Source organism: Lissotriton helveticus, chromosome 6 (genome assembly GCF_964261635.1).
Source record: "Lissotriton helveticus chromosome 6, aLisHel1.1, whole genome shotgun sequence".
NCBI lineage: Eukaryota > Metazoa > Chordata > Amphibia > Caudata > Salamandridae > Lissotriton > Lissotriton helveticus.
In genome coordinates, this window is record NC_136067.1 from 2,076,262,171 (window position 1) to 2,076,334,259 (window position 72,089).

Genomic DNA, 72,089 nt, shown 5'->3' on the forward strand with positions numbered 1-72,089 from the left:
TGCAGAGCCAGATTTATCTCCCTGTTCCTCAAACTGTAGATAATGGGGTACCAGAGGGGGGACCCACTGTGTGAAACACAGAGAGCATTTTGCCCTCATGTTCTGTGTTTTGTACTAGTTGGTTTTTTTGTTTTTAATGATACAGGCTACAGACATCAGCATGATGTTGATCAGGTGAGAGGCACAAGTGGATAAGGCTTTCTTCCTGCTTTCAGTGGAGCGGATTCTATGGAAGGCGAAGATGATGTGGACATAGGAGAAGAGAATGATGATGAATGGGCTTATTATGGTAATGATGGCAGCAATGCAAATGACAGTCTACAATAATAATGTCTACACATGCCATCTTGATAATAGTTAGAGCAGCGCAGAAGAAATGGCTAATAATGTTGCTCCCACACAGAGGCAAGCTGATTGCGAGAACTGCCACTGGCAGTGCCAGGAGGAGGAAATGTATCCAGCAAGCAGCCACCATGTTAGTACAAGTTGAGGAGTTAATTACACGTGGGTAATGCAATGAAAGACAGATTGCCACATAGCGATCAAAAGCCATTACAGAGAGGAAGACACTTTCTGTACTTTACTGTACATGTATAATTCAGCTGCACATCCGGAGAAGCTGATGCTCCAAGTGTTTATGAACAGGTGGACCAACAAGTTGGGACAAAAAATCCAGGCAGGAGATGTTGCCTATGAAGAAGTACATCAGAGTGTGAAGATGGGGCTTATGGATGCACAGGGTGAGCGGGATGAAGTTTCCGGTGACAATGAACAAGGATATTATTAACAGCACTATCTTTGCTTGTGGGTCATCAGTGAGTCCCAGTGGGTGGCAAAGTTATGTCTACATAAATCCTCTTTCCTGCTTTGCTTTGAATGTTCTTGACAGTATTGACCTGTAGCTCCATTGTAGTTTCCAGCATGCTCCTAGAGTCTCTTGGATATGAGGGATTATATAACTATACAAAGGGTCCCATTACAAGTCGCCTGGCAAAAAAGGTGCAGCAATATTGCACCCGTATTACCATTGCTGGGTGGGAATACTGCACCAACACTGGGCCTAGAATGCATACCAAACCACTATCCATATTTGTTCCTACAATAGCAAGAAATGTTCCTGGCATATTTGCCAGCTGCTTTTAGAACTAGATATGTGCTTAGAATTACTGGCCAACTTGTTAAAACCTTTCAGCTGAAACATCGCCAGTCAATTTGTAATGAGAGCTTTAGTAGTAGGAGTAGCAGAAGCAAATACAGAAGTTGTAGTAGTAAGAGTAGTATTAGCAGCAATAGTCATTATAGCAATAGAAGTAATAGCATTGTCTATTGCAGAAGGACACTTCATCTGACACGAAGTGAATATGACAACTCCATTTGGATGACAACACTGAAAGGTTCTAAATATGAATTTCCTCCAGAAGGTTTCACAAATGCTAGTTATTAGATTTAATGTGTATCCATTTTTGTAGGTTTTAAATAACAGAACAAGTGAACTAGAAACTAAATTCTATAGAGAAAATTGTGTTGCAAATGTATGTTAAAAAAGAACAAATTGGGCGTGGCCAAGATGGCGACAGAGTGAGACGTGTTCTCGAGTCCCTCCGGCGCCACGCGATTTACAGCTTTGATTAGCACCCTCTTGGAACTCCAGATTTCCGTGCCCCGCACTGCCTGCACGCCGCAGATTGTCTGGAGCTGCCGGGAGATCCAGTTCTGCCCGCTAGGACGTCGTATAGTGGAGATCGGCGGTGTGGCCTGCTTGGTGGCAATTGCGGGACTGGCCTGCGCTGCGGCGGAGCCTAAAGTTGGTAAAGGCCCTGGCGCGGTGATCACTCGAGACGGTGAGGATGGCGGCCCCTGGGGCCTGCGGCCAGAGAAAGCCTGCCTGGTGCCCTGATTGACGACGGCTGGTTGACCGGAGGTGAGGCTGCAGCGACCCCGTAGCCTGGGAGGAGCCGGGGCAGCAAGCAGGCGCCGGGACCCAGCTGCCGGGACTCGGCTACACTAGCCAATCGAGGTCGGGGCTTCTGGGCCTGTGTAGGCCCCGGCCAGCAATAGCGTCCGGGCCTGCAGGCGGCTGACGCTAGGATCAGCGCCGGCTCTCCCGACAGGGAGAAGAGACTTTGGTGCCCTGCAGCGCTACCGGTGTGTCCACTGCACCGGACCCCAGAATCGTGAGCGCTGAGCCTGCTCCGAGCTCAGGAGGACGCTGGGGGGATTTCCCGGCCTGGTGGTGCTGGCTCTGGGAGTACAGAGGGCTTCCCTGGCCTTCAGAAGGACGTCTGAGGGGGTGGAGGCGGCTAATCTTCTACCCTCAAGCTCTAGGGGAACGCCTAAAGGATCCGTGGAGGGCAACCTGAGGCAGGAGCGGCCTGTAAAGCCTTAGTTGTTGTCAGGCTGGTAGGTCGCCACGTGGTTCGGCCTAGCACGGCTCGCACGGGGGCTTATTGTCTGGGGAGCACAGCAGTGGTGGGCTTGACGCCTGGTGGAGCCCTACCTGGACCCGAGCAAGCAAGCCGGCGTGAAGAGCACGGAACACTTCTGACCAGTAGGGGCGACACCTTCCGACCCTGCATTCGCGCCCAGAGTAAGGAACGGCGGGGGCAGGGAAGCGCAACTGGTGGGCCGCATTGTCAGCGGTCGGTACAAGGCCGCCCCGGGAGGAAGTGTGGGCGTTGGACGGACGTAGTGCCCCCTCCCAAGAACTAGCTTTGGGGTGCGCTCCGGCAACCATGGCGACCAACAGGACAAAAAAGGATAAGCCGGGGAAAGATGGGATCCTGAAAGGAGCGGCGCAGTCCACCTTGCCTACCCCTGACAAATCCCCCAAAAAGGGTGAAAATGAAGAACCCGCGACCAAGACCTTCATGATTGAACTTTTAGCTGCCATCAAGGAAGATATATCGGAGCTGCGCTCACCGCTGGCCTCGGACCTGCGCGAGGTGAGGAGAGATGTGGACGGTGTGGGGGAGCGGGTCGCGACGCTGGAAGAACACGACGTGGGAACAGCAGAGGACATCCACCGCCTTCAACAAGATGTGATTCGCCTGACGGAGCAAAACCTTGACCTGCAAGCCCATACCGAGGACATGGAAAATAGGTCGCGTCGCAACAATATCCGCATTCGCTCGGTGCCCTGGAAAGGAGAGGGGGCGGACTTGAGGGAGTACGTCGAAGCGCTGTTCAAACACTTCTTGTGGAGGAGGACATCCAAACCATACGAATGGACCAAGTGCACCATGTAGGGTTGCCGCGCGGACCCCAAGCGCCACCCCCCAACATTCTGGTGTGTGCACATGATTTCCAGCTGAAGGAAAGGACCCTCAGGAAAGCACAAGATAAGGCCCCCCCTCCAATTCCAGGAAAATCGTCCCCTGCTATATCAGTACCTAGCAGTGTCTACACTGCAAAAGCGCAAGGACTTTAAACTAGTTACCACATACCTGCAGGAGCAAAAAGTGCCCTACTCCTAGGGGCACCCCTTCCATCTCATCTTCTGTTGGCAGAAAAAGTTGGTTCAGGTGCGTTCGTTGAAGGTGGCAATGGATCTCCTGGGCTTGGAGCATCAGGACCCGGTGTCCAGGGTCAGCGGCTCAACTAGCAGACGACGACGGCGCTCCGCAGAGTGGCAGAGAGTGGGCAAGCCCATGCAGGTGGGGGGTCCGGACCTGTCAGCAAGGACGCAAGAGCGGGATGCAGCGGTAGCTTTGGTGGCCCAGGTCACTGACGCAGCAACAGGTCACGGTGAGGCGGCCTCATGAAACTGGGAGGGCCAGCTGCAGGCGCCGGAGGGGGCCACCACTCTGAGGTAACACTTGTGCTTTCTCTCCATGATCGTGAGGGTGTCCGACGACACGAACTGGAAGAAAAGTGACTGGTGCCATGTCCCCCTGTCCTTAAGTCTTCTCCTTTTTCTGTATTGTTTTTTTTCTTCTAGGGATGTTGGAGGGGTGGAAGGGGTGGGTTAGGGTGGGTGGTGGTGGTAGCAGGGGCATGCGCGTAGGTCGGCTTCAAGGGTACTTACGAGCAGGTTGGGTTGGCGGAGGGGAGGCGGGGAGTTCAGGGCAGGGAGGTCCTGACAAGAGCAGGTGGGTGCATGCTGCATTCGGATTCTGGCGGGGAGCTGGGGATGGGGAAGCCATTAACTCAGCCGCTCACCATGGCAGGCTGGGGCAGACGGCGTTTGCGGAGCTGCATTGTAGGAACTTCCAATGCTGCCCCTAACCTTAGGAACATGGAATGTTAAAGGCCTGAACTCTCCCCAGAAGCGTCAAAAGATCTGGAAATATATCATAGATCATCATCCAGATATAGTGGGCCTTCAGGAGACTCTAAAACAGAGGGCTCACGCCTTAAGCACAAAAGGTTCCCATTAATCTATAGATCCTCCGCCACCACGAAACAGAGGGGGGTGGCCCTAATGTTTCACTCGACCCTACAATTCCAACCCATGGGTGTACAGAGTGACAGAGAGGGTCGCTGGATCATGGTTAAGGGCCTCTTGCGGGGTAGACTCTGCACATTTCTTGTACTGTACGCACCTAACACTGGGCAAAATGCCTTTCTGCATACCCTGCTGAGGACCGCGGTGGATTTTGTGGAGGGGCCGCTGATTGTGATGGGGACTTTAACTTGGTGTGGCAAAAAGACCTAGATAGCACGCACTCACAGAGGTCAGACACGGGCACGTTCACCCCCGACACGCAACAACAGATTTCTGACTTGGGCCTTTTTGATGCTTGGCGCTTCCTATATCCCCAGTCCAGGGATTTCACCTTCTTCTCCCACGTCCACCGCTCCTATTCCTGAATTGACCACTTCTTCCTGAGCCAGTCCCTTCGGGGGGATCTACGGGAGGCTAAGATCTTCCCATTATCGGTTTCTGATCATAGCCTACTAGCAGTGGGTCTCCAGTGGGGTGTGAAGAGTAAGGATAGTTCCAGGTGGTATTTCCCAGCTTCCCTGGTTTGGGACAAACCCTCTTGTACCAAACTGCGAGGCATCATCACCGAGGTTTTTGCTCTTAACGATCCAGGGGACACCTCGGTCTTCACCACATGGGATGCCTTCAAGGCGTGCCTTCGTGGGCATTGCATAGCACTGAACGCTGCTCTTAATCGGCAGCGAGGTCGGGAGCGAGAGCAACTAGAGGAGGAGCTCTCCTCCTTAGAAAAGGCACATAAGGAAAACCCCTCCAGATTGGGACTACGGCAGCTAACGGCCGTCAGAGGCAAACTCCGAGCCCACTTTAATAATAGGGCCGAATATACCCTGCTAAAACTGAGGCTCCTCTCTTACTCCCAGGGCAACAAGGTGGGGAGACACCTCGCCAGGCAGCTACGAGACAAAAGGGAGCGGGAGTACGTAGGGGGAATTCAGGATGCGCAGGGAAGAGTGACGCATCAGGACGAGGCGAAGGCTGAGCTATTTGGGGCCTTCTACAAGACCCTTTATTCGGGGGATCACCTAGATGCTACCGCTCAATTCGAATACCTAGGAGGACTAACACTGCCCCAGGTTTCAGCGGAATGGAAGGAGGCACTCTCTGCCCCCTTCTCTAAAACCCCACAAGACTCCGGGGGCTGATGGGTATACGGCCATCTTCTATAAAACTTTCGCCTCTGAACTATGCCCATACCTAGTCCAGCTGTTTAACGGCATGGCGGAGGAGGGCGAGACCTCCCGCACAATGGCAGAGGCACTTATATCCATCATTCCCAAGCCCGGTAAAGACCCTAGTAAATGCGCCTCCTATAGGCCGATTGCCCTCCTGAATCTAGATGCGAAGCTCTACTACTCCATCGGCTCTATGACCTGATGCCAGCTCTCATAGATCCTCATAGATCCTGATCAGTCAGGGTTCATCAAAGGGCGCCAGACCAATGATAACACAAGGCGGGTGGTACACCTAATTGAGAAAGCCAACAAGTTTAAAATTTCAGCGGTTCTGGTGGGCCTGGATGCCGAGAAGGCGTTCGATTCCTGTTCCGCACGTTGGCCGCCTTCGGCTTCTCATCCAAATTCATAACAATGATTCGGGCGAATTACCTCTTCCCCCGATCCCGAGTAGCAGTGAATGGTCAGTTATCCCCCTTTTTTGAGCATTCCAGGGGCACGAGGCAGGGATGTCCTCTGTCACCGCTGCTTTTTGCCCTTAGCATTGAACCACTGGCAATAGTGGTGAGAGACAATCCTCACATCCCGGGAAAGCCTTTCACTGGGGAGTCCCACAAGATTACTCTCTTTGCAGACGATGTACTCCTCTCCCTCTCTGAGCCGGCCCACTCTCTTCCCTATGTGCAAGCCACACTGGAGCGCTATGAAGCGGTGGCGAGGTTCAAAATTAACTACGACAAATCTTATGTCCTCAACCTCACGATTCCCCAGTCGGAGCTTCCCCATCTTCAGTCGTTAACCCCTCTGCCATGGACATATTCCTCTATTCAATACATGGGGATTCACCTGACCCCCTCGCTGGGGAAACTGTACTCTGCTAACTCTAAGTCAAGTCAAGTCATAAATTTGTATAGCGCGCTATTCACCCTGAGGGTCTCAAGGCGCTTAAGGGAAGAGGGGTTCGCTACTGATCGAACAGCCAGGTCTTGAGTTGTTTTCTGAAGGAGAGGTGGTTCTGTGTAAGACGGAGGTGGGTGGGGAGGGAGTTCCAGGTCTTGGCCGCCAAGTAGGAGAAGGATCTTCCTCCCATGGTGGCTCTTCGGATGCGTGGAATCGTGGCGAGGGCTTGGTTGGACGATCGTAGTTGGCGGGTGGGGGTGTAAAAGGTAAATGTAAATGTAAATGTAGTATACTTGTAAAGCGCACAGCTGCCCCAGCAACGGGGCGTCCCGGCGCTCTATAACCCTGGGGAACCCGTCCTGGCTTTGACTGTGGGATGGTTCTCTTGCTGGGAGTCCCCAAGGTGGAGCCAGGCATCCCGGAATTGGTGGGGCCGTTGTGGAGATTAGGCAAGCTAATGCCCAGAGTTGCAGAGTGGAACCCCTGATTAGAGTAAGCACCGAAGCGAGAATTATCGAGTCCGCTGACCAAGGTCCACGACCCTGCCGCGTCGGGAATTGAACCCTGGTCCCAGGCTGACTTCTGCTCTCAGGCCTGCCGCCTCTAACTAGTGAGCCACACTACTCCACTACTCCGTCAGGCGAGTGTTGAGGTATCTGGGTCCTAGGTCGTGAAGGGCCTTGTGTGCGTGGGTGAGGAGTCGGAACGTGATTCTCTTGTTGACGAGGAGCCAGTGCAGGTCTCTCAGGTGACCAGATATGTGGTTGTGGCGAGGTATATCTAGGAGGAGTTTGGCGGAAGCGTTCTGAATGCGTTGAAGTCTATTCTGTAATTTGGCTGTGGTTCCGGCGTAGAGGGTGTTTCCGTAGTCCAGACGGCTTGTGACAAGTGCTTGGGTGACCGTCTTCCTTGTTTCGGTGGGGATCCAATGGAAGATCTTTCGGAGCATGCGTAGGATGTTGAAACATGATGATGAGACGGCGTTGACTTGTCTGGTCATCGAGAGGGAGGAGTCTAGGATGAATCCCAAGTTGCGAGCATGGTCCGTTGGTTTGGGTGCGCTGCCTAGGGCAGAGGGCCACCAAGAGTCGTCCCAGGCAGAGGGGGATGATCCTAGGATAAGCACTTCCGTCTTGTCTGAGTTCAGTTTTAGGCGGCTGTTCTTCATCCATTCGGCTACGTCTTTCATCCCTTCGTGTAGGTTGGTTTTGGCGGTGGTTGGGTCGTTGGTGAGGGAGAGGATCAGCTGGGTGTCGTCTGCATAGGAGATGATGTTGAGATTGTGTTGGCGTGCGATGGATGCGAGGGGACTCATGTAGACGTTGAAGAGGGTGGGGCTGAGAGAAGATCCTTGTGGTACACCGCATATGACTTCGGTGGCGTCTGATCTGAAAGGGGAGAGGCGGACTCTCTGGGTTCTTCCAGCTAGGAATGAGATGTTCCAGTCCAAGGCCTTATCTTGTATTCCGACATTCCTGAGGCGTTGTGCAAGGGTGCGGTGGCAGACTGTGTCGAACACTGCGGAGAGGTCCAGGAGGATGAGGTCCACTGTTTCCCGTTGTCGAGCAGTGTCCGGATGTCGTCTGTGGCTGCAATGAGGGCGGTCTCGGTACTGTGGTTGGCTCGGAAACCGGATTGTGAGGGGTCTAGGGCATTGTTAGATTCAAGGAAGGCAGCGAGCTGACTGTTGACGGTCTTCTCTATGACTTTGGCGGGGAATGGGAGGAGCGAGATGGGACGGTAGTTCTTAAGCTCGGTGGGGTCCGCTGTAGGTTTCTTCAGGAGGGCACTAAGTTCGGCATGTTTCCAGCTTTCCGGGAAGGTGGCGGTGTTGAAGGAGCAGTTGATGATGTCCCGGAGTTGGGGGGCGATGATGGAGTCGGCCTTGTTGAAGATGTGATGGGGGCATGGGTCGGTTGGCGGTCCGAAGTGGATGGAGTTCATCGTGCGGATGGTGTCTTCGGTGCTGATCGGGGTCCAGGCACGGAGGGTGGTGGTGGGGGGCTTCTGTTCTGTGGTTGGAGGAGTGGTCAGGTTGCTGAAGCTGTTATGTATGTCAGCGATCTTGCTGTGGAAGAATGAGGCAAGAGAGTCGCAGAGGTCTTGAGAGGGAGTGATGTCGTTGGTGCCGGCGTTGGGGTTGATGAGCTCTTTGACAATGCTGAAGAGTTCTTTGCTGTTGTGGGCGTTGTTGTCTAGTCGCTCCTTGAATGCTGATTTTTTGGTGGTGCGGATCAGCTGGTGGTGTTTGCGGGTGGCGTTCTTGAGGGCGGTCAAGTTGTTTGTGGTTGGGTTTCTTCGCCATGCTTTCTCGAGGGTGCGGCAGTTCTTTTTGGAGTTCTTGAGGTCGTCGTTGAACCAAGGGTCTTTTTTGCTTCCTGGCTTGTTGGGAGGGTTTTTCAAGGGTGCTAGTTCATCAGCACAGTGGGTGATCCATTGTGTGAGATTAATGGCTGCTTGGTTTGGGTCTGTTGATCTGGCGGGAGGGTTTTGGTTTAGAGATGTGGTGAGCTGGTCGGTGGTAATTTTGTTCCAGTATCTTCGGGGAACTTGTTGCGGGTGGTGGTGGGTCGTGGTCTTTCTGAAGCTGAAGTGGACGCAGCTGTGGTCAGTCCAGTGGAGTCCCTTGGCGTGATTGAAGGAGATGTGCTTGCTGGAGGTGAAGATTGGGTCGAGTGTGTGTCCGGCGTAGTGGGTGGGGGTGTTCACCAATTGTTTGAGTCCGAGATTGGTGAGGTTGTCCAGCAGGGTGGTGGTGTTGCTGTCGTTGTTATTCTCCAGATGGAAGTTGAGGTCTCCTAGAAGAATATAGTCCTCGGAGGGGAGGGCGTGCGGGCTGACGAAGTCAGCGATGTCTTCGCTGAATTGTGTGCGGGGTCCTGGGGGTCTGTAGATGAGGGTGTCTCTGAGTGTGGTCTTGGGGTTGGTTTGTATTTGGAAGTGGAGGTGTTCAGTGGCTAAGAAGGTGTCGTCGGTGCTGGTCGTGATGCGGATGGTGTTTTTGTGAACAATGGCGATACCTCCTCCAGTTTTGTTGATGCGTTCTTTTCGGATGATCTTGTATCCATCCTGGATGGCTATGGCGATGTCGGGCGCTGATGAGGTGTTCATCCATGTTTCCGTGAGAAAGGCGACGTCCGGAGTTGTGGTATCGTGTAGGTTCCCATAGTTCAATGGTGTGTCTGTGGACCGAGCGGGTGTTGAGCAGGATGCACTTCAGGTGGTTGTTGTTGGAGCTCTGCTTGGCGTTTGTGGATGCAGTGTGGGTTCTGATGCAGCAGAACTTGCAGTTTAGGTAGGTGAAGGGTCCGTGGGTGCGTCCTGGGGCGGCTTGGTGGCAGTCGGGGAGTTGGCCGGTGTTGAGTGCAGTGCGGGACGCGGCTTCGTACGTAAGGCGGGTGGAGTGTTTTTTTGCGGGGGCCAGGGGGTATGGCTCTGGGCGCGGTCCAGGCGCGGACAGGCGTAGACGGGCTTACCTTTGGCGCACGGGGCGCGTCCGCTGCGTGTAAGTACAGTTGTCATAAGTGGAGAGTGGAGGGGGCGGAGCGAGGGAGGAGCAGCTGGGAGGCGGGAGCGGGGTGGCGATGTCCAGGGAAGCTCGAGGGAACGGGGGTGGGGCCGTGGGGGAGCAGCGGCAGGGAGCTAGGACCAAATGGCACAGTACAAAATGCAGTGGGGGGGATTGGGGGCACAACCAGGCGCAAGCAAGGCACAACAGTTGAAAAGCAACAATAATACGTTACCAGATACAGCAATACGATCACAGGCGAGATCGGGGGCACAATCATAGATCAAGCAGCAGAGCTGAGGGCAATATCAGTCTCCAGATGATACCAGGCGAGATCGGGGGCACAATCAGGCGCAAGTAGGTCCAGGGAGCGAGTGGAGCGACCGTAGCTGACTGGGTCAGGACGGTCACAGCGCTTCCGCTCGCGGGACTACCTATTTGTTTGTTAGTGGGAGGGAGGAGCAGCTGGGAGGCGGGAGCGGGGTGGCGATGTCCAGGGAAGCTCGAGGGAACGGGGGAGCAGCGGCAGGGAGCTAGGACCAAATGGCACAGTACAAAATGCAGTGGGGGTTATCGGGGGCAAAACCAGGCGCAAGCAAGGCACAACAGTTGAAAAGCACCAATAATACGATACCAGACACAGCTATACCATCACAGGCGAGATCGGGGGCACAATCAGAGATCAAGCAGCAGAGCTGAGGGCAATATCAGTCTCCAGATGATACCAGGCGAGATCGGGGCACAATCACGCACAAGTAGGTCCAGGGAGCGAGTGGAGCGACCGTAGCTGACTGGGTCAGGACGGTCACTCCCCTCCACTCCTTGCTAGGATCCAGTCCGACCTGGCCCGATGGAAACCCAAGTTCATTTCCTGGCTAGGGAGGATCCACGCGATTAAAATGACCCTCCTACCCAAGCTCCTATACCTGTTCCAGGCCCTTCCTATAGATCTTGACGGAGAATTATTCAAGCGAGTGAAGTCCATGATGATGCGTTTCGTCTGGCAGGGAGGCCGGGCGCGCTTCTCCTTCGCCGCCTTACACAAACCAAGGAAAGAGGGGGGCGTGGGGCTACCTGACATTCATTTGTATTATAAAGCTGCACAACTCCGTATTCTAGTTGAGTGGTCACAACAAGAATCAGAAAAACACTGGCTTCATATGGATAGGAGCATGGCTGGGAGAACGATTTGGGACTTGGTATGGAGGCCCAAGTGCGATAGACCTAAGAATGCATATGTCAGTACCCCCACTAGCACCACCCTGAAGGTTTGGGACTCTGTCTCTAAAGATGACAGGTGGACCACCTTCCCCTCCCCCTTCACGCATATACACTTTAACCCCGCCTTTGCCCCCACGTCACTCGAGGGCCCCTTCAGATCTTGGAAGGAAGGAGGTTGCCTAGCACTCATACACCTACTCCACAATTTTGACCCGCTCACCTTTGAAAACTGTAGGAGGGATTACGGGGTTTTGGAAAGTGAGCGATACCATCATGCTCAACTGCTACACTGGGCGCTCTCCCCTCAGGTGAGGGAAGCGGCCACTCGTCCCCTCATGAAGTTTGAGGCCTTCTTGACCAGGACTTCTTTTATGAAAGGGGCCATCACTTTCCTCTATGGGTTCCTCCTTACCACTGAAGTTTCTCCTAGGCCCGGTATATGAATATGTGGGAAGGGATCCTCCAACAGGGCATCTCCGACGCCAAGTGTACTCACCTATGGTCCGATATTGCCAAGTTTAATCACTCTGTGGAGTATAGGGAGGCACATATGAAGAACATGATAGACTGGTACCTATACCCCGCCAAGCTGAAACTGATTTTCCCGGGCACCTCCGACAGATGCTAGAGGGGATGTGGGCTCTTGGGGGACTTCCAGCACATTTGGTGGGACTGTCCCATTATCCGACCGTTTTGGGAGGAAATTCTAGCCCAAATTAAGGAAATGTTGGGATACCCTATTCCTACTTCGATGGCTTCCATGCTGTTGGGCCTCCGGGATCCTGACCTAGAACACCAGACCGGGGCGGACAAGAGGATCATGTGGCTCAGCATTGGTGCTGCCAAAATTACTCTGGCTGCGGCGTGGAAGAAGAAAGAGGCTCCGGCCTCCTCTCTTTGGCACTCGAGGCTTTGGAAGATGCTCAGTATGGAAAGGATGGCGGATATCTTTCTAGATGATTTTAAGAATTTTGAATTTCGCTGGGGCCCGCTGGTTGCATTACTCTCCAAGGGCCTGCCATCCGCGGTTTATCCGCCTAGCATTCGAGCTCTCCACTTGTTTCAACTCTGAATCCCTGCCGCTACGCATTTGGTTCCCTGTCCTGGGATTAGTGCTACCACCACTGGGGAGGTGGGTGGGGGATGGAGAGAGGGGAGGGGGGGTAATGTTTGTTTCTTTGTTTGATTATGACATCTCTCTTAATGCTCAATTATAGTCATGCATGCTCAGCCACATACCTGCAGAAGGGGCTATTAGCACTACTGCAAGCTGTTTGTGATCCACATTCCGGGAGGATTAGTCGTTTGAATGCATTGTTATGACTCTGTACAACCGAGACTCTTAGCTGGCCTCTTCCTCCATTGCATACCGTCTGATGGTTCACATGTTGGTCGATAAGCACTTCCTGGGGCACTACGCTAAGTGTAAGAGGCTTGATCACAGGGACCCCTCCCCAGTCTGTCATGTTGTCTTAAGGCGACTGCTCTGGCTACCCCCTGTGTGGGATGAAGTGCGGGATTGTCGCATGTTATTTCTACTGTTTTTTATTAAACTGTTAATAAAAATACTTTTGACAAAAAAAAGAACAAATTGAAAAGGATATATCCATGTTTAATATTTTAAGCATGCATTGCTTCATAGCCCCGCAGATGAATTTCACATTATGACCAGATACTCGATGGCTCGAACAGAACACATGCATTCATGTGTGTGTTCATGCTCAGACACCAAAAACATAGATGTGCAACCTTTGACTATACTAACACATCCACATGGACCCTCTTCTGTTTGGCTGAAGACTCAGCCTCCTTTATAGACTCTTCAATGGATTATGTATAACATGAATCCCAACTAACCTCCCAGACAGAGGACGGATAACAGCACATGTTTGGTAGGAGGTCTCAAGTAGGGTGAACACCATGCAAGTACACTGTTTACAATCTCGGGAATTAATGTAAAGCCCAGTGCAGCATGGGTGCTGTAGTCTTGGTGTGTTTTCTATTGAATAATTAGACTAGCACACCAGATAGCAATGATCTGTAAAGAAACCTAACTCTAAAATCGTTGTTTCTCACAGCATGCACTGAGGTTGACACCGTAGTCTCTAGACTGGCATCCATGCACGAGGTTATTGAGAATACCCACTGCGCAGACCCTCGTACATACCACAAAAAAACATGGGGGCAATCCATTGACAATAGCATGATACATAGACAATTTCTAGATAGCCACAGGCTGAGGACACTGACCACAGAGGGTGTTTTGGAATAGCCCTTCAAGTGAGCAAATCCCTGTTATTAGACAGGGGTTGGGGGGTAATGGTCGAAATATTTATCAGCCGTATCTTTGTGTCTGAGTTAAAGGAGTCACTTTGACCAAGGGGCAAACCTCTATGACATCAGAAAAGCACACAGCTCTACCAAAATATTCAATAAAGTTTATGCCATTATTTGAAGACAGTTGCTGATTCCAAATTTCATTGTAACTGATCTGCTTTATCAGAGTGTCCAAGATGCCTTTGTGACACAGCAGAGAAAAGGGTCACTTCAACTGAAGACTTAACACTTACATGTGCAGCACACACACTGAGGGAAAGGAAAGCCTTTGCTATTTTATATTTATTTAGTTTAGTTAACACATGCAGGTTTCTGTTACTGTTTAAATGTGAATCATACACTGTGTGTGAATTCACTAAGAAAAGTAATATGGAATCTAGGCGAAGTACATCATGCAAACACTGAAAATACAGTTGAGTTATGTGAAACCCATCCCAAATGGTGCACTATGTTCTTGTTACATCCCAGGATATGTTTGTTTTGCAAAGTTTCTTCAGTGCCTGTCTTACCTCCCTGTTCCTTATATTGTATAGCAGAGGATGTAATGCTGGGGACACAACAACATAGAATAAGGAGATTGATTTCTCATAGTGCACATCGGAAGCCGGCCTGGGAAACAAGTAAATCGCCATGCCTGTTCCATAGTATGTAGAAACCACCACCATGTGAGAGCCACAGGTGGTAAAGGATCTCTGACTTCTGTCCACAGATGGCATTCTCCAGATGGCAATGATGATCTGGAAATAGGTGAAAAGAATGAAGCAGAGCGGTATTCCAAGACCGATAAAAGCAAAAATAGGAACTGAGATTTTCACGAATGCATGACCCTTGCAAGTCAATCGTGTTATAGCAGATAATTCACAGAATGTATGGTCTATGATGTTATGTCCACAGAAATGAGGCTCTGGTTCAGAAACCACAGACATGAGAGCAAAAAAACCTCCACCCACCCATGCCATGCTGGCCAGCTTGACACACACTCTGTGGCTTAGTACCTGTTGATAATGCAGAGGGTTACAGATTGCCACATAGCGATCCCAGGCCATCACTGCCAAGAGGAAGCACTCTGTCTGGCCCAAGGCGAGGGCCAGTACCATCTGTGATTTGCATCGAGAGATGGTAATAGTGAGGCGCTGGACTAGGAGACCTTCCAGGACGGTGGGTGTACAGGCTGACGAGTAGCATAGATCAAACAAAGCCAAGTTGCAAAGAAAGAAGTACATAGGCGAGTGGAGTCGGGCATCCTTGAGAGCAACTATGATGAAAAGACTGTTTGCAGTGAGGCTGACCAGGAACACTACCAGGAAGACCACAAACAGGACAGTCTTGATGTCTTGTTGATAGGACAACCCAACCAGGATGAATTCGGTCACATCAGTTTCATTTTGGCCTTCCATACGTCTTCAGTTGGTTTTCTGTAATGGAAAAGAGGCTGAGAAGAAGAGCAATGCACTCTAGTTCAAATTATGTGGGCATAGATGAAAATATGTGAGATTGTTTTTTTGCATGAAGCAATCATAATATATGTTGCATACAGTAGAAATGTGAAATATTGAACATTACCAACAGGGAGAGAAGTAGCAGAACATCAGAACGGATAGCTGTAATCCACCACAGAGATATCATAATTTCCAAAAGCTTCCGACAGCTCATCGGGGAACTGCCCCTCCTTGCATAGGTGCTGATCAGGTGAGAAAGACTAGAGAAGAGGAAGGGCTATTCATGTAGAGGACATGGCTGTGAATTAGCATCTTCATAGTAGGCCAATGGAAGAGTTGTAGTATTGCTGTATTACTGCTGTTCATTCAGAGCACCATCAGCTTAATGCCAACCTCCCTATTCTAAACACTCATCAGCCAGAGGTTCCTCTAGAGAACAACTGAATTGGGTCGAAGGAAGGAATAAGGAGGAGGAAATGAACATAAAACACTTGTTCATCTAATGATAATCTCCTGGGGTGTTCTTCCCTTCTAGAAGGGCCCATTTATTCAGCCAATTTATACACGAGGCCAGATAGAGGTGCAGGCAGATTGCTTTGCTAGATGCAGAAGGGAAAATCTTTGCAAGGCACCTTTTTGGTCATCTCCAAAAATTGGCAGAAGAAGCCAAGAGAATAACGTTTCAACAATCACGCTTCTGACAGACACATTCCTTCATAGACAACACTGTGGCCCTCTCAGAAAGCAGGAGGAGTCAATGAGAATATATTGTGTTTTTAGTCTATTTCCCAAATGCCTTTGATAAGGTAAATAGATCAAAGCTTGACTTGTGATGGATTGAACCAGGCCTCCCAAAGCTTAAAGATCATAATTGACCTCTACAGTGACATCTGGGTTAGGGTGAAACTTTCGGATGACTGAGGACTGAAACCAAAAAACACCTGTAACAGAATATAAATGTGCTATATTTTAGATCCACTACTACTTAGCTTACACATTTCAGATCTCAAAACGTCTACAACACGACTGAGAGAATGCACTGAAACAGCCGCCTGCAAAATCGAACGTATTGCATATTGCATATGCCGATGATTTAATTGGGCTTTGAAACACACAGGGTCGATTCCGATTCGGGAAAAACACTCCGAATAGCCGTTCGGAGCGTTTTTCCCATACGAATCGTACCCTGCAACGTCCCGCGTATGTACGACGAAGTACGATCCGTACCAGGAGCCGGACTCCGTACGAATCGTACAGAGACCGTATGACTTGAATCCCCGTACGAGTCTCCGTCGGAACCCGCTGTACGCGACATCTGTACGGCTCGTGGCTGGTTTATACGACCCAGCAAGTACGATACGTGTCGGGTACGCACCGTACAACCCTTTTTTTACGGGAGCTGAAAACAGCCGTAAAAGCAAAGTTCGCGCCGAAACAGGTACAGAACACCCCCCCCCCCGGGTACGGAGCATACCCCCCCATGATCGCAGGGGTACGCACCGTACCCCATGTACGCTGGGTGTACGGTGCGTACCCCTGCGATCATGGGGGCTACGCACCGTACGGTGTGTATGTGATTGTACGGTTGTCCGTACGAATCGCCCTTACCTGACGTTGACTGTACGAATCGCGACCTCATACCCCGGTCCGGATCATACTCGTCGGGTCGTATGGCATGTTTACGAATCGTACGGTTCACTGTGAGGGTCAGTGTCGTACAGTTTCAGCCTTGCAATTTGTACGGTTCGCGACGATTCGGACAGATTGACGAGATACGGATCGTACTACGCGATTCGGACGGATGTGTACTCTTCGAACTGGGATGGCTCCGGATACGATTCGGACGGACGCGTTTTTTCCCGAATCGGAATCGGCCCCACAGTGTGGACTTCTAGAGCAATTGACAGACTACCTGGCTACAATATAGACAATCATTTCTAGGTCAATATTAAAATAATAGAGGGTGTGGCATTTGGATGTCAAATGCCTAGATACTTGTCATTGATAGGTCCAGATAAAATGCAGCATGTGTCCATTTACACATACTGTGAATATTGTTGACACACAATTTGACACATCTGTATGAAAATCGTTGTCAATACCAGAAGTGATATAAAGCTTCTCATTAAAGTATGGAGGGGGTGCGATGGGTCCAACACTAAAGGTGGCCACACAAAATGAGTTCCAGCTCTCACATATGTTTCAGTTTTTTGGCCCCACTGATATAATACGCAAAGCAGAAACAGTGTTTTGAATTAAATCGGAAAGGTATTTAATTCATGGAAACCAGTACTGCAAAGTTGAATAAGACTGGAACTTGGAATCATGTCACTAAAGGCTTGAACTACAATTAACCATATTTATTATTATATAAACAGTTATGGGGCAGAAGATAATAGCATAAGATATTATGTTACAAAAGAGCTTGCAAATCCTAAGGGTGAAACACCAGTGGTAGATAATGCTATTAGAGATGACCTTGCCAGACACAACCAGCCTACCATAAATGAGTTGTACAAAATGAATAAAGTTACAGGGAAGCTACTATTCAGGCAGCATATCAGAAACCCCAGTTACATGTCAGACATTGGTAGAGAAATGTAACATAAAAATGGGAAATACACAGTGGAGTCATATATGACACAATGGAAATACATCATAGTTTAGTATGAATACAAAGGCAATAATATTTGTGTAATGTTTTAGACTTTTTTATCTAGCTTTTCATCCATTTGATGGACAACAGAGAAACCCCCAAGGCTACCGGTATGTACCCACTCTGCAATTCAGCGAGGGCAACTTTGGAACATTTTATCTGTCACTGGTTCAAGTTATTGAACATCTGTAAGACATGCTTGAGACACATGTTAAGAACGGAAAGGATAAGAAGCATCCTTCCGAAACATGTGGGTCAGATAACAAAGCTTTTAACCATAACTATTAGGATTTGGGAAACAATACCTCTCTTAAACTAAACATGGGGAAAGGTAGACTAAGATCAATTAATGTTATGGCTCTTAAATTTGTTCTGGTTTTTATCAGTTCACTTTAACCAGTTTTGATATGTATGTATCGTAGATTGTGTATGGTTCTTAGGAAACTGAAATAATAAAGAATACATCAGTAAAGACACTTTCTACAATTGGAAGTCCTAGTTACTGGCTCAGGTCACTCTTGGAGCTATTCACTATGTCCTACATTTTGTAATCCAAAACCTGCATTTGCATTCCAAAACCTGTGTGCATCAGAGTAAAACTAAGACAACCTCTGTGTGGTTCCACCGGGTCTTAAAAACAACTATCAACTGACTCCTAGATAAGTATCTTCTTCTGTGTGCCACCTCATCAATGTACATGTTCAATAAACAGCTGTGACTGTCAGGCAGTATGTAAGTATGTTTTCTATTTACATTCAATGGTTTAACTCAAGAAGCATAGGCAACTTCTTGATGCAGGCTTTTATGTGGGGGGCTGTCTGTAAAGCTAGAGCATCTCATTTGGAAAAGGTCAGATGTGCAGCAAACTTTCATCTCTAAATGGCCACTTCACTTCTAGCAAGAGATTAAAGTTTGTGAAACAGACAGCCTTCTTTCCTACCAAGATGTATGCCACACAGTTCAATGAGATGAAGGGTCCAATCTTACATCAGCAGAGCTGTGTTACAGCTAAGAAGAGCATCTCACTGCTACTCACAGAGCCGGCTCCTTGAGTTCCGGGCAGGAAGGAGACAAATGACGGACGTTGTGCTGCGAGTACCAACAGTGTAGTTACCCGTAGCTGTAGACTGGATGACCATCCCTTCTATACCTCTGCTAACACTGTTAACCCTTGTTTTGTGCACTTAGGCTTACCCTCCCCAAACCTCGAATCCCCCTACCCTACTCATTGCTGCTCCCTGATAATAATTATAATTATAAATAAGAATTCCAGATTTGTAAATCATGAACTTATCACCCCTAAGGGTATCCAGGCGCTGGGGGCCGTCGCAGATATTAATGAATTATTGCCGAGAGTCACATGATGCTGAGCTGAGCAGCTGCCGGTGCCAGAGATCGGACAATGAGGGAGTGTGAGGCGATTCCGATGATGATGCATGCCGCCTTTGGTGGTGAGGGAAATCGTCCTTAAAAAAGTAAGATCCCCTTCCAGCTAGGTTGTTTTCTCAAAGACCCAGGTGCCTTCTTGTGTGTTAGTTATAGGATTGGGATTAAAGAGCTGCAGGTCTCTGCATCTCCCCTGGCACTCCTTGTTGTTTCGGTCCTATAGGAGCCCTTGAAAAAGATGGTTTCTGAAACTGGCAAAACCCTTGCCCACTTCTTCTAGATTGCTCCTCTTCAGTTGAAGATTGGAGGCCAAATAGGAGATTACTGGCTTTAGGTCTTCCTTTGCTATATATTTACCATTAAGAGCAGAGAATCAAGCATCCTCTTCATCGTAATCTGGTGATGGCCAAGATGAAAAAAAACAATGGTGAATAGACTGAAAATGGGAGGTGGCGTAGAGGCCATGTTGCACTGGCAATTGTAGGATTAAGAAAGCTCCTGGAACACCGCCTGAAGGTCCCTTTCAGAGACAGACAGGGAAAAAGCCCTTCTTCCTCTACCACCAACACCATAAAGATATTTGTCCCCAGGGGAAGAGGGTTGTGGTGCTTCTTTTGTGAGTTTTTGCTCATAGTAACAGCAAGCAGGTAATGAGCCGTCTCGTCTGCAAAAGTCCCCAAGAGATTCCTTCTTAAGTAGCCCATGGGTCTTGAGGCATGGACAATAAGATATGGTGTCTGTCTACAAAAAGCAGACCCTAAAATAAAACCCTAATCTACCAATTTTACAAAGGAAAAACACCAGTAAAAATGGTATCTGGAAAATCTCCACAACTATAGCCATAAGTAGATATACCTTGGTTAATTATTGGGAGAAAAAAGGCAGGCACCTAAAATGTGTATTTTAACACAGGCTCTGCCTAGCATCTGTCACCAGGCTATAAGCAGAAGGACTCTAACATGGCCAGTCAAACAACACTATGGTCAGTGTCAATTGGCGGGCCACAGAACTGTTACAAAATGCCCCTTTAATTTTTCAGTGTATAAGCGAGACGCACCACTACTGAAGCGTAGTAAAAACAGGTCCCTGCATAGTTTACAAACAAGCATTGGCAATGCAATAGTTCTCGCATTTACAAAAGTTTGAGCTATTGGCAATGTAAATGACAATGCCATGTGCAAGGCTTGGAAGAGCCAGCTATTGCAGCTGATATCTAATGCAGAAAGAAGGACTTATCCAATCTTAGTGTACATCACTTTTTTGTCTTTTACCCATTGACAATACGATACCCACTCAACTTTACCCACAATGTGTTTCAAGTTGTAATGTTAATCTACCTCTTGCTGTCTGTACTGTACTCCAATGTCCATTGTACTAGGTATGCATTATCAAAATATATGTAGAATTAAATAATATATAATTAGATTAGAAATTTTTATGAATGAAGTCAGACAATTTGAGTGCGAGTTGATTGATGAATTTGATAATTATTTGAGAGAACTGATCATGCCAGCTTGGCATTGGGCTTAAATATAATTGCAGCACAACGACCAAATCTGAAAATATGACTCCCCCATTGAGAGTGACATAAGTGTGTTGAGTCTGACAAGGATGATGCCAATGAGTAGCTAAAATTGTGCAAGTTGATTTTGGAGGGCTGTATATTTTTTGCGAGAGACAGTTGATGTTGAGAATGGGAGTGTGTACCAGGGAGCTTGGCTGTCACTGTGGTAGTTAGTGGTTGATGGGGATGCACTAGAGCAGTTAAGACGAGCAGAGTGGAAGCAAATCTGCCAAAAAAACAGGTCAGTGTGTTTGTTGTGTTGGCTTCATAAAATTATGGATCTGCTTCAGAAAGGAGATTGGGTCAGTGTATTTAGACAGGAGTATCAATGGTTTAAGACGCGTCTGTAAATAATAAGTGTGTAAGAGAGGGATCACTCCATAATGTACTCTTGAGGAGTTCAAGAACAGAAGCGCTCCATTGGTTCCACACGTGCCAGCGGGAGATAGAACCTCAGTTAGTAAACCAGTAAGCGTCTAACAGCAAACATGGGAACCTAAGAGAAAATAGGTCTCAGAGAAGCATGGGCAGAGCATTAGTTATTAGTTGAATGGATGTCCTAAAAATCTTTGTATAGAATTTTTGAAGTTATTTCAACTTCTAAGGATTCTTAATACTCCCAAATGTAGGAAGTAGACAACAATGGACGTCAGTAGTCCTGAGAGGTTCTAGCCAGGCCACTGACCTTATATTTTTCAATTCAAAATGTCAACTTTGCTACGTAGAAGACAGAACAGCATATGGCATGTGAAATGGACCCAGTCTATGCAGAAGGGCTGGAGTACGTGAGGTAATGAGACATTCAAGGGAAGATAAGCTGGATGACGATCATCTAAAATTACTCCAAGGGAACCAAAACAGACAAGGCACAAGTCGAACATCAAGGAGGGCTATGTACTACCATTGTATTTGTTTCTTCCATACAGGAATCTGAGTGTGAAACTTTCAGACTTTCATACTTCTAGTGAACACTACACGAATAGTGTGAGTATTCAGTTGTGTTCATTTGTATTGTCCTGACGAAAGCTCTACAGACCCGTTGGGCCCAATAGAGCTGAAACATGTCGACCTATTGATAGAGTTATATGGTAATCCTGTAACTCGATTACCAAATATACCACTATTTTTCCTTTTAAACTACAGTGTGCATCCTCTTTATAATAAATTTTTTGGGGTGCAACCCTGTTTTTAGATTTTTTGGCTTAGTAGCACTGTACCCTATTCCTCTGGACCAGCACATTTTTTATTTCTGGACACTTCTACTCTTTCCAGAGGTTGCCTCGGGTGAGGCAGGCATATAGCACGTCGTTTGTCAACCCGATGAATATGCCATGACGCTAGAGAAGGGGCGGATAAAAGATACACCGCACTCATAACATCTCAGCGTCTATGAGGGTTTTCAACAAATAACCAATGGTTATTGTAGATACAAGTGTCCATTCCCTTGTATGATGATTAATCAATTACTCGACATTTGATAAGCTCATACCTGTAGACATAAAAGGAATCTCCTTGACCATGTCCTGATTAGCACGTATTCACATCCCCTGCACTTGTAGTCTTTCTTGCGAAACAATCAAAATGAAATATAACAAATCAAACTTAATGTGATAAAGTTGTGGTTTGTCCTAACCATTAGTCGGCTTTGCAGAATTGTGACTACCGAAGTCCTATCAAGTTCATTACGTGCTCAACTATCTCATAAACAGTCTAAGCTAGGGGTCTCCACCTAGTACATTGTGAGCTAAGGGTAGCTCTCCGAACCCCTGTGAGTAGCTTGCGACCCTGCGTCTCTATTTGTTAGCCTTTTTTATTCTCCTTTATTATTATCAGGCCTTTTTTCATAGCCATTGCAGACCCTTACCCAAACCAGGTGCTCAGATTGACCTAACTGAGCTTAGCTGGGGCGGGCCAAAGATGCTGACTTGATTGCTGACTCTGCCTTCATGCCACCTGCTTTTCACAGCCTGGCAACACGCCTTCTGAGCATGTGTGACAAGTGCCGAGCAAACATGCAGGAGGGCCAGAGCGGAGCAAAAAATCCCGGAAAGCCTACTAGTGTGCATGTGGCGTGTGTCCATAGCAGTTCAATACTGCTTGCTCCACTTGCAGGCTAACAGTATTTTTTCCACCTAGCACATTATATTTGAGCAGCAGATCAATCGGTAAGCCCTCGCCTGACCAATAAACACCTTACAGTACTGTTCTTCAGAAAGGAGCTGCCCTGTGCACCTTCTGTACTGTAAGAGTGCTGCAGTCACTGGTATTCCACTGGCAGTTGAAGAACTTCTTCCTAGATGGAAAATATCTTTTTTATAGCCAAGTCTGTGCCCGCCTTGTTCCATCTAAAAGAAGCCATGGCTGGAGACAGCACATCACTAATGTTTTGGGTAAATAGCTGCACTCAAGAGAGCTGTATACTGGCTGCTCTGTTTAAATGTATCCAGCCCTGGTTTTGGGCCATATGAGGTCCCCTTTGTGTTTGTTATTTTTTTGCATGTGTGATTGCGCATTATGAGCATGCAACATTTCGACGGCTTTCATGGTAACTAATTATGATAATAAGAATGTGTGTGCATAGTAAAGGCTTCATGAACTCTGCGGGGACACTTTTAATACGAATTACTCAACTCTATTAGAAGAGGGAAGATGGCCGCTTAGTGAAATGGCTCCGACACCTGACCACTTCCCTACATGACTCTCCGGCATTGATCTGTCCCCTTGGAGTGTCTCGGCGTGGCTGAGTTGATCGTACTTCCGAGGGGGACCAGAGAAACCCGGCTGCGACACAGAGTCCTGGCGACCTTGCAGAAGAGAAGAGGCACTGCCCTCTGGTGATTTGAGGAGCCGGGGAGGACGCCTTCAAAGACAGATATTGCATTCCCCACCTCCCCACCCTGCCACCCTAGTAATTGAGGTAGGGGCGGGAAGCTGACTGGGGGAAAAGCCGCATGAGGACCTGCTCGAACACTACATAATAAGCACTGGGAGAAGCACCCAGATACAAATAAAGCAGCAGCGTGGACCGTGTAACAAAAAGAAGCAAATGAATGGGCACTACAGGAATTTAATCTGAAGACGCCACATCTGAGATCTGGGTACATATTTAAGATAACCCAGGGCAAGAGGGCAGTTACGCTCTAGAGAGGGCCTGAGTCATAGCTGGGCCCCTAACGGCAGCATCAGGAGTATTGCCCATGTTGCCCTCCAGCAGCAACATCAGGAACTGAACAGTTTATTTATGCTACACGCTAGCTTGCTGCTAGCTATTCAAATTGCTGTATTATGGAGGGAGCAGGAAGTAGATGTTGGAAAACTGACAGGCCGTGCCGAGTGAGTTGACGATCTGCAGGCTGGTGGCGGTGAGTACTCCGTTTCTCCTTAAAAGCCCCCCCTTCTTCCACTCGGCCAAGACAAACTTCAAAGTAGACATTGAAAGTAGCTAAAATTAAACTGGGATCAGTTTGACCTAACAGAGGATGTGGGTCTGAGCAGTAAGGCCCGAGAGCAAGCAGTGGCAGTGGAGCCTACCCGAGCGGAGGGAGAAGCCCTAACATTGCATGATATAATGCCAGCAATTTAGCGGGTTAAGACCTCGCTTGAAACAAGAATGGACACCGTCACAACAGAACTGCTGCTCATATGGGCAGACCTCTGTAATGTAAACTCCAGAGTAAAAGAAAGTGAGATACCACTACCTCTTTAGGCCTGGCCACGAAGACCATCCAGAATCAAATCAAGACCTACAAGACACTAATACTAAAATGGAGGTTCGCCTGGAGGACTTTGGAAGAAGAGGTTGGCGCAATAATATATGCATACTGAGGGTCCCGGAACGAGCAGAGGGACGCTTGCCAGATCTTTTTGCTGAAGATTTGGTGACCAAAGAACTGCAGCCTAGAGGATTCTCCAAATATTTTTTGTTTGAAAGAGTCTATTGAATTTCCTTATGGGTCTCCAAGGCCAGGTGCGGCCTGAGGCCTATTATCGCCAGAATATTTAATTTTCAGGACAGATTCTACAGTGTGCCTGTAGTGTATCCCCAGTACTCTATGAAAATACACACATCACTTTTTTCCCAAGACTTTGCGTTCAAGGAAGATATTATGGCAACGTTTCCTGGCAGTCAAGCAAGAACTGAGGGCAAAACATGGTTTTTCGAGGCACCAGAGGTGGTGTGAAAGAGGCTGGAGGGATAGAGAACCATTGGAAACCAAAGAGTCAAGAACCAATGAGAACGACAGCGACGCCATTCAGGAGAACTGTCACTACAACAACCGTGAAGACTGCCACAAGAAGAGGCAAGTCTATTCCCTGAATTCGATCCATAAAGGAGAAGAGTAAACTGTTTTACCTAAACGCTTAGATGCATTAGGGGCAAGATAGATGAGGATAAGGTGAACCACTGCCCAGACACTTCAACTGTGATAAAATGTTGCAGTTAGGGGAAGGATGGGAGCGTTGGAGGGTCTTGGAATAAAGGGAATCATGCAGAAACGAATTGTGGAGACATGTGGTTGAGATATGGTGCCATGGATTCGACACTATGGGGAGATCTAGACATTTTCCACAGTGCTAATACAAGGGAGGTCGGGTGGCAGCTGGGAGAAGGTCTACATTCCTTTCACCAGTGTAAGGTTAATGGGGAGGGGCGATAGGCACTCTGCAGAGTTTGGGGGCAAACAGTTCTGAGTTCTCTGTTCAGGGAAGTGGGGTGAGGGGTGGCTCTGTTAAGGAAGGGAGGGAACCGTGGGAGAGAGAGGGGGAGTTAAAAAAGTTTCACTTTATATGACAGCAGAAAAATGTGAGAATTTAGTTTGCACAATGTTTACAGGTCAGCGTGGAAATGGTCAGGCCGGGAGCCAGGTTGACATTGACCTCTGTATGGAATGGGAAAGGGACAACAAATAAACTCAGAGATTCGCCTCCTCTCCTGGAATGTGAATGGGCTGGGCGACGAAATAAAACGTGGTATAGTGTTGCAATTTATTAAAGTAGTTGGATCTACGCATAATGAGTAAGTACATTCTTTGGGGAACCGCCTTGCATGTCAACTTTGTCAGTTGTTGTAAACCTGTATTTGATTGTTTCATATCTAATAAGCTACATGTGCTGTTTGTGTCCATTTGCTAGCTGATTTAAATTTCTTTGGAATCGGGTAAGGGTATAGAGCCAAACATTTTGGCACCGTTAATGGTAGTTGGTTATTGGTGGCATCACTTTAAGTGAATACAAGCTTTTCTTTTCTTTTTTTGTTTTTAGTATTGGATAAATAGAAACTTTGGAATCTCACTGAAACTTATTGAGAAGGAAGCAAGGTATAGTGTTTTGAAGTACTTTTGACTTTTCGGGTACTACGTTTATTTCATGTTAGACAAAAATCAGCACTTGTTGTGTTCTCTCCCTTCTTTTTTTTTTAATATGGTGGGATTAACAGGCGATACTATTTGTCACAGAATGTATTTATTAGTTTGCTCTGTTAGTATTTACATGAGTCATCATCTTCTGTGAAATGCTGAGTCCTGAGGATGGTCTTGCTGACCCATGTGGCCATTAAAGACCGAAACGTTGACTACACACCCTTATTTCCTTTAAATATCATAATTTATACATTTTAATATTTTGATGTGACTATTCGAAGTTTGGAGTATATGGGCTGTAACAGTTGCTGTCCATATTATTTTAGGTAAAAAGGGTGATTACACTTCCACCAATCCCCTGACAAATGTTAAAATCTGATGGGATTGTGCTGGTAGTGACAGTGTTGCTGCTTGTATATTGTGAATATACTGTTTAAAAATGTGGATGTTCTGCATAATGAATGAAATATAATATAAATGAAGTAAAAACATTTACATTTTGATACATCTTTGAATAAAGCTTTTTTTTCTTTCATTGTCTGGATCACACTTACGACCGTGAATATTTGTCACCTATTTCTAATATAAATAATTCCTCAAAGGATATTTTGTGTACAAAGTAATTTGTTAAACAACATTCACCAGGGGTGGTACTCCTCCAAGAAACACATCTAATGTCCAACGCTGGCAGGGTGTTGGACAGGTGGGGATATACAATGGTGAATCACGTGGGATTCACGACCAGCTCCAGAGGGGTGGGTATTATATTAAAGAGACAACTACCATTGACAAAACAGCGTTCCTAGGCTGACCCATGTGCCGGTATGTGGCGCTCTCAGGAACATGGGAGGGGAAAAATATCAACATAGTATCCACATATGTACTGCCAGCTTTGCAAAAAGTCACACTGCTAAACTTAAGTAAACTCCTATTGGAGCTTCCCTCTTGCGAGCTCTGGATGGGGGGAGATTTTAATATGACGATTTGTGATTCTCTGGACCACCTACCCCAATAATTATTGCAGCCTACACTACTCATCTGACAGATTTTAGCATAGCAATGGTGTTGTATCCTAGCTATAGTGTAGTTTATGTCATCCATCGTTCCACCAGTGGAGCGCTGTAAGAGTGATGTAATATAGAATGTTGGTGTCTGGAAACCACAGTTGAGAAGGGCCGAGCAGCATGCCGGCTGCTCAAATACCAAGGATTACTCATATTTTTCCATCACATATCGAAGACCCCAACTTTACCTCAAATTATACATCCAGTATGGGTAAAAAGAGCGTTTGCAGGAGTGACCTCAGGTGGAGATCTAAATGTTGTGCACTGTTAAAGTAAAAAAAACACCGCCCACACTAGACACCTTACGTGAGGAAAAAGTGTGCACTGTAGTGAAGGTATAAGTAACTGTTAGGAAAGGCCGTGTAAGGACGCACCTCGGCTGGAGGTCATGTGTTATGTGCATAACAATAGGAAAAGACCCAACAGACACACCTCACGGAGAGGTCAAGAGTTGTGCATTGTAGAAGCAGAACTACAGTCCACGCAAAACACCTCATGTACTTTGAGATAAAACATTGTGCACTGTAACAATGGGCGTAAACCCCGTAAGACACACCCTGTGTAGGGTAACAGAAGGAGAAAGGACGACCTTGTGTGAAGGTCTGTTGTTGTGCACTGTATTGAGGGGAAACAAAACCACACAACACCCCGTGTAGGGTAAAGTATGAGATAAATGTGGTAAAGGTCCCTTGCTGTGTTTCATAACGTAAGGAATGAGTTCTTAGCGTACGACTCTGAACAGGTTCAACATATCACATCTAAACACTAGTTCTGTAATAGGAAAGTTATTCAAGACATATATAACACAATTTGTAAAACAGGCTTAACCAGGCTGGTGAGCGATCCCTCACAAGAGTAGTGTGAGTGGTGCATAGAACCTGTAAAGTAAGAAACGGTGGCAATGGCACATCAGGTGGAGAAATGTCAATGAGAACATTTTCAGCAAAAAAAGAAAAAAAGACTCCCAAAAGATATGCACTTAATAACAGCTGCAAGCACTGTAACTTCAAACACAGTACATTAAAAAGTGAGCTTTGCACGTCAAACTTATTAGCTTGAAAGTCTTAAACTTCAAAACATGTACTGCCACAATGAAATATCTTCCTGTTACTGTTCCTTAAGTCCATATGGAAAACGACCACAAAACACAACCTTTGTGTCACTGGATGATAGTCAATTCCTTAGACAGAACTTCCACTCAATGCCAGTATCCAAAACTGGATGTGTCCTCCTCAGTAAGCAAGGAAAATAAGATGATCCCCTAGCGCTGCAAGAAAACTGTTAAAAGTAGATAATGGAAAACAGGATACCAGAACGTAGGGACGATGATGAGAAGACCCACGCGAACCAATGCGCATCACCAATGAAGACGTGGTTGCCGTTTTGACGCTAAGGGAACAAGCAAATAACATGGGCAATCACCAACCACAAGATGGCGCCACACTTTCCTACGCCGTGCAGGATGGCTCATGGCATGCTTGTACATCAAAGCATAATTAGCAGACAGTGAAAACTCCAGAGGACATCACACAAGACTCCACAGCTCCGTGTGACACCACAGACACGGTAAGGTGTGCGCGCTGTGATTTGAACTTGAATTTGTAAATGTCGAATGGGTTATGATGTAAACGGTGAGATCCCAGCGCTGCCCAATAATCACAGACAAGTAGTGTCTCACTTTGCCCAGAAACTAAATATGGTGTCACCCCTTAAAGATCACAGCAACTCTTTGGGAGACAGGGCAAAACGAGTCGAAATCAGGCACGATGAGGGTCCCAAACGTGCACAATGCTTTGGCAAACAGTGAAAACACGAAGACAGAGTGTGCAGTAGGTGGCCGTGCTGGATCACAATGAAAACCCAAGAAAAGCACTGACATGGAAACATGAAGGAGAGGAAAAGTACTGTGTGAAGCTTTGTTTTACAAAATATGACATTTGTTGTATTCGAGGTGACTTGGTATCCTTTGTTTTGAAAGCATATGCCTTTCCATTGAAACCAAGTGAAAAGATGATTGTGAGACCAGAACACCCGAGCTGGGGCTGTGTTTTAGCTCCAGAATAAAATTGTGGAGAAGTTGTGGAAACAGCATCATTGACGTGTGGATGAAAACTTGCTTGTAGAGATGCTGTAAAGACAGCTTGCAGCATACAGACACTTGGGCTGAATTTGAAACAGATTCTGTAGGGGCAGCATACAAAGACTTGAGCTGCAGTTGAGACAGGAGCTGGCACTGTTGCGTAGCGGGCGACCAATGGCAAGGTCATTGGTGGGGCTGAGGTGTGCCAGTTAGTTGATGATAAGCAGCTGTAGATGCAGACGTTTCTTCTTCGATAGTAGTTTACCAGCTACTTCCACTTGATCTTGAGAGGTAGCAGACGTAGGTTCTTGGATCCCATCCTCATCACCATAAAATTGTAGTAATTTGGTCCAGACAAATTGTAGTATGTCAGGAGTATTTATTGAAGTAGTTACACATCCAGATGTTCAGTCCAGGGCTATCCCCACTAGGAGCAGCCAGCTTGCTGCTCAGCCCTTCTCCAACTGTAGTCTCTGACCCTCAACATTCCATATTACATCATTCTAGAGAATCTCACTGGCAGAGCATGAACCACATTGAAACAAAGATACTACAAATGGGAATAACAGACATATGGCGCACCCAAAATCTCACAGTTAAAAGCTTCATATTTCACTCAGGAGCACACGTGACCCTTTCTAGAATTGACCTTCTGTTCACTTTGGCCCATAAACTGCCAAGATTCAGGGAAGTGCTGCATCTTGTGAGAGGGATTTCTGATCATTCACCCATAGGGGTCATATACAGTGCAGACAAGCAGGGTCCCAGTAAATGAATCACACTCAATCCATGGTACTTGAAGGTTCCACACATCAGGGAAGGCCTGACGAAAGCCACGGACAACTTTCTTCAAGAAAATGAGAGCTCATTAAACTTTACGGGTGCGGCATTATCATTGACTGTTGAGTATAAAAAAAAACTAGGCTAGAAGTTGAGCAAATTGAGCAAGATATTTTCACATTAGCGACTCAGTTAAACACAAAATCCACACCCAAAGAAAGCACTACTTCGCCCTCAAAAAGCAGGCATACAGATACCTGACCACAGAGGCAGCATGTCTTAGCCACAGGGCAGCCCAAAAAACGAGTGTATGTGTCAGGAGATAAGGCGGGGAAATTGATTGTATGGCTTGACAAGAGAGAAAAGGTGAGCAGATGGGTCACTGAAATCTCAAAGGAGGAATAGAACCCAATTACAGATCCCCAAGAAATAGCTAATTGTATGCCCTTAATGGCTGCTACAACTGAGAGCAATGAACACGATCTTCTCAGATATTTACAACTCCCCACGCTTGCTAGAGAAGATTGATGATCTTATGGAAACTGACCTAACCGCAGCTGAAATTGCCCAGGCAATCTAGAGTACTGCATTGGGTAAGGCCCTGGGGCCTTCAGGAATCACAATAGAATTAACTGATTACACCACATTTACTGAAGATGTATGTGGAAAGCCGTAAAATAGCAGTACTTCCCAAAGACCAAAGACTGGTAGCAATCATGGTCATTTACAAGAGTGCAGACCACTAGAGAACTGTACCTCATAATTACCCTCCTTAATGTTGAGGTCAAGATAGTGGCAAAGCTTTTTGCCTTGAGATTGGTTCAAATTATCAATAAATTGTTCCATCCGGATCAATCTGGCGTCATGCCAGGCAGGAATACAGCCCTGAACCTGAGACGGCTCCAGGGGGGTGCTGGGTCGGGTCCAAACTATCCATGAAGATGCTGCCATTCTGTCACTTGATGCCTGTATGGCATTTGGCACGGTGGAATGGCCTTATCTCTTTGTAGTATTGGTATGTGTGGGATTCGGCCCAATGTTCTTGTCCTGGATATGCCTATTGTATACCGAACCACTGGCCAGGGTGGTGGTTAATGCAAACATCTCTACAGAATTTCTGCTCAGAAGGGTGACTAGTCAGGGTTGGCCACTCTCACCTTTGTTATTTGCCCTAGTCCTGGAACCCTTGGCAATTTGAGTTTGTGCAGACCCCTTGATGCGCGGCCTGAAATGGACAGAGGAGTGGGATGACAAATAATACTTATATGCTGATGATATTCTGCTATATGTGGCATGTCCCCGCTCCTCCATGAGAGAGATGTCAAACACTGAAGAACCCTACCTCTATTCCTACTGGGTAGAGCGGCAATATTTAAAATGATGGCACTACCCCTATTTTCATATGTATTGCAAAATACGCCATTCCCGGTCCCCAAGGTATATTTTCGGACAATTGACTCTGAATTAAGGCCATTGCTGTGGGATGGGAAGGCTCTTCGTATAGTGTTAACAAAACTGGCGTGTGACTGGTACGATGGGGGCATAGCTCTGCTAGACATTCACAAATGCTATCAAGCGGCACAGCGCGCCACGATCAATCAGTGGATGCACTGTCCCCCAGGAGACCTAGGATACGCCATGGATCAACACTTGTTAAAACAACATGGCTATAAACGGGCACTATATACCCCGACCAAACACGGGTGGGTCACAGGACCCACATCGCTAATGGTCTAAGTATGGCATAGAACCCTTAAAGAACTAGGCTGGGAGGGGAAAACACAATTCACGCCTGTGTGGGATTCCAATATACTGGTCCCTTTGAGACTCCAACCTGGGTTTGATAAATGGGATATGATTGGCATCTCCTCAGTGGTGGATCTCTGAAAGGGGGTGGTAATGTTTTGGAATTACAAAGGGAATATGGGTATGCCAGAATGTAAACTTTTATATATCTTCAGGGATGACATGCCATAAAGGCAACTAATCCCTGAAGCAAGGTACTGCTTGAAGCGTGAAACTGATCACAAATATGCCAGACACATTGCTCGGGCTTAGTCAGAGGTGGGAGGAGGATATAGGGGAAATAGATGAGGATGATTGGCATGAAGCTTTATCCTCACCCAGAGAAGTAGCAATCAGGTCCCGATTTTGCTTAGTACAGCTTAAGATCGTACACAGGGCATATATGTCAGGTAATATACTGGTATACGTTCATTCCCCTTTTTTACTTCATAGGTCGATGCCAGATTTCCATTCTCTCTTGACTGCGGCGGTCTCTTCGACCCTGGCGGACTGGGGGGTGTAGTCTCCGAAGTTAATGCAACACGTGCCTGTTGCACTATTCAAAGGTACATTTTGCACGAGGAGAATGTTGTCTGTTTTGGGACTTGGGTCTCCTCTGTTCCATTCTTGTTGGATTATTCTAGCATATATTAGCCCCGGGTCACTTAAAGTACACCGTACCGGTTGTTACTGTTAGAGTGTGGTCCTCTGGTGTTTATTTATTTTTACCTCCTATTTTTTCTTCTTATGCATTATTATCATTCTTGGTCAGTATCACTAGGCAAATGCTCGTGTTTCGATTCTGTTTTCTTTATTTAGAATGCACTGTGTCAACTCTATTACTTGGAGTCTCGAATATTTATCCTTCTGATGTTTGGACCAGATTTTCACGGCATTTTGACTCCCTTTTAACACTCGACCCACGGAGTTCTCAGGTGAGCCCCTTCTGGTTCAAGTATCTAGAGTCCAAGGGCACGTATGCCCTATCGGCATACTCCTCTGGGGCGGTGGAATCTGACATTAAGGAGCCTTATTTGTGTCATATGCCATACCATGAGACCTATACTCAAACAGTCCCCTGGTTTCTTTTTATATACTGGTGTACAGATCTTCCTGAAATTCCTCGCTGACTCGACTTTGACCATAAAAAATCGTGAGGTTGTTCATTTACCGTTCTCCTGTTCCAGCCTTGTTGGGAGCCGCCTAATTTTTGGTCTTTGGTATGTATATATTAAATAAATTTCCCCTCTTCTCGAGTTGGTTGCCCTTTCTAATAATTTTTCGAGACTCGTTGATCTTGTGATCCTCAACTGCTACTTATTTAATTGATGGATCTCTTGTTGTATTGGATGTTGGTTTTTAATTTGTTGTACATACACTTTTTGCAATCCTTTTTTCATTCATTTTTACACTATGTATGTTGAGGGATGTATGGACCATAGCTTGATTATACTTTGTTTTATTCCATATCATGACCATTTTCCTTCTTTTCGTTAGGTTGTATAATCCTATGTATTATTCATGTATATTTTCTTGCTCACAGATAGGCCTCTTCTTGCCCAGAACTAACTATTGGAACTCAATTTTACTGACCTGGATGTCTGGAAGATCGTGTTTTCCCTATGTATTTTTATGAATTGCGCCCTGATGAAGGAATTCCCCATTTTGGCACTGTTCCGGAACGCGCGTCGGCGCTTCTTTTGTCTGGTTGATGAGAATTTATAGTTGGTTGAGTCAGTATGGATGCATTGGTTTGTGAGTGAGCTAGTGACTGGTAGAATGAGTGAGTGATGTAAGTGCCATTTTTTACTGTTCTTCATGTTTCTGGGCTTATGTTGCATGATTTATATGTAATTCTCATCTAATGAAGCATGGATTTTGTTCTATGCACACATGCTATATATTTTTCTATGAATTCAAATGACAATAAAATAATTTAAATATATTTAGCTGTTCTGTGGGCATTCGCTATTATTGGAACTGTTTGGTCCTTTATACTACTGGGAACCACCCTTTCATGTTGTTATATATAAGGATGGGGAGGAAACCTGATTCTGCTTGCTTGCGGAGGTGTGGAGGAGATGGAACCTTCCATCATATACTCTGGGGTTGTCTAGTGATAAACATATATTGGTCCTCAATTCTGTCTTCTAGAAAAATTGTATTAGGAGGAAATATTCCAGCCACAGATAGGCGATGTCTACTGAATCTGTGGGAATCCTCCGACCTAGGTAGAATGCAGCATATATGGGTCACATTGGGACTAATGGTATCGAAGTGGAATATTGTGGGACCGTGGGGTGTGGAGCTACCGCCAAAGCTTAAATACTGGAAACAAGATATGGACTGGTGTATGACGGTGGAAAAAGTAATATATGAAGGCCATGGGTGCAGCAATAAGTGGGGAAAGATCTGGGCGAGTTGGAATGAATACAGAGTGGGTCCCTGCACTAATCCGGGTAGGAGACCTGCAATGCATGCCATGGGAGGGAGAATAGATGACTGTAACAGGCCCAGATGGATATTAATGGGAGCCAACATATTTATGCTGCATTGATATTGTACATGTTAATTAACCTGGTATTACTGAAAATTTGATGTAACTGCTGTCATAATTCTTAAATAAAAAGATATGTTTAAAAATCTATTAGAAGAGGAATACCGCCCACAGTGGACAGCCCCATCAGCTTCTTTTCCTCCACTGTTCTATGTTTACTAAGGCTGTATGGAGGGTACACAATGCTCCCCACCAGAGCAGCCCCCTCAAACGATTAGCTGGTCATCTGCATCTAGACTTTTTCGAAGGTGGTTACCTGGGTTCATTCTATTCTTACAATATGTTTGAGGTAAAAAACTGAGTGGAAATAATTAGGGTTAAAAAATACTGAACAACTGTTCTGACCAGATCTAATTTGAAAGGTGCTGCTGAGGGGTGCAAAACAATTAGACAGACCCCAATTATTGGAGTGCCGCTGTTTGGGGGTTGAGTTTGACTGCCTCCTGGGAACAGAATGTATCTATTAAGAGTGCTTCTTTTTTTTGTTAAGTAGGTTTTATTGAGGATATATAGAACAATACTAATCATAATAACAGATATAACATTAAAATATATAACTTACAAATCAGAGTAGTTCCAATTTATAAAATATAGGATACAACTAACTAAAATGTGAAATAAGAAAGAGGGACTATATAGATGGATAAAAAGATAATGAAGGTAGTTGTGCAAAGATAGATAAGTAGTAAATGGTAACCAATATAAATCCGATTTATTTTATGGCATGATCATAATGAGGATACACTAGATATTCTATGTTCGTCACAAATGAAATTCCACCAAGTCAATTCAGATAACTTACAGGCATCTTTCCAACAGGATAGTATAACTTTAAAAGCAGGTGCACAATGATCCAATAACAAAGGTTTAGGAGAAAGGTGTACACGGTCAGGTGACACAGATCCTAAGAAAATATTTTGGATTGTCAGTGGTATATTACAGTGGAAGATCTTGAAACATTTAGACAAAATATCTTTCCAAAAATTAGATACATCCTAGAGCAAAAATAGAGGAAATGAGTTAAAGAACCATTGGAAATAGAACACAACCAACATAGTGGGGAAACAGAGGAATCAAATTTCGAAATACATGCTGGGTTAAAAGCAGCTCCATTATAACTATTAAATAGAGACTGTGTAAAAAGAGCAGCTTTGGCAGTGTTGCAAACTTTAAACCAAAATGTATCCCAGTACTGAACAGAGAGAGATTAGTTTTGAATAATACTTCAATTAGATTTTGTGTGCGCTCAGTAGTGAAGTTGGCAGACGTTTGTATATAAAAGCAGCTTTAGCAGTAGAGTCATGTTGAATATTATCAATAGGTGCTAAAGGTTGGGGTGGAACTGACTGAGAATAGAAATTGTAAGTAGTAACAAAGGAGTAGTTGTCAGAAGATAGTAAATCATATTATTTGAAAAAAGTGCTAGGTAAATTATATCACGCATGCAATTGTAGAAAGGGTCTAACAGATCCACCCCAATCAGTTGGTAAACAAACATAATACCCTTTTCTTTTCTGTGTTTAACAAAAAAGGAATTATGTTAAAATTTAAGAAACTTAGTATACAAGATTGAAGAGGACAGAAAGCATTGTTGACAGTCATAGTGAACTGTAATCACTGTGTATTAGATGCTGGGAATATTTTGAAATAGTATATGTAGAAATAAAGGGGCTATTAGACATATGGATCACATCCTTGAACAAAAAATCTTTAAAGAAGGATTGTTCAAATATAATCCATCGTGAAATGGGAGAGTCACGAAAATCATTGTTTAAGGCGTAAAACTGTCTAACTAAATAGGCAGAATGATAAAGCCCAGAAAGCGGACGCCACCTTCGTTCTTTCGATATTTTTATTTAGAAGGTACAATGGATGTTTGTTGTTCCAGAAACAATGTGTACAAATGGAATTTATTCATGAGAAATTCTAATTAGGGAGTTTGAATGGTAGCATAGAAAATGTGTAAAGGACATGTGGCACAATCATCATTTTAAGTATCAAATATATCCCACTGGGATTATTGCAGAGGAGACTTGGTTGAAAGTAACATATTGGCAGTTGGAATTTTAAAACACTAAAATTATGTTTGATAATATTGGAAATAGTAGGTAAGAACTAAATACCTAGATATTTAAATTCTGGACGGGCACCAAGTTGGGTTGATGTTTGCAAACATATACTGATAACTTAAGGAATTTAATGGTAAAATTTCAGTTTTAGAAAAATGAAGTTTTTAACCCAAAATACTGAATGTAATTAATTTTCTTGTTAAAATGGATTTAAAGAAGATAAGTGATGGGACATCTCAAAGGAATCGTGTTTAAATCCAGAAATAAGTGGATAAAAAGTAAACAAAAGACGGGACAACCTTGTCTATTACCTCTTTATAAATTGAACTAAGTAAAGAAAAGACCATTAACAAAAACACATGCAATAGATTCCGAATATAATAACCCTATAAATGAAATACATTTAGGACCAAATCCAGGCCACTGGAGAGTTTAGCATCAGTTTATAATTTCCCATGAGTTTGGGTAACAGTGGGTAATTTGACGGGTATGTTCTATTCGTGAGTACGGATGTTGACAGTTATTTTTTAAACTGTTGTTCTTTACATAAGTGTTGTTAAAATAAAGTTAAACGAATATGCTACTAAACAGTTAGACTCAAACTTTGTGTGAAATATGTCTATATATCTGTTTTACAATTTTTCATTTGTATTCATTGACATTCATTGTCATTGCGACCTCTGGTGTTGCTGTGAAGAAGGAACATGCATTTTTGATATAGTTATTTCAACAAATGAATACAAAGGGAGAGGATAAATTAGTATCTTACTAAATAGCTGCACTGAAACCTGAAGTAAAATAAGTATAAGTATATATATGTGTTTTACACTTTGTCAAAAACACCCGGCATTCGCAGTTTGTTATTGGCAATTGCATTCTTAAAATCATATAGACACTACCTATGCAATCATACAATCACCAAGGCACTACTCATGCACCAACGTAAATACCCAGACATTACACACTCGATCGATCGATATGAATTTAATTTTGGTTCAATAAACCATAAAAGTGCACACTTCCAAGACATTTTTGAATACATAAAAACTTAATCAATCCAATCACATTTCATGCCAGTGTACATATATTAGTCAAAACAAAATCAATGTCCTGAGCAAAACTCATATATTATTGCCCATAATAATTTTACACAGTGGTCTTCTCCAAAATTCTTCTTGATTTATTGTGCCAGATCTTGTCAGATGAGTACTTCAGAGCTCATTTTCTTTTTCTAACAATAGATAGCCACAATGCCAACACATGTTTTGTCTTATATGGGCATTCACCCAAGACTTCCTCAGGGCTATAATAAACAGATACAAAGGCCTCATTTTACCTCAATTAAGCAATTTATACAATAATCACTACCACTATCACCCAAGAAAGTGAGTTTTAAGAAAAGAAAAAGAGAAGCCACCTCAAGGTGAAACACACCATTAAAAATCAATACAGTTCTAAACACACAATCTTAATATATAGTGATAGAAAATAAATCATAATAACATTGTGCCCATAGAAACAAAAGCAACAACAAAAGTGCCAGACTGTTTTAAAAAGATGAAATAAAGAGATTGAGAACCAACACCAAAGTGCCAGACTGTTTCAAAAGGATGAAATAAAGAGAAAGTGGACCAAACAGTGTATTAAAGCACCAGTCAAATTGTACAAAACTCCACTGAGTCAATGTAGCACACTCTGTTGACTCACCGTGAAAGCCTATCTTCAGGAGAAATGAGATTATGATATCTGTATCAGAAGCACTAAGGGCCTGTCATCAATGCAAAATAATGCCCTCAATAAGGTATAAATACATTGTTCAATAAACACCAACACTGAAGAGCATCCACCCATAATTCACCGAAGTGAAATAAATCAATAAAGGTTCACCAAATGGTGAGCAAGTCATAAAGCAACGATATTGGTATTTCAAGGAAGAATATTCACATCAATAATTTGAAGGTCGTCCCCGCTAAATATTCAAAAGGAAATAATTTTAATCAATATTAACAGAAATTCTAATTAGTCACAATCTCTATCCCAGTCTTAAGAAACCAAAATTATTATTATGTCTTTGACCACCACTCCTAAAGTAATTTTCGGTGCACAAAAAATAACATTTTGGCAACCAAAATGTCCTGATAAGTCTATTTATCATGATAGCTATTAGGTAAAAAAAAGTGTAAATCTAAAACTAAAACGTTCTCTTTGGTCATAATGAGTATTATCATAGATAGAGTCCCAAGGAGCGTAAGTTTGCTCACACTTCCCATAAGAACCCTAAAACACAGACACTATATATAATGAGGATGGTCACGCTATTGCGACATCATTTTTTTATCCGAAATATATAAAATTAACATTATAGTGAATAGCTAACATTCGCGTAAATAGACTCCCGAAGTCAAAGAATATATTTACACTTCCCGTAGGATCACATACAACTCAAGACATGTGTATATTAAAGGTCGCCAATCATTTGGAGGATCTCCATACTCGCAATTTATATAACCAGTATTACCCCAACTTCTAGTGTTTGTAACTCAGTTAAAAATTACAACAAAAATAGACTCTTACCTAGTTGAAGGACCAAACGATGCCCCGGGGAGTACTCCGTCTCCCAAGTTGACGTGTTGCACACACGACATCTTAGAGTGGTTGTTTATACCAAACCACTGTATGGACAATAGCGACGGACTATTTAGGCGAGTTCTATTGTCTAAGAAAAATATGCACCATTATAGTGTGGTCAAAGATTAATATTACAAGAATTATAGTTCAAATATGAATGGCTTATTGTATAAAGTATACTTAAACTTTTGCCACAAGTCAAAAATGAACGCATATATCCCTCATTTAACAAACGGTTGCATCCATATTGTTGCAGTCGCGGCAGTCAAAGAATAAGAGATTTATAAACACAACCATCATGCGCCGAACTACCAACAACAACCTTTAATCCAATCTAAAAGATTATATACATCAAGGTTAATAGCTATAAAGCAGTACAGTGTACATGGAAAGAACTAAACTGCTATCTGCTAGAACAATGATTACCATTAAGTTTAAGTGAAATCCTATCTAAAACATTAAACCCAATATGCAAATAATTGTGCTAATACATCTAGGTACATCAAATTGCGCGAACAAAACCCCACCACCTGTCATCCTTCTAGTTAGCTAATTAGGGGTTTCGGCAGTTGATGCTACTTACCTACTCAGGTTTAGATCTTTTTGAAGAAAAATGTGTTCTAGAAGTGATAGAAGTAAGGTTGCTGAAGATCTCTTCAAAAACCTCCATGCAGGAGTGTCCATCAATAAGGCTGTAACCCATGGAGTCAATAGACCAAATGAAGGCCTAAAATCTAAATTCAGTAGACTTGAGAAACTGAAGAACACTGAGATAGCAAAATGGTGGGATGGGGCTACCTTAAAAGAGTATTTATGATTAGAACATGTCCCATGTGGCCTACGCTCTACTATCTTTCCGACCTATTATGACTTGGAAGAGGATTTACTCCTATTATGGGAAAAGGAAGTAACAGGCAACTCAATGCGATTAATGAATATACTAATTGAGAATGCCAATAGAAAAGTGCTAAAAGCTATTAAAGAAGTTGATATACTAGAAAAAGAAATTTTAGACTTGAACTTGGCCGATGCTACTAAAAAGAATTATGCCATTCTAGAGGCATACTTGGTAAATTTGAGGAGGATATTAAAGAGAGGATAGCATGCATATTGAAGCATGATGAGATCGACTATTAAAACGGAATGGTGTTTACCTTTGCCAAGAGATTTGACAACTTGGTGAAAACTGATTTGCAAAGGGTTGGGAGTACATCCTCCTTAATGTCTGGTCCCAGTATTGCATCCTCAAGTAATATCTCACTAAACAGTGAGGAGGGCAGAACTGAGGGAACATCAGGTAACAATATGACTAATACGTTTTTACGAGAGGTTCAACTAATTTGTATGGGGAACAAAGAATCGAACATATGACAAAGTCAAGAAACAAGAGGAAGACACAAAGAGGGAGGAGGAGGAGAGGGAAATCAGAGAGTAAGAGAGGGAATGGAGACTCGCTCCTGTAACAAGAACAAAGAATGAGACCTATTGGAGTGGAGGAGATAAAGGTGATTAATTTGTCTAAGATAACAATATCGGATGATATGCTTTCTGTCCTTGGTAAGGGAATTAATTTTTGTCCAACGTCAAAGTGTGATATGTCAGATGTAAAAATTTGCACGCAACTTAAAATTGAAAAAGGTTTTTGCAACTAATCTTGTCCCAAATAACGCAACTGCAAGTAAATTCAAGGCTACTAGTAGGCTGCGGCACTCACTGTGCCATTATAAGAAATTGATTTATTGGCTGAGGGGGTGAAATCCCCACTCATCTAATAAACACAATCCTTGTCAGGATGAACCCTATAACACAAAAATAAACCTGTGATTAACCCTCTGGTCGCTTGCAACACAAGCAGGCAGGCTTAACTTAGAGGCAATGTGTAAAGCATTTATAAAACACATAAACAGTTATTAAGTGAGAACAAAACACAAATACCAAATTGTCCAATTTAGAAAAATAGATTCAAATTTAATAAATTATATGACTCCAACAGAGAAAAAGTGTTTTTATCGTTCAAAGTGCAAATAGAGCCAAAAAAGCACAAAGTGTCACTCGCGGTTATCTAGCTGCCCTGGACCAGTGTTTTTTTTATAATCAACTTTATTGGTTTTATTGGCAACAGATAAATTCATTGGTAGCAGATTAAGCACATTATTATGATGAAATACAATCAAGGAAAGCCGACAAAATCATTCGAGACCCAAAGGTAGTGAGTGTGACATTCGCATAATACTACACAAGTACAAGACTTAGTCAGACCCCTCGAACAGGTAACAAATTGAACCATTTACCCCACACTTTGCCAGCGAGTTTGAGACATCCTCGGGCCTCAAAGAGGGGTTCCTCCTGGGCTTCGCACCAATCCACCCCTCTCCTCCATTTCGGTACAGTCGGTGACTTGGTCTGGGACCAGAGCGTTGCTATATCTCTCTTCGCCACCGCCACTGCTGTCCATAGGAAACGCTTATCCACCCTGGATCCATCAAGGCCATCAAACACCCCCAAAAGCAGGCACTTTGGGTCGTGGGGGACCTCCCAGCCGAGGGCCTGTGTGAGTCTGAGCTCCACCCCTCCCCAGAACGACGCCAAAGCAGGACACTGCCACACCATATGATAGAAATCTGCTGGAGCGTGATCGCATCCCTCGCAGGCTGAGGAGGATCGCATGCGGGCACTGAAAAAGCGCGCTGGGGTGAGATATGCCACATGGAGGTAATAGAGTTGGACGAGGCGTAACTTGGAGGATGTTGTTAACGTTTTGGAAGCCATAAGGGCGTCCCTCCAATCTGCCTCCTCCAGGGGACCCAGCAAACCCTCCCAGTGGGCCCGGAGCCGATCTAAGGACGCAGGGCTGTTGTTCACCAGTGATCGGTAAATTCAAACCCCCCCACCCAGGTTTCCCATTATCACCTGGGCCTCTAAGGGACTGAATTCTGAGAAGGAGGTGGGGGATGGAATGTGAGTGTGGAGGGCGTGTCTGAGTTGTAAATATTTATAGAATTGGGAGGGGAGGAGGGCGTGACGCTGTTGTAAGTCTGCGAAAGATCTAATGTGGTCTCCCACCCACATGTCTCCAGGTAGCGAGATCCCAATGAGATCCCAGCGACAGAAATCCCATAAGGACGAGACCTCCCGCAGCCATGTCCCACTCCACAGAGAGGCGGAGGGCTGTATGCCAGGCCATAAGCACAGTCCTGGTGACAGGGGGGAGAGCCTGCGGAACCGGCCTGCCGTACAGGAATGCCTGGATCTGCTTGAAGTCCATCGCCCTGAGTTCCACCCGGTACGCCGGGTCGGACCAGCCGCCCGAGAACCAATCGTGGATCACAATGAGCATCGTGGCCAGGTAGTAGAGATGGAGATTGGTCACCCCCATGCCCCCGTCAAAGGGGGGAATACGACAGTGCACTAGGGACATTCGCTGCCTCCCTCCTCCCCATAGAAACCGGGTGAAAATGCCATCTAACTCCCGGAACCAGCTACCCGGGAGGTGAATTGTGATATTTTGTAAAATGTATAGGAAGCGGGGGAGGATCATCACTTTTTTTTATCACATTTGTTTTATTAGTTTCAACAGCATTGCACAACATACAAATAGACATATGCCACATCTTAAGTTTGCCCCTCGTTTTCGCGTCGACCTCTTCCCTTACGCCGCGTCCCAAGGGTGCGGTCCAGTGTCCATGCGAGGTAGTGCGGGCATAGTGCTTTTAAAAATACAAAGAACCACCCTAAATCCCAAAACTTCCCAAGTACCCCACCCCCGATCCCCTGCTGCCCACCCTCCCACTGCCCCCCCTCCCGGTGTGTTCCTCTTTTCCTCTACGTTTTGGTGTACAAGTGTGGTGTTGGAGGCCTCAGTCCTTAGTACCTGTCGGCCTGTGGAAGTCATCAACCAGGCGGAGCACCCGGAAATATTTCAGGCATGTTATCTCATTGAACTCCTGGGACAACAGAGCTACCGTGGGTTGCCAGGTTTCCAAGAAGGTGTCCGACGATTGCGTTAGGGAGGCTTGTATCCGTTTCATGCCCATAATGTATCAAAGTTTGTGGAGCCATCCCGTGTGCGTAGGCCTCCTTGTGGTGCCCCATAACGATAAAATGTGCTGTGTCGCCGCCCCCATTGCCAGCCCCATTTGCCTCCCCCTGAGTGATTTGAGAGGGAATGTGAGTTTATTAGGGAGGCCCAGTAGCGTGTAGGCGGGAAAGCGGGGGATCTCTGTTTCAAAGTGTTGGTCTATGTCCTGAAGCACACTGTCCCAGTATTCCTGTATCTCCCTGCATTCCCATAATAGGTGTGTCATAGTCCCCACATTACCGCACCCCCACCAGCATGTAGGATCCCTGCGCGGATTACACTGGTGGAGCCAGTTAGGAGTTAGGTGCCAATAGTATGCTATTTTCACGGCCGATTCCCTGCTAGCTATGTTCCTGGCGGTATAGTGGGCCCTGTAATAAATATCTTACCAGTCTTTCTCTGTGAGTGTGCGTCCTAGCTCTAGTTCCCAGCGTTTCTGGCCCGCAGATCGTGACGCAGGTGGGGGGGGGTCCTAACATCTTATAGAGCTCTGTGATCGTCCGTTTGTCGGTATTCTTTGGAACAAGTCATTTTTCAAATGCCGTGAGGTGCAGGTTGACGTGCGGCAGCATAACTCCGCCTGTGAGCCAGTGTCTGAGCTGGAAGTATTGGAACTGCTGAGGTTTGTCCACCCCATACAGGTCTCGAATGGTATTTAATTGCATGAGGCCGTCTGTGTCAAATAGATGACCGGCGGACCTGCAATCTGACTGTCGCCATTGATGGAATGAACCAGGGGCCGTCCCAGGTGGAAAGGCCGGTTTGTCCAGCAGGGTTGTCATCGGTGATGGGAATGAGTTGAGGCCCCTGGTGACTGCCACTGCGTCCCATACCTGAAGTAACGTGCAGGTAATAGGAGACTTTTTAAGGTAAGCCGGTCTGTCCAGCCATTTTAAGAAGGGGATTTTCCACAGCGACGTGCGAGTCATTGCCCTGTCCTGGAATAACCAGCGCTTTTCAGAACACTGGTTGGGACCACTCTAAGAGGTAACTGAGTTGTGTCGCCTGGAAATATCTCTGTAAGTCAAGAATGCCCAGGCCGCCTTCCGCGGGTGTTCGCGTGGCCACGTCCCGGCGGAGCCGGGGGCGTTTCCTAGCCCAGACAAACTGCTGAATTGCATCTTGTAGTTTTTTAATCATTCCTATAGATGGCGTGACTGGGATAGTTTGGAAGAGATAGAGCACCTTGGGCAATGGGGACATCTTTACCGCTGCCGTGCGCCCCAGCCATGATAAGGGTTGTTGTCGCCACCTCTGTAAGTCCCCCTGCACCTGAGCTAGGAGTTTTGTGTAGTTGTGTTCAACCGTTTGAGCCATACTGGGTGTCAGGGTGATACCCAAGTAAGGCAATGACATGCTGGAGGAAAGTCCCCCTATTTGCAATAGGCCTCTGTTGGGTGTACGTGCATTGCACCCTAGGGGCAGTATCACTGACTTCCCAATGTTCATTTTTAAAGCCCAATACCTTTGCGAACGCTTCCATCTCCTCCAGGAAAGCGAGGATTGCTGTTGCGGGGGTTTCCACGGCTGCCAGGATGTCGTCCGCGTATAGGCTTATGGTTTGGCGATCCCCCCCAAAGCTTATACCTGTGATGGATGGGTTGTCTCTGACACGTTGTGCATAGGGTTCTATGTACAGGGCGAACAAAAGCGGTGAGAGTGGACACCCTTGTCTGGTGAATGTCGAAGGGTCGCGATCCCACTCCTTTGACCCGTACAGTTGCCCAGGGGGTTACGTAGCAACTAGCAACCCACGCACGGAACCGCTCCCCCACGCCAAACCTCACCAGTGTCCCGTCCAAGTAGCTCCAGTCTACCCTGTCGAATGCTTTTTCAGCGTCTACCGATAGGAGGGCCGCCTCCGAGTCATTAAAGTGGGCTCTGTCAATGACGTGCATCAGGCGTTTGGTATTATCGGCACACTGTCTGTTATGTATGAAGCCTGCTTGGTCGGGCTCTATAACGCCTGGTAGGCAGGGACCTAGTCTCGTGGCCAGGATTCCGGTGAACAGCTTGAGATCTAGGTTGAGCAATGAGATTGGCCGGTAGGCCGCACATTGGGTCACAGCCTTGCCCGGTTTCGGCAGGACGATAATATCCGCGTCTAACATGTCTTGGGGGATGGACCCAGGTCCCTGAAAGGAGTTGAACAAGCGGACGAGCACTGGAGCTAAGAGGGGTAAAATATTTTGTAGAACCCCGCCGAGAAGCCGTCGGGGCCCGGGGCCTTCAATGGTTTGAGGCGTGCGATCGCAGAGATCACTTCCTCCAGGCGTATCGGGGCGTCTAGAGACCGCGCGTTGGACTCATCGAGGGCCGTAACCGCAGCCCCGTCAAGGTATTCCTCCCTGGCCCCTGCATCCAAGGTCGGATCGGCAGTGTATAAGGAGGCGTAAAATGCCCGGAATGCTTCTGCTATGTGATTGTCCTCTCGGACCATTTGACCCCCCTCGCCCTGGATTACCGGGATCTTAGAGCGGAGGATTTTGGCTTTAAGTTTACTAGCCAACAAATGCCCAGTCTTGTCGCCACCCACAAAGTATGTGTAGCGCCGCATGTTCCGCACGGTCGAGGTCTAGGCTCGCAAGCTGGGCCCTGGCTGCCTTGAGCTTACGCCAAATCCTGGGGGCCCCCGTCCGGCTGTAGACCCGTTCAAGCTCCAGCACCTGTTCCGACAGCGCCTGGCATCTGTCCTTACGTTCTCTGTTTTCTGCCGCTGCGATTGCTATCAGCTCCCCCCTTACCACCGCCTTGAGTGCCCCCATACCGCTGACACAGATACCTCCTCGTTCATGCGCAGGTAGTCAGTAATGCTTTTGGTGAGCTACTGTGTGACCCCTTTATGTTGGAGCATGGTTTCCCGCAGGCGCCATTTGCCTTTTCGCGTCTGCACTCGTGGGACTTCCATATGGATCGTAACCGCGTCTTGGTCCGATAGCGCTGCCGGGACGACCTTGACGTCTTTGACCATAGGGGCCAGGTCTGTGGACCCAAAGAAGTGATCTATCCTGGCGTAGGTGCGGTGTACGTGCGAGTAAAAGGGGTATCCCGGAGCCGTAGCGTGGGCACCCCTCCATGAATCTAGGAACTCCCTACTGGCCAGCCAGCGACCGCCTTCCCCGGATATCGCCCCCGTGAAGCCATACCGTTGTCCCGATCTATCCATCTCCGTGTCCATTACCAAGTTGATGTCCCCACCCACCAGCGTGTACTTCGTGTTAGCTGTCATGACATCTGCCAAAGCCCCTTTGAGAAAGAGTTCCTGTCTGGTGTTGGGAGCGTATAGGACCCTTTGGCGACCGACAAGTCCCCTATATGGACATTATATGCAAGGAGTCTGCCCTTTGTCTCCGCGATCTTATCTCCCACCCGGCCCTTAAAGTGTCGTGCAAAGAGCACTGAGAAGAACTGCTGTGGAAATGCCCTGGACCTCATCCGGTGCCAGTCCTTGGAGAGTAGGTGTGTTTCCTGTAATAAGCATATGGCTGCTCCCGAATTTTCTAAGAAGGAAAGGACTGCCCTCCGTTTGATGGGGTTAATAAGTCCCTTGACATTCAGGGTAATGATTTGGAGTGTCTCCTCAGCCATGGGTGTGATTAGATCGTGACTCTCTATGCCTAGAATTCCCGTTGCCCCCTTGCATCATACTCGCGCCCCTGTGGGGTGGAACACACCGGAATCCTCCCCCCTCCCTCTGCCCCCTCCCATGCCCCATCCTCCCCCAACACCAACTCTTGCCCCCCCGTGTCCCCCTGCCCAACCCCAACTGACCACCAAAACCCCGAACCCAAACCCCTTCCTCAACCGCCCCACCCCCAACACCACTACTTTGAGTGTTCAGAGTCCCAGTCCTGCCGGTCCATCGCAGGGCTGTGGTATTGTTACCTGTTGGAGCAATTCCCCGTGGCGGCCTCCGCGGCCCCCTGCCTGTCCCCCCCTGCCATGGATACAAACGTGCTGAGTAGTCCCCCCCTTGTGTGGACTTATTCAGAGGATGAGGTTTCTTTGGCCACTTCAAGATGGAGGTGGATCTCTCTTGTGAGATGATGTGGACCGTTTGCCAGCCTCCCCTGGACTGTCCCTGTGATGGCCTCGCCGGTGAAGCCTCCTCCACCATTTCTATGTTTAGCCATGTGCATGTGTCCTTGAGTGAGCGCATCTGCTGCAGGGCTCCTTTCCATTTAAATATCAAGTGGACCGGGTTGCCCCAGGAGTATGGGATCTCGTTCTTGCGTAAGAAGTCCGTGGCCACCCTGAATGCCTTCCGTTTCTGTTAGAGTGATGGCCGAAAGGTCCTGGTAGAGGGCTATGGGTTGATTGCGGAATTGAAGAGGTTGGTTCCGCCTAGCTTCTCTGAGAATTCTTTCTTTATGCGGGAAGTCAGGGAGGAAGGCCAAAATGTCCGGAGGAGGGGCCGGTGAGCGCCTGGGGAGCCCCACTCTGTGTGCCCTATCTATCCTGATTGCATAGTCTGAGGGTTCCCCCCAGGATATCGCGAATAAGTCTTGCAGATAACTGTGATGCCCGCCCCCTCCGCTTTAAGAGGCCTTATTACTTCCTGTTGCAATTGTTCAATTTCATCGCTCCTGGCTTGATCCAGTTCTTTGATAGCGACCACGCGCTCCCCCAGGCCCTCCACGTCCCGCTTGAGCTCCCTGACCTCCCCTGTCACTTCTTGTTTCAGCGATTTAAAATCGTCTCTGAGGGAGTGAAATAAGGACTCAAAAAAGGACTTGGTGATGGGCATTTCGTCTCCGGAGGGAGCCACGTGTGGTTTAGTGACCTCGGGGGAGGGTGGCCCTTTGTCATTTCTCGTCTGGCCCTTTGCGGGCATCTCGGGGAGCGTGCAATCACCTTTCTTTCTGAGGCCCGCCATGCCGCCCACTGCGCCGCCGCCGGGCCTTAGTGTGGGCTGCCCGCTGCTTCTAGGTCACTAATGTGAGCTGCTGCTGACCTCGGTCACTGACCCCTCCTGCAATTTGGCGGGCTTCTGGATCCTCACACTGCTCCCCCTGTCTGCTGCCGAGTTGCCGCCCCAGTCCCAGTCAACCCCCGAGCCCGGGGGAGGGATTGTGTTGGCCGGATCCTGACAGGCCAATACGGCGCCTGTCTCGCAATGCTTCTGCGGCTCCTCCGGACGTCGTCGCTGTGAGCCCTGATTCTAGTGTGGTCTCCCTGGCCTCATGTTGGTGGCGCCCATGGGGTGCTGTTCACTAGCGCTGGGGGCCAATGGTTAATGTCTCTTGGACTCCGTGGCCTGTACTGGTACTCCCTTGGGGTGGCTCGGTGCTGTTCCCCCAAAATGGCACCGCGCTGTGTGTCCGGTAAGTGCTGTGGCCCGCTGTGGGGCGGGGCCGGCCCCACTAGGCCCCTTCCCCCTCATGGTCTGGGGGTGTCTGTGGAGTCGCTCGGCCTGTCGCAGCGGCCCCGGAGTCCCTGCTCGTCTGGGCCCACCTAGGGGCCCGCTCCTCACCTGCCGCTCCAGATGGCGCCAGACACTGTGTCCGTGATCTCTGCCTTCCGCCGCTGCCCCTGTGGCACCTCGCTTCAGCTCCGTCGTCTGCTTGACTGGCGAGACCGGCGCCCCAGCCAGCACATCGATCCCCGGCAGGCGCGATCCGGCCGTCGCCGTGAGGCCGAGGGGGGAGGGGCACGTGCACCGGGGTCCGCAATCTCGGCGACCCGGGGGCTCCTTCTGTGGGCTGTGAAGGTCTGCTGTGCTCTCTGTACTCGGCGCCGAGTCGAGCCGGTCCTGGGCCCTCGCACTGGGCCGTCTCCGCTGCCTCTAGGATCTCCCTCCTCCGCCCTGCAGCATTCCTTGGTATGCTGGTCCGCCTCACAATAATGGCGCTGGAACGCTCGCTTTTTTGCGTCGCTGTGTCTGCCCAGGCTCAGTTGTCCTCCCGGTGGTCGGTATCGACCCGGGGGGGGACACTGTGCTTAATTTCGGCTTTAAGAGGCGACGGGATGGGGAGCTCGCGGAATCAGCGTCCGTCTATGCCGCCATCTTGGCCACGCCCCCAGGATCATCATTTTAAAGAGAGCACTCCTGCCCAGGGGATTGAGGGGGAGGGTTTGCCATTTCTTGAGCTCTGTCTTCACCTTATTGACCAAGAGGGCAACATTCAAGGCCCATTCGAGCTCTGGCAGGAGGTAGACCCTCACACCTAGGTACTTCAATGAGTGTCTGTGGAGGGGATGTTTGTTTGCCAATCCAAGCACCCCCGGGAGGAGTGCAAAGGGACTAGGGTGGATTTTCCAGGGAAAAGTCGAAGGCCAGAGACCCGTTCAAAAGCGGATAGCGCCTCTAGGCATCTGGGACTAGAGCTTTCTGGGTCCGCCAGAAAAATTAGGACGTCGTCCGCGTATAGGGCTATCTTGTCAGTCTTATTCAGGTCCCAGGCCCAGCCACAGATGAGGGGGTCTTGGCGGATGAGCGCCGCCAGGGGCTCCTTCGCCAATGCGAATAGGAGCAGCGAGAGCGGGCATCCCTGGCGGGTGCCTTTCTTGATGGGAAACGTCTCGGATAGCTCACCGTTAATGAGGCCACGAGCCCTAGGGTTACAATAAAGGACCCTGATAATGCGTCGGACAGGGAGAGCAAAACCCATCCTCTTCAACACGTCCTTGAGGTAGCTCCAGTCCACCGTATCAAATGCTTTTTCAAAATCGATGAAAAGCAGTGCCAGGTATGGGGTCAGGTGATGACGGTGAGCCAGAGCCAGGTGGAGGCGGCGAATGCAATGTCCGGTACCCCTGGCAGGCATGAACTCGCACTGGTCGGGATGGACCAAGTCCTGCAGGAGTGGACGGAGCCGCTGGGCTATTGCAGTGGCAAAAATCTTCACCTCCGTATTAATCAGTGAGATCGGGCGGTGATCCGCACAATCAAGGGAGGGCGGCTGCGTCTTTGGGAGGACCACAATAGTGGCCACATCAGTTTCATGTGGGAAGGACCCTTCTTTCTCTACGTGTTTGAACAGCTCCATCAAGTGGGGATCCAAGTCATCACGGTAGGTCGCGTAGTACTCCTGGAGGTAGCCATCAGGCCCGGGCGTCTTGCCTGAATGTAACAGTGAAGTTGCCTGTGTATCTCCTCTGGGGTAAAGGGGTGGTCCAGAGTTTGGGGAAGGCAGGGCAGCTGGGTACCGGTCTCCGCCAACAAGTCCACCAGGGGAGCGCAAGGAGGGCGGGTGGCATAGAGGGCCGCGTAATAGCCAGCAAAAGTCTTCGCAATGGCATTGGACGTCACGTGGTGGATCCCGGTTCCCGTCAGAATCTCAGGAACAATGCGATTAACTTTGGGATAGGACACTAGGTTGTGAAGTAACTTGCCATTTTTATCACCCAAGCCATTGATACGTGCCACCGAAGGGCGCCAGAGCATTTTAGCGGACTCCAGCGAGATTCGGACCAGTGTAAGCTGCCGAGAGGAGTCATCGTTGTCAGCGGTCAAGTGAGTTTCCTCCAACTGCACTGCCTGGGCCTCCAGCTGCACGAGCTGGGCGGCCTGCTCCACACATTTCACGTGGACCAGCCCTCTGGCCACACCCCAAACCATGGCCTTGCCGGCCTCCCACAGCGTCCCCGGTGAGGGAACCGAGCCCTTTTTAGTTGAAAAATAGTGTCGCATCTCCTGCCCGAATGAATCCACCAGTGCAGAGTCCTGCAAGAACCAGGCGTTCAGTCGCCAAACTGCACGTGGGCCAACAGGGGAGGTTCCGATACGGAGGTAGACGGGGGAATGATCCGAGATCCCTCTAGGCAATATAGTAGCCCCGGACATCAATTGACAGTCCGTCGCGGGCATCAGGAGCAGGTCTAGTAGGGGAGTGGGTGTGGTGAGCCGCCGAGGTGTGGGTATATTGTTCTCTATGGGGTTTCCACACCCTCCAGACATCACAGAGGCCTAGGGCAGATGACCAATCAGAGAGGCGCCTCGCTGAGGCGAGACGGTGAGCCGATGGAGTGCCCGTCGTGTCACGCGAGGGCTGCAGGTTGGATTTAAAGTCACCCCCAACAACAGTCAGGCCCTGTGGAAAGGAGGAAATCACACCTGTGAGACGACGACGGGTGGAGGCCATGGGAGCGGGGGGAATGTATTTACACAAGAGGTACAGAGGGTGTCCCTCAATCGTCCCCGTCATGGTCACATAGAGGCCCTGCGTATCAGTCTCGGCTCTGGCCAGGGTAAAGGGAAGCCCTTTCCTAAGTAGAATGGCCACCCCCCAGTAACCACGCGTAAAACCAGAGTGCCAAGCCCTGTCAAACCCATAGCGGGCGAGGAAGTTACATTGTGAGCCCAGGGGGTGTGTTTCTTGTAGAAATAGGACATCAGGAGCGTGACGATGGGCATTACGGAGGATGGCCTTGCGTTGATTCGGTCAAGAAGGGCGTTAACATTCTAGGAAAGGATGTGGAGAGTCCTATTGAAGGTGTGGGACATCTAGATGAGTTGTATGTGGAGGAACGGAGGCGTCCGAAACCCAAGGGATACACCGACCTGGGGCCCGGGGCCTTGAGTGGAGGGTACAGGGACTGTTGATCTGCGTGTTGTTGGCATGGACATCTATGTGCGCACGGCTACCAATGAGAACAGGAAACAGCGGCCCGTAGGTTGCTAAAAACAACAAACTGTCGGGAGACAACGGTCTCCCCCTCCCCTCCCCCAACTCTCCCCACCCGACACTTCTGAAGCTGAAGCATCTGTCGCCCTGAAGAAAACCCCATCAACCAAACAACCCACACTGAGGTAAACTGCAAGCTAAAACTGTAAGACTGGTTGCTAAGCTAAAACGATTAGCGGAACATGAATATGGCAGAGATGGACCCCCGTCTATGTGGTCGGAAAAGAGAGACGGAAACAGCTGCAATTGTACATGGGACAAGAAACAGCAAGGACTGTAAGTAGGTCCAGAGAGTGAAGGAGGAAATAGCTCCTGGGAATGAAGGTTTCAAGGATTGCAGGTCGCCCCCCGTCGTGGGTGTTTCAAAGACAGTTGCGATATTGGGGCCTCCGACGGTTAAAAGAGTGCACTCTCGCCGTGCGCCACCACTCAAGTAACCTCGGCTTCTCCGGAGCCCTGGATCGCCGGACTCCTAGACAGATCAGAGTCGGAAATGGCGCGGCGCAAGTTGTTCGAGGGGCCTGGGAGATTGCTCAAGTCAATCAATGAGGTGGTCGGGCTGGGAGTGCTGGATCCCTGCACTAAGGCTCTGGAAGGGGGATGCTGGGATGCCGCACTCGCAGAGCGGGATGCTTCCCCCCGACGGTCGTTCTTCTTGTGGGACCTCGTCCGGTGCCTCTGGATTTTAGGGAGGGCCAGGTGTGACTGCTCAGGAGCCCGCTGGGTGGGGGAGGGAGCCGGTCGGGGCAGGAGGGGTCGCTCCTTCGTGAGCCAAGTCCATGCCGCCTGAGGGTTGTTGAAGAAATACGTCTGACCTTGAGCCGGGCTGGGAAAAGGAGACCGTAGCCCTGGACCAGTTTAAAGTCAAAAGATCAGGCCGACTATGATGTATAGGGGGACGTGGCTCATCTCACTGAAGAGTTTACCTTCCAAGTCCACGAGAGGAGCTGCCACTGGAGTTTCATGTTGGCGGGGGCCATGGAGAGGTCACTGTCAGCCCAAGGAGCAGGTCAGGTATCATGGGCGTTCGCTGTTTTAGCGCAGAGTCAGTCTTTGCTGACTGTCGTCGCTAACATGGACAGTTGTAGCGAGGAGATCATTGGTCAATGGTTTGTTTGCAGTAAATTGAGTACACACTGATACCAGCAAAAGATACACGACCTAGTGTGGCAACTCTTTTGGATCAGGACTCACTCCAGCAGAAGCCAACAGCAGGCCTCCGGCAGGTCCTGTTGGTGCTGTTCAGCTTGGAATTTGCAGAGAAGTCCTCTAGAAGCTTGTTGTGTCCCTGTAGTTGTATTGTATTGTATTGTAATTGCATTTATATAGTGCTTACTATCCATTAGAAGGCATCAAAGTGCTTTTTCAGCGAATAGCATGCTACTCCGGGATCCATAAAGGATTGGTGTTGAATTAGTAAAATGACATATGAAAGTAATTGGTTCAAATGTGGATACCGCATCCTTTGAATACTCATCCGCGTCGCTCACCATAACAACCAACAGCCAATGGCAGTGACCAATACGGTTCAGATGCGGATGCCGTGTTCTTTGTGTACTCACTTGCTTTGCTCACCATATCAACCAACAGCCTATGGCAGTGACTGAATCGGTTCAGATGTGGATACCACGTACTTTGAGTAATCTGTCAGCAGAGCAGACACTGTGATTGTTGTTTTAATGTGAATTATTTGTGAGGATTCCTTTTTTTAACTTATATTAAATGGCTTTTTAGATGACTAAGATGAGATGGAATGAATAAATAAGATGCATGAGAAGCTAACCTTGAGAGGCTCATGGCACACTGTTCCATGGTAAATACCAGCATGTAGCTGGATAAATCCAGTAATCTGCATTGGATTTGTCACAGTGTTTATAGTTTTTGTGTAGATGTACATGTGCATTCTTGCCATGTCACTGCATTTGTGGACTGTATGACCCATTGTGTAATTGTTGTTATTTCAGATTGCAGATGTCTGTTGTGTAAGTAATGGCTGACGCTTTTACCTTTGGATGAGTAGACAGTGACATTATTCTGCATCTTCAGCTTGTTTGTGTAATTTGAATTGCTAGTCTATCTGTGTGCTCAAGACTTCAGTGTTTTGTGTTGTTACATGCATTTGCATCATCAACACCGTGAGGTGCCGGTTGACGTGCGGCAGCATAACTCCGCCCGTGAGCCAGTGTCTGAGCTGGAAGTATTGGAACTGCTGAGGTTTGTCCACCCCATACAGGTCTCGAATGGTATTTAATTGCATGAGGCCGTCTGTGTCAAATAGGTGACCGGCGGACCTGCAATCTGACTGTCGCCATTGATGGAATGAACCAGGGGCCGTCCCAGGTGGAAAGGCCGGTTTGTCCAGCAGGGTTGTCATCGGTGATGGGAATGAGTTGAGGCCCCTAGTGACTGCCACTGCGTCCCATACCTGAAGTAACGTGCGGGTAATAGGAGACTTTTTAAGGTAAGCCGGTCTGTCCAGCCATTTTAAGAAGGGGATTTTCCACAGCGACGAGCGAGTCATTGCCCTGTCCTGGAATAACCAGCGCTTTTCAGAACACTGGTTGGGACCACTCTAAGAGGTAACTGAGTTGTGTCGCCTGGAAATATCTCTGTAAGTCTGGAATGCCCAGGCCGCCTTCCGCGGGTGTTCGCGTGGCCACGTCCCGGCGGAGCGGGGCGTTTCCCAGCCCAGACAAACTGCTAAATTGCATCTTGTTGTTTTTTCATTCCTATAGGTGGCGTGACCGGGATAGTTTGGAAGAGATAGAGCACCTTGGGCAATGGGGACATCTTTACCGCTGCCGTGCGCCCCAGCCATGATAAGGGTTGTTGTCGCCACCTCTGTAAGTCCCCCTGCACCTGAGCTAGGAGTTTTGTGTAGTTGTGTTCAACCGTTTGAGCCGTACTGGGTGTCAGGGTGATACCCAAGTAAGGCAATGACATGCTGGAGGAAAGTCCCCCTATTTGCAATAGGCCTCTGTTGGGTGTATGTGCATTGCACCCTTGGGGCAGTATCACTGACTTCCCAATGTTCATTTTTAAAGCCCAATACCTTTCCGAACGCTTCCATCTCCTCCAGGATAGCGGGGATTGCTGTTGCGGGGGTTTCCACGGCCGCCAGGATGTCGTCCGCGTATAGGGTTATGGTTTGGCGATCCCCCCGAAGCTTATACCTGTGATGGATGGGTTGTCTCTGACACGTTGTGCATAGGGTTCTATGTACAGGGCGAACAAAAGCAGTGAGAGTGGACACCCTTGTCTGGTGAATGTCGAAGGGTCGCGATCCCACTCCGTTGACCCGTACAGTTGCCCGGGGGGTTGCGTAGCAACTAGCAACCCAAGCACGGAACCGCTCCCCCACGCCAAACCTCACCAGTGTCCCGTCCAAGTAGCTCCAGTCTACCCTGTCGAACGCTTTTTCAGCGTCTACCGATAGGAGGGCCGCGTCCGAGTCATTAAAGTGGGCTTTGTCAATGACGTGCATCAGGCGTTTGGTATTATCGGCACACTGTCTGTTAGGTATGAAGCCTACTTGGTCGGGCTCTATAACGCCTGGTAGGCAGGGACCTAGTCTCGTGGCCAGGATTCCGGTGAACAGCTTGAGATCTAGGTTGAGCAACGAGATTGGCCGGTAGGCCGCACATTGGGTCACAGCCTTGCCCGGTTTCGGCAGGACGATAATATCCGCGTCTAACATGTCTTGGGGGATGGACCCAGGTCCCTGAAAGGAGTTGAACAAGCGGACGAGCACTGGAGCTAAGAGGGGAAAAATATTTTGTAGAACCCCGCCGAGAAGCCGTCGGGGCCCGGGGCCTTCAATGGTTTGAGGCGTGCGATCGCAGAGATCACTTCCTCCAGGCGTATCAGGCGTCTAGAGACCGCGCGTTGGACTAATCGAGGGCCGTAAGCGCAGCCACGTCAAGGTATTCCTCCCTGGCCCCTGCATCCAAGGTCGGATCGGCAGTGTATAAGGAGGCGTAAAATGCCCGGAATACTTCTGCTATGTGATTGTCCTCTCGGACCATTTGACCCCCCTCGCCCTGGATTACCGGGATCTTAGAGCGGAGGATTTTGGCTTTAAGTTTACTAGCCAACAAATGCCCAGTCTTGTCGCCACCCACATAGTATGTGTGTGGCGGAGGTGTAGCGCCGCATGTTCCGCACGGTTGAGGTCTAGGCTCGCAAGCTGGGCCCTGCCTGCCTTGAGCTTACCCAAACCCTGGGGGCCCCCGTCCGGCTGTAGACCCGTTCAAGCTCCAGCACCTGTTCCGACAGCGCCTGGCGTCTGTCCTTACTTTCTCTGTTTTCTGCCGCTGCGATTGCTATCAGCTCCCCCCTTACCACCGCCTTGAGTGCCCCCCATACCGCTGACACAGATACCTCCTCGTTCATGCGCAGGTAGTCAGTAATGCTTTTGGTGAGCTGCTGAGTGACCCCTTTATGTTGGAGCATGGTTTTCCGCAGGGGCCATTTGGCTTTTCGCGGCTGCACTCGTGGGACTTCCATATGGATCGTAACCGCGTCGTGGTCCGATAGCGCTGCCGGGACGACCTCGACGTCTTTGACCATAGGGGCCAGGTCTGTGGACCCAAAGAAGTGATCTATCCTGGCGTAGGTGCGGTGTACGTGCGAGTAAAAGGTGTATCCCGGAGCCGTAGCGTGGGCACCCCTCCATGAATCTAGGAACCCCCTACTGGCCAGCCAGCGACCGCCTTCCCCGGATATCGCCCCCGTGAAGCCATATCGTTGTCCCGATCTATCCATCTCCGTGTCCATTACCAAGTTGATGTCGCCACCCAGCAGCGTGTACTTCGTGTTAGCTGTCATGACATCTGCCAAAGCCCGTTTGAGAAAGAGTTCCTGTCTGGTGTTGGGAGCGTATAGGACCCTATGGCGACCGACAAGTCCCCTATATGGACATTATATGCAAGGAGTCTGCCCTTTGTCTCCGCGATCTTATCCCCCACCCGGCCCTTAAAGTGTCGTGCAAAGAGCATTGAGAAGAGCTCCTGTGGGAATGCCCTGGACCTCATCAGGTGCCAGTCCTTGGAGAGTAGGTGTGTTTCCTGTAATAAGCATATGGCTGCTCCCGAATTTTCTAAGAAGGAAAGGACTGCCCTCCGTTTGATGGGGTTATTAAGCCCCTTGACATTCACGGTAATGATTTGGAGTGTCTCCTCAGCCATGGGTGTGATTAGATCGTGACTCTCTATGCCTAGAATTCCCGTTGCCCCCTTGTGTCATACTCGCGCCCCTGTGGGGTGGAACACACCTGAATCCTCCCTCCTCCCTCTGCCCCCTCCCATGCCCCATCCTCCCCCAACACCAACTCTTGCCCCCACGTTTCCCCCCGCCCGACCCCAACTGACCCCCGAACCCAAACCCCTTCCTCAACCGCCCCACCCCCAACACCCCAACTTTGAGTGTTCAGAGTCCCAGTCCTGCCGGTCCATCGCAGGGCTGTGGTATTGTTACCTGTTGGAGCAATTCCCCGTGGCGGCCTCCGCGGCCCCCTGCCCGTCCCCCCCTGCCATGGATACAAACGTGCTGAGTAGTCCCCCCCTTGTGTGGACTTATTCAGAGGATGAGGTTTCTTTGGCCACTTCAAGATGGAGGTGGCTCTCTCGTGTGAGATGATGTGGACTGTTTGCTAGCCTCCCCTGGACTGTCCCTGTGATGGCCTCGCCGGTGAAGCCTCCTCCACCATTTCTATGTTTAGCCATGTGCATGTGTCCTTGAGTGAGCGTATCTGCTGCAGGGCTCCTTTCCATTTAAATATCAAGTGGAACGGGTTGCCCCAGGAGTATGGGATCTCGTTCTTGCGTAAGAAGTCCGTGGCCACCCTGAATGCCTTCCGTTTCTGTTAGAGTGATGGCCGAAAGGTCCTGGTAGAGGGCTATGGGCTGATTGCGGAATTGAAGAGGTTGGTTCCGCCTAGCTTCTCTGAGAATTCTCTCTTTATGGGGGAAATCAGGGAGGAAGGCAAAAATGTCCGCAGGAGGGGCCGGTGAGCACCTGGGGAGCCCCACTCTGTGTGCCCTATCTATCCGGATTGCATAGTCTGATGGTTCCCCCCAGGATATCGCGGAATAAGTCTTGCAGATAGCTGTGATGCCCGCCCCCTCCGCTTTAAGAGGGCCCCCCTGGACCCGTATGTTGTTTCGACGGGACCGGTTTTCTAAGTCCTCTGCATGAGCCTGCAAGTCCAGCTGCTGGTCTTTGAGCCTTATTACTTCCTGTTGCAATTGTTCAATTTCATCGCTCCTGGCTTGATCCAGTTCTTTGATAGCGACCACGCGCTCCCCGAGGCCCTCCACGTCCCGCTTGTGCTCCCTGACCTCCCCTGTCACTTCTTGTTTCAGCGATTTAAAATCGACTCTGAGGGAGTGAAATAAGGACTCAAAAAAGGACTTGGTGATGGGCATTTCGTTGCCGGAGGGAGCCACGTGTGGTTTTGTGACCTCGGGGGAGGGTTGGCCTTTGTCATTTCTCGTCTGGCCCTTTGCGGGCATCTCGCGGAGCGTGCAATCACCTTTCTTTCTGAGGCCCGCCATGCCGCTTACTGTACCGCCGCCGGGCCTTTGTGTGGGCTGCCCGCTGCTTCTAGGTCACTAATGTGAGCTGGTGCCGACCTCGGTCACTGACCCCTCCTGCAATTTTGCGGGCTTCTGTGCCCCTCGGACTTCTGGACCCTCACACTGCTCCCCCTGTCTGCTGCCGAGTTGCCGCCCCAGTCCCAGTCAACCCCCGAGCCCGGCGCCTGTCTCGCAATGCTTCTGCGGCTCCTCCGGACGTCGGCGCTGTGAGCCCTGATTCTAGTGTGGTCTCGCTGGCCTCATGTTGGTTGCGCCCATGGGGTTGCTGTTCACTAGCGCTGGGGGCCAATGGTAAATGTCTCTTGGACTCCGTGGCCTGTACTGGTACTCCCTCGGGGTGGCTCGGTGCTGTTCCCCCAAAATGGCGCCGCGCTGTGTGTCTGGGAAGTGCTGTGGCCCGCTGTGGGGCGGGGCCGGCCCCGCTGGGCCCCTTCCCCCTCGTGGTCTGGGGGTGTCTGTGGAGTCGCTCTGCCTGTTGCAGCGGCCCCGGAGTCCCTGCTTGTCTGGGCCCACTCCTCACCTGCCGCTCCAGATGGCGCCAGACACTGTGTCCGTGATCTCTGCCTTCCGCCGCTGCCCCTGTGGCACCTCGCTTCAGCTCCGTCATCCGCTTGACCGGCGGGACCGCCGCCCGAGCCAGCACATCGATCCCCGGCAGGCGCGATCCGGCCGTCGCCGTGAGGCCGAGGGGGAGGGGCACGTGCACCGGGGTCCGCAATCTCGGCGACCCGGGGGCTCCTTCTGTGGGCTGTGAAGGTCTGCTGTGCCCCCTGTACTCGGCGCCGAGTCGAGCCGGTCCTGGGCCCTCGCACTGGGCTGTCTCCGCTGCCTCTAGGATCTCCCTCCTCTGCCCTGCCGCTTGCCTCGGTATGCTGGTCCGCCTCACAATAATGGCGCCGGAACGCCCGCTTTTTTGCGTCGCTGTGTCTGCCCAGGCTCAGTTGTCCTCCCGGTCGTCGGTATCGACCCTGGGGGGGGGACACTGTGCTTAATTTCGGCTTTAAGAGGCGACGGGACGGGGAGCTCGCATAATCAGCGTCCGTCTACGCCGCCATCTTGACCACGCCCCAGGATCATCATTTTGAAGAGAGCACTCCTGCCCAGGGGATTGAGGGGGGGGGGGTTTGCCATTTCTTGAGCTCTGTCTTCACCTTATTGACCAAGAGGGCAACATTCAAGGCCCATTCGAGCTCTGGCAGGAGGGAGACCCTCACACCTAGGTACTTGAATGAGTGTCTGTGGAGGGAATGTTTGTTTGACAATCAAAGCACGCCCGGGAGGAGTGCAAAGGGACTAGGGTGGATTTTGCTGGGTAAAGTCGAAGGCCAGAGACCCGTTCAAAAGCGGATAGGGCCTCTAGGCATCTGGGACTAGAGCTTTCTGGGTCCGCCAGAAAAATTAGGACGTCGTCCGCGTATAGGGCTATCTTGTCAGTCTGATTCAGGTCCCAGGCCCAGCCACAGATGAGGGGGTCTTGGCGGATGAGCACCGCCAGGGGCTCCTTCGCCAATGCAAATAGGAGCGGCGAGAACGGGCATCCCTGGCGGGTGCCTTTCTTGATGGGAAACGTCTCGGATAGCTCACCGTTAATGAGGCCACGAGCCCTAGGGTTACAATAAAGGACCCTGATAAGGCGTCGGAAAGGGAGACCAAAACCCATCCTCTTCAACACGTCCTTGAGGTAGCTCCAGTCCACCGTATCAAATGCTTTTTCAAAATCGATGAAAAGGAGTGCCAGGTATGGGGTCAGGTGATGACGGTGAGCCAGAGCCAGGTGGAGGCGGCAAATGCAATGTCGGGTACCCCTGTCAGGCATGAACCCTCACTGGTCGGGATGGACCAAGTCCTGCAGGAGTGGACGGAGCCGCTAGGCTATTGCAGTGGCAAAAATCTTCACCTCCGTATTAATCAGTGAGATCGGGCGGTAATCCGCACAATCAAGGGAGGGCGGCTGCGTCTTTGGGAGGACCACAATAGTGGCCACATCAGTTTCATGTGGGAAGGACCCTTCTTTCACTACGTGTTTGAACAGCTCCATCAAGTGGGGAACCAAGTCATCACGGTAGGTCGCGTAGTACTCCTGGGGGTAGCCATCAGGCCCGGGCATCTTGCCTGAATGTAACAGTGAAGTTGCCTGTGTATCTCCTCTGGGGTAAAGGGGTGGTCCAGAGTTTGGGGAAGGCAGGGCAGCTGGGTACCGGTCTCCGCCAACAAGTCCACCAGGGGAGCGCAAGGAGGGCGGGTGGCATAGAGGGCCGCGTAATAGCCAGCAAAAGTCTTCGCAATGGCATTGTGGTGGATCCCGGTTCCCGTCCGAATCTCAGGAACAATGCGATTAACTTTGGGAAAGGACACTAGGTTGTGAAATAACTGGCCATTTTTATAACCCCAGACATAGATACGTGCCACCGAAGAGCGCCAGAGCATTTTAGCGGACTCCAGCGAGATTCGGACCAGTGTAAGCTGCCGAGAGGAGTCATCCTTGTCAGCGGTCAAGTGGGTTTTCTCCAACTGCACTGCCTGGGCCTCCAGCTGCACGAGCTGGGCTGCCTGCTCCACATATTTCACGTGGACCAGCCCTCTGGCCACACCCCAAACCATGGCCTTGCCAGCCTCCCACAGCGTCCCCGGTGAGGGAACCGAGTCCTTTTTAGTTGAAAAATAGTGTCGCAGCTCCTGCCCGAATGAATCCACCAGTGCAGAGTCCTGCAGGAACCAGGCGTTCAGTCGCCAAACTGCACATGGGCCAACAGGGGAGGTTCCGATACGGAGGGAGACGGGGGAACGATCCGAGATCCCTCTGGGCAATATAGTAGCCCCGGACATCAATTGACAGTCCGTCGCGGGCATCAGGAGCAGGTCTAGTAGGGGAGTGGGTGTGGTGAGCCGCCGACGTGTGGGTATATTGTTCTCTATGGGGTTTCCTCACCCTCCAGACGTCATAGAGGCCTAGGGCAGATGACCAATCAGAGAGGCGCCTCGCCGAGGCGAGACGGTGAGCCGATGGAGTGCCCGTCGTGTCACGCGAGGGCTACAGGTTGGATTTAAAGTCACCCCCAACAACAGTCAGGCCCTGTGGAAAGGAGGAAATCACAGCTGTGAGACGGCGAAGGGTGGAGGCCATGGCAGCGGGGGAATGTATTTACACAAGAGGTTCAGAGGGTGTCCCTCAATCGTCCCCGTCATGGCCACATAGAGGACCTGCGTATCAGTCTCGGCTCTGGCCAGGGTAAAGGGAAGCCCTTTCCTAAGTAGAATGGCCACCCCCCAGTAACCACGCGTAAAACCAGAGTGCCAAGCCCTGTCAAACCCATAGGATGGCCTTGCGTTTGATTTGGTCAAGAAGGCCGTTAACATTCTAGGAAAGGATGTGGAGAGTCCTATTGAAGGTGTGGGATATCTAGATGAGTGGTATGTGGAGGAACGGAGGCGTCCGAAACCCAAGGGATACACCCACCTGGGGCCAGGGGCCTTGAGTGGAGGGTACAGGGACTGTTGATCTGCGTGTTGTTGGCAAGGACATCTATGTGCGCACGGCTACCAATGAGAACAGGAAACAGCGGCCCGTAGGTTGCTAAAAACAACAAACTGTCGGGCGACAACGGTCTCCCCCTCCCCTCCCCCAACTCTCCCCACCCTACACTTCTGAAGCTGAAGCATCTGTCGCCCTGAAGAAAACCCCATCAACCAAACAACCCACACTGAGGTAAACTGCAAGCTAAAACTGTAAGACTGGTTGCTAAGCTAAAACGATGAGCGGAACATGAATATGGCAGGGATGGACCCCCGTCTATGTGGTCGGAAAAGAGAGACGTAAACAGCTGCAATTGTACATGGGACAAGAAACAGCAAGGACTGTAAGTAGGTCCAGAGAGTGAAGGAGGAAATAGCTCCTGGGAATGAAGGTTTCAAGGATTGCAGGTCGCCCCCCCTCGTGGGGGTTTCAAAGACAGTTGCGATATTTGGGCCTCCCACGGTTAGAAGAGTCCACTCTCGCCGTGTGCCACCGCTCAAGTAACCTTGGCTTCTCCGGGGCCCTGGATTGCCAGACTCCTAGACAGATCAGAGTCGGAAATGGCGTGGCGCAAGTTGTTCAAGGGACCTTGGAGATTGCTCAAGTCAATCAATGAGGTGGTCGGGCTGGGAGTGCTGGATCCCTGCACTGAGGCTCTGGAAGGGGGATGCTGGGGTGCCGCACTCGCAGAGCGGGGTGCTTCCCCCCGACGGTCGTTCTTCTTGTGGGACCTCGTCTGGTGCCTCTGGGTTTTAGGGAGGGCCGGGTGTGACTGCTCGGGAGCCCGCTGGGTGGGGGAGGGAGCCGGTCGGGGCAGGAGGGGTCGCTCCTTCGTGAGCCAAGTCCATGCCGCCTGAGGGTTGTTGAAGAAATACGTCTGACCTTGAGCCTGGCTGGGAAAAGGAGACCATAGCCCTGGACCAGTTTAAAGTCAAAAGATCAGGCCGACTATGATGTATAGGGGGACCTGGCTCATCTCACTGAAGAGTTTACCTTCCAAGTCCACGAGAGGAGCTGCCACTGGAGTTTCATGTTGGCGGGGGGCCATGGGGAGGTCACTGTCAGCCCAAGGAGCAGGTCAGGTATCATGGGCGTTCGCTGTTTTAGCGCAGAGTCAGTCTTTGCTGACTGTCGTCGCTAACATGGACAGTTGTAGTGAGGAGATCATTGGTCAATTGTTTGTTTGCAATAAATTGAGTACACACTGATACCAGCAAAAGATACACGACCTAGTGTGGCAACTCTTTTGGATCAGGACTCACTCCAGCAGAAGCCAACAGCAGGCCTCCGGCAGGTCCTGTTGGTGCTGTTCAGCTTGGAATTTGCAGAGAAGTCCTCTAGAAGCTTGTTGTGTCCCTGTAGTTGTATCGTATTGTATTGTAATTGCATTTATATAGTGCTTACTATCCATTAGAAGGCATCAAAGTGCTTTTTCAGCGAATAGCATGCTACTCCGGGATCCATAAAGGATTGGTGTTGAATTAGTAAAATGAAATATGAAAGTAATTGGTTCAAATGTGGATACCGCATTCTTTGAATACTCATCCGCGTCGCTCACCATAACAACCAACAGCCAATGGCAGTGATCAATTCGGTTCAGATGCGGATGCCGTGTTCTTTGTGTACTCACCTGCTTTGCTCACCATATCAACCAACAGCCAATGGCAGTGACTGAATCGGTTCAGATGTGGATACCACGTACTTTGAGTAATCTGTCAGCAGAGCAGACACTGTGATTGTTGTTTTAATGTGAATTATTTGTGAGGATTCCTTTTTTTAAATTATATTAAATGGTTTTTAAGATGAATAAGATGAGATGGAATGAATAAATAAGATGCATGAGAAGCTAACCTTGAGAGGCTCATGGCACACTGGTACATGGTAAATACCAGCATGTAGCCGGATAAATCCAGTAATCTGCCTTGGATTTGTCACAGTGTTTATAGTTTTTGTGTAGATGTACATGTGCATTCTTGCCATGTCACTGCATTTGTAGACTGTATGACCCATTGTGTAATTGTTGTTATTTCAGATTGCAGATGTCTGTTGTGTAAGTAATGGCTGACGCTTTTACCTTTGGATGAGTAGACAGAGATATTATTCTGCATCTTCAGCTTGTTTGTGTAATGTGATTTGCTAGTCTATCTGTGTGCGCAAGACTTCAGTTTTTTGTGTTGTTACATGCATTTGCATCATCAACATTTAACATAGTCTGTGTATGTAATTGTATGTGTAATGTTGACATAACTACATGACAGTGTCTACCCTGTGACAGTGGTGGGCATGATTGAGTATGTGCAATGCTGTGTATATCAGGTGTCACACATCTCTTTCATTACATGTTCCTAATCTCTATTCCTATTGAACATGTAATTGTTCACAAAAATATGAATGTCTAATATGTTTCTGTGGAACAGTTGAGTATGTGATGCTTGTTCACATTGATGATGTCAGACACTAGTGATTTGTACACTACACCACTCTAATTGATGTGTCACCATACCTTGGTAACAAGTCTGGGAAAGGTACTGGTGCTGTGTTATGCCACAGGCCATCCTTTTTAATTGAAATGTGTCCTGTAGTTTCAGTAGTGTTCACATTTCATGTTCTGTTTGTCTCAATGCATGTTGCTTTGTACATTGTGACTCAACACCAACTGTGTTTACACTCTACACATAGGTATCGCAGACGGCCTCCAGTCTACAGGCCCTTTCCAGACCTACAGACCATGGAATAATGTGACACCAGCAGGAAGTATCGGTTCACCAGGCCAATCATTGAACAGTTATCTGCACAGTTGACACCTTATCTGCAGCCTGGTCCCACATATCCAACTGCACTGATGCCCAAAGTCACGGTTATGGCAGCGTTACATTTCTTTGCCTCCAGTTCATTTCAATACACAGTGGCAACATCTGGTGGAATGTAACAAACCATGTTCAGCCTTGTTCTTCGTGATGTTTTGGAGGCATTGCTCCATTACATGGAACACTACATTAAGTTCCCAACACCTAGAGAGTTTTCAGACATCAAGGGGGAATTCTTTGCATTGGCTCTATTGATGGCACCCACGTAGCATTGGTACCACCACGGGCAAATGAGGTGTTGTATCACAACTGCAAACATTACTACTCCATCAATGTCAAGGAGGTATTTTGGCTGACATGTCTATCGCCCACATATGTGCACGTTTTCCTGGATCGGCACATGATGCATATATCATGAGAAACAGTGCCATCCCCATTTGGTGTCTAAGCTACAACCTGACTGTGCTTAGCTTGTTGGTGGGTGATGTGGCATGTGTGTGTTGATTGTATGTCAGTTAATGCTCTGTTAACCAACAACTGAATATTTTTTCTGTGTTCAGTGTAGTAGACTCTGGGTTCCCCAACCAGCCTTGGTTACTGACACCACTCCTTAACCCAGTTAACCCTACAGAAGTGCACTGTAATGAGGCCAATGGTAGGAGCAGGCGAGTCATTAAGTGGAATTGTGGCCTCCTGAAGACAATATTCCGCTGTCTGGATCAGACGGGAGGAGCTCTCCAATTAGCCTCATTGACGGTGTGGACAATCATCGTAGCTTGCTGCATGCTCTACAACCTGGCTATACGAGGAAAATACCACTCATACAGGACGACAGAGACCACCAGCAACCAGCGAGGTAGGATCCTGGACTGCGAAAAATTGAATTTTATGATTTGTGATACATACGTGTTGTTAGTGCTGATGACCTCTCCCTTCGGGGGAACAATAAATAAAAAAAAATTTAAAAAGGAAAAGCTGAGATGTACAGTGTTACCGTGCATCCTAGCTCGTGTCCTCACTGCAAATATTGTGCTTCATAAGACATTGTTGCTAAATTGAACTCCCTTAGTCCTGTGTGCCTCTTTACCAGGGGACTTTGCCATGTCAACCCGCACGTTGTGACCTCACCAGACCCCTGATGCTGTGACATGCACAAACATTGGACTATTTTGGTAATCCATGGCATGCACTTCATTTTGAAGTGATGGACATTTATCTTTACTTTAGAGCATTTTGTTAATGTTACACATGTGGTTGGTTGCGACTAGCAACATGTGTGACTGGTTAGCTTTATGGCTACACAGATCATGTATTTTGTACATTGACTCCATGGTAAACTGAGTTCACATACTCAGCTTTCTGTTATTTTATGGCAGTGAACTATGAAAATATGATGTTTAAGTGCGTGCTCGTGATTTGTGAGACTTACACACCTCCTCCCCCCAGCCCCACCAAGCCACCAGGAAGACTGGTATCTAGACAATGTGTGTAAGTGTACTTGCAGGATCTTTATCAATGGTGGCTGGTATTTGTAGCACATAGGCTAACGTGGCAGTTGTGATAGGTTCAGACAGCAGTCCCCAGTTTCTGCAGAGCCCATTTTTAGAGGCTCCACTGTGGAACCACCAAAAAACCCCAGCAGACACAAGAAACACTCGTAATCTGGCTGGAGGCCCGATCACTGGTTTGGCGGTGCGGAACCGGGCCGCCGGCATGTTAGTCCGCTTCTGCACCGTCAAACTCGTAATTAGGCTCTAAATATACACACTTAATTATTCACACACCAATATGAATAAACTAAGGGAAGATGGTAGGTACTAAACAAACAAAATATTTAAGTCACTTTAGGTGCTGGACACTAAACATACAAAATTAACTATTCCCACTCGAATATAACTTAATTCAAGGAAAGTTCTTGGCACTAAAAATACAAAATGAACTATTCCCACTCTAAAATAATGTAATTCAGGGAAAGTGCTGAGAACTAAACGTACAAAATTAACTATTCCCATTCTAATATTACTTAATTCAGAGAAGGTGCTGGACATTGAAACATACAAAATTGACTATTCACACTCCAATATAACTTAATTCAAGAAAGTTGCTGGACACTAAACAAACAAAATAAACTATTCCCATTCCAATATAAATTAAGTCAGAGAATGTGTTGGACACTAAACATAACATTTTCTATTCCCATTCTCATATAACAATTCAGGGAAGGTGCTGGACACTAAAAATACAACATGAACTATTCCTGCCCCAATTTAACGAAATTTAGGGAAGTTTCTTGACACTAAGGGGTCGATTCCGATCCGGTAAAAAACGCTCCGAATAGCCGTTCGGAGGGTTTTTCCCATACAAATCTTGCCCTGCAACGTCTGCCGTACGTACGACGAAGTACGATTCATACCAGGAGCCGGACTCCATACGAATCATACAGAGACCGTACGACTCAAATCCCCGTACGAGTCTCCGTCGGAACCAGCTGTACACGACATCCATATGGTTCGCGGCTGATTTATATGACCCAGTAAGTACGATACGTGTCGGGTACGCACCGTACGACCCTTTTTCTACGGGAGCTGAAAACAGCCGTAAAAGCAGAGTTCGCGACGAAACAGGTACGGAACGGCCCCCCTGGGTACGGTGCGTACCCCCCATGATCGCAGGGGTACGCATCGTACACCCAGCGCACATGGGGTACGGTGCGTACCCCCCATGATCGCAGGGGAATGCACCGTACACCCAGCGTACATGGGGTACGGTGCCTACCCCCATGATTGCAGGGGTATAGTGCATACCCCATGTACGCTGGGTGTACGGTAAATACCCCTGCGATCATGGGGGTATGCACCGTACCCCATGTACGCTGGGTGTATGGTGCATACCCCTGCGATCATGGGGGGTACGCACCATATGGTGTGTATGTTATTGTGCGCTTTTCCGTACGAATTGCCCTTACCTGACGTGGACCGTATGGATCGCGTCCTGATACCCCAGTCTGGATCGTACTTGTCGGGTCGTACGGCGTGTGTACGAGTCGTACGGAGAGGGCTCCGGATATGAATCGTACGGACGTTTTTTTTACCGGATCGGAATCGACCCCTAAACGTACAAAATAAACTATTCCCACTCCAATATAAATTAACTCAGGGTAAGTGCTGCACACTAAACATTTTTACAAATCAAATACATCACCTCAACTATACACTTCACACTAGTTCAAAAATGTTAAATATTTTTATTTAACCTGTTTACCACGGCGGATATTCCGTCGCGGTACGGGCGATCTACAGAGTGGGCGGGGCTGCATCAGCCAATGGTCTTTCGCAACACCCACAAGGTAATACTCACGTTGCCCGTTGGCCGACGCGAGCACGGAACGGGTTAAAAATTAAATACTATAAATAAATTCACCTAAATAATTATTTTCAAATGCAAATTGTTTTAAAAATAATTTTCATTATATGCATTGTTCATTTCTCCCATATTTCTTACTTTTTACGATATATTTATTGTAGACCTTATCAAAAAATGTAAACATTGCTGTCATTTGTTAAAACTTTATTTTATTCATTTATTTGAAAAAACTAAATATAACATTTTAAAAAATACAAATTCTAAAAATCTAATTCTAATGTTCACCAAACACAAAAAGTATAATTTGTTATTTTTCACATTTCCGATTTATACATATTTCCGAACTGTTCTTCCCTATAAACACAACATCCACATTTAAAAAATAGCTTAACAAAATTGGATTTTTTAAATTATAATTCCGTACATTAAACTACATAAATTAACCCAACCAACTACCCTAAAAAAATGTAATAAATGTTTTTTCTAGAATACCCCCCAATATTTTCCATTATAAAAATACATACCACTACTCAATAAATTTAAATATAATAAAATATAATTTTCCGAAACAATGACATCATTTTTTTAAAAATATTTAACTATACCCCACCCTTTTTCCCTATAAATACACATCCCACAACTACATTGTTTTCTTTTCTAAATTTGTACTTTTCTTAAACAAATTAGAAATGTTTACATGCCACTACTAAAGATTTTAATAATTTGAAATATAATATAAATATATAAAAAAAATCTTATATTTAAAAATACTCTGCAACATTTTCCCATAAAACACATCGCCCCACAAACAAAAATGTTTTAAGATTTAAAATTAAATTCAATCAAAATAACTCAAAATGTTCCCCGCCCTCTTCTCCTATAAACAAAATTCCCGCTCCCAAATTTCAGCAAATTCTATCTAATTTGTTTTTTAAATTTAAAATTAGATAGTCAGTTTTATTGACTGACTGACTCTATCTAATTTTAAATTTAAAAAAAGAAATTATTACAGACATTTTCAAATTTTTTAAATTAATCCTTAGCCTCTATAAAACCAATATCATGCTCCTAAATTTCTTCATATTTAAATTTTCCTATATAAAAAAACAATTTAATAGTTAAAAAATTATGACATACATTTTTAACAGTTTTTATATTACTCCCCACCATTATCCCCTACAAACCCAACATCCTACTCCTAAAAAGTATTTATCGACTGAAAAAATGACATATAAAAATAACTAAATACATTACATTATTTTACTAATAAATAATGACATATAAAAACATATTATTACAAACTCTTTTTACCTAAAAATCTATATTATATATTTATCACATTGATATTTTTGACATTTATGTTTAATACAACACCTAGTTTTGATATTTTTGACTTCAATATAGCATACCACGATTTTTGCATATAAAAATATTTTGTACACTCTATTTATGTCACACACTTTATTTTTTATATTATGCCTGAGTACCGTTAAAAACAATGGGCTGCCAAATGGCCTAAGCAGCTCCCAAATGTATAATCTAGACAAAGAAATGTAGACATTCTATGCATTCCCTCATGACAGCATGGGTTAGTGAATGCTCTCTACAAAAAAGGGGCTGTTTACAATGGCTGACAGACTTTAGTCTGTCCACCTTTGTATCGGGGAATAGGGCCACCCGCCTTCAAGGTGGCAGTCCCACAATAGGCATTAAAATGCGACCGCCACCACGTCGGTCACAGTGCCTGTCTAGCACCCGCTGCAATGTTAAAAAGGGACATGTTACATATGCCTGCACTATGTGGGAGGCACCATGCAGTGCCTGCTATATGGTGCAGTGATATGTAGGGGTGCATTATAGGTTCCCCTCAGGTTCCTAGTCTGGGGGCCCAGAGAAAGGGGGGCCTGCTACGGGCCCCAAAGCCCCTTTCCACCAGCCCTTTCATGCAGGTTAACCGCCATGAAAAGGACTTTGGAAAGGGACATTGTAATCCCTACAGCGGTGCCTAGCAGGGACCACCACCATTGAAGGGAATACAATTCCCCCCGAAGCACCGGCAGGCTCAAGGATCCCATCGGATGTGTGGACTTTCTGACCGCCATCACCCCTGCCCGCTATTGTAATATGGGGGCGGGAAACATCTATCTGATGGCGGGAAGACCGCCACCGACAGCCTGTTATCAGTCCCTAAATTCACAACATGGATATTTTTAACACATTCATGTACGTATTCTGAAGATTGTATCAGACATTGATGCTTTCAATTCTATCCAAAAGGGAACTGTACTGATAAGTGACTAGCTTCTCTCAATGACAGAAAGTGTTGCAGTTCCCTCGGCCAAATGTGTATGTTAGCCGCTTAACCGCGGTGGCAATTCTACGCAGTGTGGCAGTTTAATTGAGTGGGCGGGGCTGCGTTGGCCAACAGACGTGCGCAGCACTACAGAGGTAGTCACAAGGGCCGTTGGCCAATGGGCGCATCGAAGGGGTTAGAGAACGGAGTGTTGTATATACAGTTGTTGCCAGGCACCTTGTTACTCGGATTGCGCATGACAGTAATTGGCATGTGAATCACCTGCACAAGAGCAGGTATTATGATGAATCACCCTTCCTCTGTGCCCATTAGTTTTCCCCCACCCTCCACATTATAACTTACCGTTAAATGTCTTTACCTGACAGTTACACCCTGAGCTGCAGGACTGACCATACGTGTATGGGGTTGTACATTAACACTTGAAGTAAGGAACCTACATCGCCCCAGCTTCTTTATTACAAAGTGGCGACGAGTGGACAAGGCCCTTCACGTCGAAAATAATCTGATACAATTAAGATTATTTATTCTAAATTGGATATTGAGGAGCACAAACATCCATTCACCTTGTGTGCCTTAGGTTGAATAGACCTATCTAAGCCTCAACCCTTCCTTCAAGCATAGGGAGAACCTTGCATGCCATGGAAAGAATTAAAGGATCATTTTTGTAATTATATTGACACTGATGAGTATGAGGACTTCACGCCAGATAAAAAGAAAAAAGTTCTACTTTGCTGCCTTGGTGCAGGTGGTCTGAAAACATACAACCAAATAGAAGAAACGCAAGGGATGGTGATGATTTATTTCAACATGCTCTTTATGATCTAGAAGCTCATTTTCACTGATTGTATGTGTAGCTGTTGATTGGTACAAATGTTTTCAAAGAAAACAGGGCAAACATGAAACCATGGTTGAATATGTGTCTGCTTCAAATGCTTTGCCAAAGGGGATGATGGACGGAGTGTTGAACATTGCACACCAGTTCAGATATGGCCATATGCAAATCAGCCTTGACCCTGTGCCTCATGTGAACAGTCCAGCCCGAACTGCCAAGCCATGTCTTCCCTGGACCGGAAACAAGCATCTTGGGACCAGTTTCTGGCTAATCAGCCATCATCAGCCAGGATAGCTTTAGCATTAACTTGTAGATTTGGATATTCACAAGAGGAGTTCACACGTGATCAGATCATCATGCATGCTAGTAATCCAAACATACAAGACAAACTCTGGGTCGATGTTGAATCCCCGTTAAAAGAAGTTGTTGCTCTAGTTAAAAAAGCAGAACCCACTGGTAGGTGTGCTAAAGCAGTTTTAGAAGAGTCCACTGACATAAAACTAGTTAACAGCGGAAATAGTAATAAATACAACGTTAATGCAGACTATAGGAAAAAGAACAATGAGGATAAAATGAACTTGGCTGAAACAAGTGAAGATTTTGATAGAAAGTGTTATCGCTGGGAATCTAGTTCCCACCTTGCTGATTACAAAAAGTGCCCAGCTAGATTTCAAAAATGTGTTTCATGCAGCTTAATAGGACACTTTGCTAAAGTATGTAAAAGAAAAAATTACAAACGTGTTAAATCAGTCCAATACATACAAAATGATGATAGTACAAAATCGGATGATTCTGAAGAATCACAATCAGGCAACATTAACTATGTATTTCTCTTGGGTATGACATTTTAATTGTCAACCCAACCAATGTCAAGAAACCTATCTGCAAAATAAAAATTGGTGGAGTGTTAATTGAACATTAGAGCTGATTCAGGCTCTCCATTTACTATAGTCAATGAAAGTATCTTGAATCAACAATTCGCCGACAAAATGGTAGTCTCCCTTGAGA